The sequence below is a fragment of the Taudactylus pleione genome, unplaced genomic scaffold (assembly GCF_031769625.1).
Source record: "Taudactylus pleione unplaced genomic scaffold, aTauple2 ptg000305l, whole genome shotgun sequence".
Taxonomy (NCBI): domain Eukaryota; kingdom Metazoa; phylum Chordata; class Amphibia; order Anura; family Myobatrachidae; genus Taudactylus; species Taudactylus pleione.
The window spans coordinates 8,250,563-8,322,651 of NW_028284706.1; the positions used below are offsets into that span (position 1 = coordinate 8,250,563).

The 72,089-nt window shown below is 42.3% G+C and overlaps 1 protein-coding gene across 2 annotated transcripts; it reads left to right on the plus strand.

Annotated features, from left to right (window-relative positions):
- The first annotated feature begins 33,067 nt into the window (after positions 1–33,067).
- Positions 33,068–44,118, plus strand: TRIM63 (tripartite motif containing 63). 2 transcript variants are annotated; one of them, XM_088442098.1, is made up of 9 exons: positions 33,068–33,446; positions 34,007–34,170; positions 34,319–34,490; positions 37,654–37,749; positions 38,903–39,136; positions 40,119–40,141; positions 41,292–41,416; positions 41,580–41,648; positions 43,751–44,118. In XM_088442098.1, the coding sequence occupies exons 1-9, from the start codon at positions 33,288–33,290 to the stop codon at positions 43,774–43,776; spliced, it is 1,068 nt and encodes a 355-aa protein (XP_088298224.1). In that variant the 5' UTR covers positions 33,068–33,287; the 3' UTR covers positions 43,777–44,118. The 2 variants fall into 2 exon arrangements, with proteins under 2 accessions (XP_088298224.1, XP_088298225.1); XM_088442099.1 differs by lacking the exon at positions 41,580–41,648.
- Positions 44,119–72,089: the final 27,971 nt, after the last annotated feature.

Consider the following 72,089-nt stretch of genomic DNA (forward strand, 5'->3'; position numbering starts at 1 on the left):
ATGTGGTGATGGATTTCTCTGTGCTGGCATGTTTGCAATGTGATCGCAGTGTACGCGTAGTGTGGCGCATACGCATGCAGAGTAGCAAACAATCTCTCATTCTGTGAGAAAATTGCATTAGCATCCATCTCTGAATCAGGCCCTATGTGTCTAGTGGCCATTTGTGAAGGGGGTACTGTCACAAATCTGGGTCTTAGCACTTCTGACAAGCTCAGACACTCCTTCATTGCTATATCCTAACTATGCAGAAACATTCCATTTCAATTACCTAATGCACCTGAGCAGCTCAGCTGTGTGCTCACGTGGTCAGCTAGACCAATGGCTATTCACCACCTCCTATTTAAATCAGTTCCTGTGAGCAACCCATTGCCTGAATGTGTTCCTTCCCAGATTAGTTCTAGGCTCCAGGATTACTCATTGTATCCTGTGATTGTGTTCCCTGTAACTCTATCTGCTACTTCATGGATTCTATTTACAATCTGCCACTGTTTCCATTACCTGTCAGTTCCACAGTCCCACACTGCATACAGACTGTGAAAACCCCTATACAATTCTTGGCTTACCTCCGTGCAAGAATTACATTAAGGAAATTAAATACAGATGTGTCCAACTAGTTTGTTGCTCCATACAGCCATATAGTGCACCATGCATCTCACGCCACACAGAAGCCTTGAGTCACGCCACACAGAATGTTTCTTAATGGAATGCAGCATAGCACAAGAAAAAAGTCATATTGTGTAATACAACTTTTTGTACACCAGGTGTCACTTTTCCTAAACTACACAGCACATCGTCAGTGTTCCAATGCATTTTCTGTATCATTCACCACCCAATGATTGACTGACAGAAGCTGTGATTGGGTACACTATAGTATAGCATTTTGGTCATGGAATCAGGGCTGTAGAAGAATGTGTAATAAAGTATTAAATAATAACAGTATGTGTGCAAGTCCCGTACTGTTAAAAAAAATAAATAGGGATCAGGCAGGGGTCACAGGCATACACAGCTTTCACTAAGACATGATGACTCGGTAGCGTGATAGTCTTTTATGTGACTTTTTACATTCAAAAGCATCTGAATCATACAGCGAATTGAATTGATAGCACAAGCAGCTTCCGCTGATTAAAATGATGGCAGCATGCTATATTTTGTGAGCCAGTTCGGGTGTATCTGCACGGGAAATGTTATGTTACACTAAAAGCGACTGTAACACTTTAATTTAGTGATTTGCTTGCAGATACACCCGTACTGGCTCACAGAACATAGGCATGCTGCATATCATTTTAATCAGCAGAAGCTGCTTGTGCTAATAAGACGCATTTTAGGGTAAAAATACAAATAAAAGACACAAAAATAGATGCTCGGCGCTACTGAGTCACACAGCACTCCTGTGAATGTTGTTATGGCATGGCATGACTCGGTAGCACGAGTGTCTTTTATGCAACTTTTTACCTTCAAATGAATCTGAATCATACATCGAATCGAATTGATAACACAAGCAGCTTCTGCTGATTAAAATGATATGCAGCATGCATATATTCTGTGAGCCTGCACGCGAAACGTTATGTTACACTAATAGCAACTATAACACTTTAACGTAGTGATTTGCTTGCAGATACACCCATACTGGCTCATAGAACATAGGCATGCTGTATATAATTCTAATCAGCAGAAGCTGCATGTGCTAATAAGATATATTTTAGGGTAAAAAGATGCTCGGCACTACCAAGTCACACAGCACTCCTGCGTGGAGAAACTTGTAGCGCACAGAGGATAGATATATGTGGACACATCTCTATTACTGTGCTGCAAAGTACCTGCCCCCAAAAGTGACCCTACAGTAGATGCATATTACTGTACTGAGTCCCAATAAAGCAACCGTACAGTAGCTAAAACTGACCAGAAGATGCACACTAAGCATTACATAATGACTGAGCAACTGAAGATCAGTTATTTTAAAGAACTCTACTGAACAGAAAGCATTTCTCTCAACATCCCATTGCAGTGCAAATTTTATCAGTGGAGAACTCACCACCTACAGGTTAAGCAGTGTATTACATGCCATGGCTAATCTTTCTTTGTAGAATACCATGGTATGCCACAGAACAGCAATAATGTAACATTCCATGGTGTGACACAGGAGGTCTGAATGGCGCGCTATGAGCAACAAACTAGCTGGGCACATCTGTAGGTGGAAAGGCGCTATATACACAAAATGACACTGATAATCATAAAAGTGTAAAAAATACTGTATTTAATGTAGGTAAGTATGCTATAGATATAAATAAGGTAACAATGGCACAAAACAAATAATAGACAATCTGTAAAAGCTATTATCTAAATTATGAGTAATATGTACTGAACGTCCAGAAGTAGTGCAGATGGGTAGAGATACAAAGTTGTAACAATATCTACTCAATGAGAAAAAGTCTCACTCCAGAGAATGCTGGTGATAATTAGTATCCAAAGTAAAACGTCAATCACAAGTCAGTGTTTGATTGAAACCACTATATAGTGATGTATATTGATTCCCATAAGGTGGAGCTCCAACGAATGGCAAATTGGGTCTTATTCAGACCCGGTCGCAAGCGCAAAGTGCTCGCAACCGGGTTGAGGTTAAGGCCATGCGCACGCGTAGCTGCCGCACTGCGCGTGTGCAAGCCCCGGAGCGAGAGAGAAAATCTCTCACTCCGGAGCTCACTACAACAGGGACGGCTGTCGATGGTGATTGACAGCTCACCCTGTTTTGTAGGTGGGGTGGGGGGTGGCTACACAAATGGAGCAATGATGTCAGTGGGGAACTTCCTGCAGAGAAGGAAGCACCCAGGGGCTTGCGGTTGCCGAGACCCAACCTTAGGGTCTTGTCACAAGCCCAGATGGTCGCGATGGTCCTGACCATCGTGACCATCAACCTGGCTGGTCGCTAAAGCTGTGGGTGGTAACCCACACCTTAGATAGCGACCAGGAGGCCACACTTGAAAAAACAAGTGGCTGCCCTCATTCAGAACAAGCGCTCGCTTCTTGTGAGCGCCTCTGAATGAGGGCCATAGTGTGGTGAATAATAAATGAGTGATATATCACCAACCATATCTTGCATATGCAGCTATCAGCAGGTCCGTTCCAGCAGCGCAGTGGAATCGCTGCTCCTGCAAGCCAGGTCACCACTGTGGCTGTCTGCTCCTGGCTGCAGTGTTTCCCTCTCCAGACCCGTGATACAGCATCAGACTGAGGGCCTGATTCAGAGCCGGACGCTCTGACCAGAGCGCTCGCTCTGAATCAGGGCCGTCCTAGTTAAATTTGGAGCGGCCTCCTGGCCGCTCGCATAGCTGTGGGTGACCACCCACAGCTATGCGAGCAGCCACAAAGATGGTCGTGATGGTCAAGACCATCGGGCTTGCGATGAGACCCTTGCGGTAGGGTCTCATGGCCACAAGCCCTGGAGTGATTTTGGCTCTATCAGAGCCAAAATCACTCCCACTGACATCACTAGTTATGTCAGTGGGGCCGTCCCCAGACAGTAGGCATTCCCATGGGAACGCCTCCGTCTGGCATCCATGCACCTGGCATGCCCACCAAAGGGGGCATGCTATCACTCACCATCGACAGCATGCCCCCTTTGGTGCGAGACCCATAATGACGGCTACCCTGTCGTTATTCGGGTCTCGTGCATGCGCATGATGGAGCACCCTCCGTCATGCGAATGCACACTAGGGTACCATCGACCCACTTGTGAGCATACAGCACTCACGAGCGGGTCTGAATCAGGCCCCCAGTGAACAGAGACAGCCGTGACTTGGAGGTGCTGTGGAATATATTGCAGACCCGATGGTAACAGGAGCTGAAATGGAGCAGATAAAGTCCAAAAGTAGCAGGATAAATCCAAGTAGTATGATGCAATATAGTGAGGTTTCAGGGTGTCACAGCCCACTGACGAGACCCCAGAATCAGACCCCAGCACTTACCTTTGTGGGCGCTGCCCCGCGGTGTGTGCTGGTGCCTTCTGCCTTAGGTGCGGCCAGTGCAACAAGTCCCTTAGCTTGTCTAAGTGAGTCTCCCCACTATGCTTAGTAGGTGTCACCATGATCTCCATATGGCTTCTCAGCCACTCCAAGTAGCTTCCGTGCTACCACCATTTCCATGTGGCTTCTCAGCTGCTCCAAGTAGCTTCCGTGCTACCACCACCTGCATATGGCTTCTCAGCTGCTCCAAGTAGCTTCCGTGCTACTACCATCTCCATACAGCTTCTCAGCCACTCCAAGTAGCTTCCGTGCTACCACCATCTCCATATGGCTTCTCAGCTGCTCCAAGTAGCTTCCGTGCTACTGCCATCACCTTACAGCTTCCCAGCCACATCAAGTAGCTCACGCACTACCAACAATCACCTTACAGCTTCCCAGCCACATCATGTGGCCTCCATGTAGTACCTACTTCTACCAGTCTTCTCCACCCTCTCATGCATAGAAACTTTATTAAACCTAGTCTCCTCTAGAGAACATCCAAGTTTAATGGCACAGGTCCAAGACCCAGCCCGGGAACACAGCCTCAAAATCCCATGTAACAGTTTGCACTGGCCCCATGGACTCGGCATGTGGTCAGGGATCTGGAGCGGATTCTTCCCAGGATGTTCTTTCTCGTCTGGAAAGACAAGATACTTCACAAATATAGCTTATCCATTTCATTCAGGACATTTCATCTCGCTTGGATAGCATTCATGCTTTGTTATCTAACCCCGCTCCAGTAAACATACAAGTTGCAGCCCCTCCTTCTGTGTCACCTCCTGCCTTGGCACCACCCACTGCTCGACTCCAACTGGCATCTCCAAGCAAGTTCGATGGCAACCCCAAACTATGCAGAGGTTTCCTAAACCAGTGCGAGATCCATTTTGAGATTCAACCGACCAATTTCCCGATAGCAAGTACCCGAGTGGCCTAAATAATCTCGTTGCTCTCCGGGCAAGCACTCGAGTGGGCTTCACCTCTCTGGGAGAAATCAGATGCTCTTCTTGCTAATTACCCAGAATTAATTTCCACATTTCGCAGGATCTTTGATGAACCTGGGAGAACCACTTCTGCCTCAGCAGACATTCTACGCCTTCGGCAAGGCAGCAAAACTGTAGGATAGTATGCCATTCTATTCCAGACCCTGGCATTGGGACTCAATTGGAATGAGTATGCCCTCATAGAAGCCTTTTGGGCAGGGCTCTCCGAGAGACTCAAAGACGATCTGGCTTCCCCTGACCTTTCTCCTAAACTGGATGAATTAATTTCTCTCTGCAACAAAGTGGATCTACGGCACCGAGAGCGTGCCATGGAGAGGGGCAGATTCGACTGTGGAAGAGCATGTCCAGCTACTCGAATACATTCTCCACCTGTGGGCGAAGAACCCATGCAGGTCAACTGTTCCCTTTTTGTATGCTGAGGAGCGACAGAAGAGACAGACAGAATCTATGTATGTACTGTGTGTCATCTCAGCATCTGATTAAAACTTGTCCCATCCATCCGGGAAATGCCTCCTCCTAACTTATGATAACGAGGTTAAGTTTGGAGTTACCATCAATTCACCTAGGAACTCCGATTCCACCATTCAGGCCCAGTTGAAACTTCCACAGGGTCGTAAAGTTGTTCTAGCTCTTCTAGATTCTGGATCGGCAGGAAATTTCGTGACTACAGACTTTGTCCCAAAACATCGGATTCTAGTCAAAGCATTACCCCGAGTCGTCACTTTAACTGCCATCGATGGTAGTCACATGGTACCATCACTCATTGCACCAAGCCACTTAAACTTACCATCAGAGTGCTCCACTCAGAGGAACTGTCATTCCTAGTGATTCCCAAAGCCTCTCATTCTCTAGTTCTTGGATTACCCTGGCTACAGAGACATTCTCCACAAATCGATTGGTCAGCCATGCAAATAATATCTTGGAGTTCTACTTGTTTCAAGAACTGCCTTCATCGAGTACTTTCGGTTCGATCCTCTGTTCTACAGCTTCCAGCAGGCTTGCCCGCATGTTACTCTATGTTCCTGGATGTTTTCAGTAAACAAAATGCAGATTTATTACCTCCTCATCGACATTGGGATTGTCCCATAGACCTGATTCCAGGGAAGAAACCTACCAGAGGACGCACCTATCCGCTTTCACTTCCCAAGACTCAAGCTATGTCCGAGTATATCGAGGAAAATTTAAATAAAGGTTTCATTCGACCCTCTTCGTCTCCAGCTCGAGCTGGATTTTTCTTCGTAAAAAAAAAAAAAAAGATGGTGGTTTACGCCCATGTATTGACTACTGAGGGCTCAATGACCTAAGCATTAAAAATCACTATCCTCTGCCCCTCATAACCGAATTATTTGACAGAGTCAAAGGGGCCACGATCTTCACCAAACTTTATTTAAGAAGAGCCTACAATTTAATTCATATTCGTCCCAGAGATGAGTGGAAAACCGCCTTCAACACCAGAGATGGGCACTACGAATATCTCATCATGCCCTTCGGCCTTTGCAATGCCCCAGCTGTTTTCCAATTTTTTGTCAATTACATTTTCCGGGTTCTACTGTACAAAAGTGTGATTGTCTATTTGGATGATATCTTGATTTTTCCTCAGAATTTACAGACCCATTGGAATCAAGTAAAAGAGGTCCTTCTGAGGTTACGGTCCAACCAAGTCTTCTGCAAACTGGAGAAATGCCTTTTTGAAGTATCCAGTGTACCATTACTGGGGTACATCATCTCCGGAACTAATCTTCAAATAGATCCCGCAAAACTTCAAGCTGTTCATGATTGGTCTACCCCAACATCTCTGAAATCTATACAGCGGTTCTTAGGATTTGCCAACTATTACCGCAAGTTTGTAAAAGGATTTTCTACACCGGTGGCTCCTATCACAGCCCTCACTCGGAAAGCTGCAGATCCAACCATGTGGACCGTACAAGCCACTTCGGCTTTTCAACTTCTTAAGCCGGCGTTCATCTTGGCCCCAGTTTCAAAGCAGCCGGATTTAACACGACCCTTCATTCTGGAAGTCGATGCATCTTCTGAGGTAGTTGGGAGTTCTCTCTCAATGTTTTGAAGACAAGAAGCTTCATTCTTGTGGCTTCTATTCCCGGAAATTTCTGCCAGCAAAGAGGAACTATTCCATTGGTGACCAGGAATTACTCGCCATAAAATTGGCTCTTGAGGAGTGGCAATATCTTTTAGATGGGGCTCAATACCCAATCACCATCTACATGGACCACAAGAACTTACTATATCTAAAGTCTGCTAACTGTTTGAATCCCTGGCAAGCCAGATGGGCAATGTTCTTTTCTAGGTTCAATTTCAAACTCTCCTATCACCCCAAATCACAAAATTGTAGAGCCGATGCTCTTTCTCGTTCCATGGAAGGTAGTTCCGAACCGCTCGCTGAACAATCTCACCCAATCCTGGACCCAACTTCTTTTGCTACTACCAACGTCTCTATGATACTTCCTGTTGGGAAAATGTTTGTTGCTCCTCATCTTCACAAAAAGCTGTTACAGTGGGCACATGCATCTCATTTCTCCGGACACTTTGGCATTGACAAACTTTGGAATTTATCCGGCGATCTTATTGGTGGCCTTCCATGAAAGCAGACGTTGCCTCCTATGTTTCTTCATGTGTCAAGTGTGCCCAACACAAAGTGCCCTGGCAGGCTCCATGTGGGCAACTCCAACCATTAGCCATTCCTTCACAGCCATGGACACACTTGCCAATGGACTTTTTTTCACTACTCCATCGTGAGAACACAACACAATCTGGGTTATCGTAAACAGATTTTCCAAAATGGCTAAATTTGTACCCCTTACAGGGCTCCCGTCTGTGCCACTACTTGCCCAATACTTCATAAAGGAGATCTTCAGGCTTCATGGTCTCCCACAAGAGATCATCTCAGATAGAGGAGTACAGTTCATGGCAAAGTTTTGGAGGTCACTCTGTTCAGCTCTTCGGGTGAAACTTAAATATTCCATGGCATACCATCCTCAATCCAATGGATGAACCAAAAGGGTCAACCAGGACCTGGAGCAATTTCTTCGAACCTTCATCTCCTCCTCTCAAGATGACTGGAGTGAGTTTCTCCCATAGGAGGAATTCGCCCACAATAATCATTATCATACTTCCACTGATTCAACTCCTTTTTTTATAGTCTGCAGTCATCATCCTCAGATTCCGGACTTCCCTTTACTCCCAGCTCTGGATGTGCCTGCTGCCAAAATATCGCTCCAACGATTCTCTGACATCTGGAGAAAGGTTCGTTCTGCTCTCACTAAAACATCAGCTCGGTATAAGAAATTTGTTGACCGCAGAAGATGAGCTGTTCCAAGTTTTCAACCCAGGGATATGGCCTGGTTCTCCACTCGAAACATCAGAGTACCCCCGATGAAATTTGCTCCACGTTATATTGGACCATTTCATTTACCAAAGTCCTGAATCCAGTGGCTTACAAACTACAACTGCCTCCACATCTTCGCATTCCTAATTCCTTTCATATTTCTCTTCTGAAACCATTGATCCTAAACAGATTCCAGAAAGATCCTCCTAAAGCTTCTAGTGTCCATACTCAGCAAGGAGAAGAATTTGAAGTTGACAGAATCCTAGACTCCCATTGTCGAGACAATCGTCTCCAATACCTAATCGATTGGAAGGGATATGGTCCGGAAGAAAGGATTTGGATAAACCTTTCAATGTTCATGCTCCTTGCCTAGTCAAAGCGTTCCATATGAAGTTTCCTTATAAACCAAGGAAGTGTCCAGTGGCCACTAATGAAGAGGGGGGTATTGTCACAGCCCACTGACGAGACCCCAGAATCAGACCCCGGCACTTACCTTTGTGGGCACTGACCCGTGGTATCTTCCAGCTCTCGTGTCGTGTGCTTGTGCCTTCTCCCTTAGGTGCGGCTCCTGCTGCTGTCTTCTCTGATGAGTCCCGCTGCTCTCCTGCTTCCACACCGGCTCCTGCTGACTGCCTTGTCCCTGGTGCTCACATCCAGGAAGTGCTATCCTCCGATCCATGGGCGTGGTCATCTTGGATTTGCTCATGTGACTCCACTACCACCAATGAGGGTGCTTCTTCTTCTCTCTCAGCCTACCAGCACCCTGCGTCCCCTATAAAAGCATCTCCACTGCAGACACAAGTTGCCAGTGCAACAAGTCCCTTAGCTACTGCGCTCTGTAGGTGTCACCACCATCTGCATACAGCTTCTGAGCCACTCCAAGTAGCTTCTGTGCTACCACCACCTGCATACGGATTCTCAGCCGCTCCAAGTAGCTTCTACACTACCACCATCTCCATACGGCTTCTCAGCCACTCCAAGTAGCTTCTGTGCTACCACCACCTCCATATGGCCTCTCAGCCACTCCAAGCAGCTTCCGTGCTACCACCATCTCCATACGGCTTCTCAGCCGCTCCAAGTAGCTTCCGTGCTACCATCATCACCTTACAGCTTCCCAGCCGCATCAAGTAGCTCACGCACTACCACCAATCACCTTACGGCTTCCCAACCGCATCAAGTGGACTCCGTGTGGTACCTACTTCTACCAGTCTTCTCCACCCTCTCATGCATAGAAACTTTATTAAACCTAGTCTCCTCCAGAGAGCATCCGAGTTTAACAGCACAAGTCCAAGACCCAGCCCGGGAACACAGCCTCAAAATCCCACATCTGTGACACAGGGTAGTTGACACTATTTCTGTAAATCCTTAATCCTTATCTGATAAAGCCGCTGAATGCAGTGAAACAGGTTAAGGATTAACATAAATAGTGCCAACTACCCTGAAACCTCACTATATTGCATCATACCATTTGGATTTATCCTGCTACTTTTGGACTTTACCTGCTCCATTTCAGCTCCCGTTACCATTGGGTCTGCAATATACTCCACAGCACCTCCAAGTCACGGCTCTTTCTGTTCACTCAGTCTGATGCTGTATCACAGGTCTGCAGAGGGAAACACTGCAGCCGGGAGGCAGACAGCCACAGTGGTGACCTGGCTAGCAGGAGCAGTGATCCCACTGCGCTGCCGGAATGGACCTGCTGATAGCTGCATACTCGAGATATGGTTGGTGATATATCACTCATTTACTATTTACCACACTATTTGCCATTCATTGGAGCTCCACCTTATGGGAATCAATCTACATCGCTATATAGTGGTTTCAATCAAACACTGACTTGTGATTGACGTCTTACCTTGGATACTAATTATCACCAGCATTCTCTGGAGTGAGACTTTTTCTCATTGAGTAGATACTGTTACAACTTTGTATCTCTACCCATCTGCACTACTTGTGGGAGTTCAGTACATATTACTCATGATTTAGATAATAGCTTTTACAGATTGTCTATTATTTGTTTTGAGCCATTGTTACCTTATTTATATCTATAGTATACTTACCTACATTAAATACAATATTTTTTTTACATTTTTATGATTATCAGTGTCATTTTGTGTATATAGCGCCTTTCCACCTATTTATTTTCCTGTGCTTTCCGGTACTTTTTGTGCTGTTTGGGAGTGGTGGCATTAATCCCAGGTGGTGGGCAGCTATTTACACAACTGGATATGTGCTTATTTGTCTGTTGAGGTATACTTCTTTCTGGCACTTGGTTTTTCTCCCTTTTGTTGTTAAGAATGACATTAAGCCTCTTGTTTCTTCTGCACCTCCATTCAGTGCAAGGGTCCCAAACCGGATCTACAGAATACTCAGACAGTGACAAGTAGAAATAGCTGAGAGAGGTGAGTCAGTTAACAATCAAGCAATATTATCATCTAAATGCATTAAGGTAACCCCCAAAGCTGGTCTTGGGTCCCCTGGAAGTTTGGGTCCTTTGTGGTGACTGAGTAAGGGGAATCAAACTCTGGATGGCTAGACTGGGTATACTAGAATGATCTGGGGTACCCTGTCTGTTCTGATCTTGTGAAGTACTGTCAACAGCATGGCCAGGGGAGGAAAGGCATATGGGAGGATGAGATCTGTCCATGAAAACAGTGCATATGTGCAGAAGGCAGATTGGACCCAGATTCTGGAAATGAAGGTCAGAACCTGAGCATTGGATGAGGTTGCAAGCAGGGACAACTGCAGTTTCACGAAGGTTGTCATGATACTGTGAAAAATCTAAAGCTTTAGAGACACTCTGTCTAGTGTGGTGTGTTTCCTAGAAAGGGACTCTGCAAGCTTGGGAAGCGCCTGAGGTGATTATGATATTTGGCGGGTGTTCTAGGAGAGGCCTGAGAGGAGGCAGGGGAAGGACTATCCAATTATCTATCTCCAGATGTGCTACAGCAGTGAGTAGGATTTTGTCTGACCAGGAGAAACCTCTGCTGAGAGATCCTAGAAGGTTTTCAGTGTCAGCAAATGAGGGGGACAAACCCTGGATCTAAAGCTCTCATGTTTCCAATGAATTGGCGAGATCTCTCATGGTGAGCTGGCAGTGGAGAATTCGGGAAACAAAGACATGAATGTCTGTCTATTTCTCTGATGGGACTGCTATAGAGAAAGAACGGGAATCTATTAGGAACCCCAGAATGGTTATAGACTGGCAAGGGTTCAGTATTGATTTGGTATACAGATGTGCACAGCTAGATTGTTGTTCCATACAGCCATGTAGCATGCCATGCATCTCACACCACACAGTAACCCTGAGTCGCGTCACACAGAATCAAAATGATATGCAGCATGCCTATGTTCTGTGAGCCAGTGCGGGTGTATCTGCACCAGAAATGTTACGTTACACTAATAGCGAATGTAATACTTAAACATAGTGATTTGCTTGGAGATACACCCGTACTGGCTCTCAGAACATAGGCATGGTGCATATCATTTTAATCAGCAGAAGCTGATTGTGCTAATAAGACACATTTTAGGGAAAAAAGATGCATAAAAGACACTAGGCGTAACCGAGTCACACAGCACTCCTGTGACCTTAGACTCAAAAAATTTCTCTCGACATCCCGCCACTTGGCATTTCTGCTATACAGTAGACATTGTATTGTACACATGACAGGGGCCAAGTTTTTCATAGAGATCATCTCAGGTTCAATACTTTTAAAATACACTCCTTTGCACTTCCCTTCTCCCTTCCTGTGTATGGCCACCCAAGTTCCTTCACCACCTCCCCCCACCATCATACAATTACTATTCAACTCCATTGAGCTCATTGTATGGCTCACCATCATTCGCTTCTATTCAATGCTGCCACATGCTAAGCCCGCTATTGACATTGTACACATTGCCTGCTTTAATTTGCACACTTCACATCACATACACGACAGGTGCAGCTCTCAACATGGCTAGAGTGTGTGGGCTAGTGGTTAAGGTCTGTACCTTGTACCTTGGGGGTCCGGGGTTCGAATCATGGAAGGGAATTTTTTTTTCTTTTTTAGTTTATAAACCTTCACTACTAGATTAAAAATAAATCACTTGGTGGTGTGTGTGAATTCTGTTATTTATACAAATAAATATACAGATGGGTCCTCGTACATCCAACCTCCTTGCACGTTAAGCAGGACATCTAGTCGCACAATGCCATAGCGTGACTCGGTAGCGCAAGCATCTTTTATGCAACTTTTTACCTTCAAATGCATCTGAATCATACCATGGATCAAATTGATAGCACAAGCAGCTTCTGCTGATTAAAATGATATGCAGCATGCCTATATTCTGTGAGCCAGTTCGGGTGTATCTGCATGTGAAACATTATGTTACACTAATATCGACTATAACACTTTATCATAGTGATTTGTTGCAGATACACCCATACTGGCTCATAGAACATAGGCATGCTGCATATAATTTTAATCAGCAGAAGCTGCTTGTGCTAATAAGATGCATTTTAGATTGAATTATGCATAAAAGACGCATTAAAGACACTCGGCGCTACTGAGTCACACAGCACATCTGTGCTATGTGTGGAGCATCTTGTAGCGCACGGAGGATAGATGTATGTGGACTCATCTCTATTACTGTGCTGCAAAGTTTCTGTCCCTAAAAGTGACCGTACAGTAGATGCATATTACTATACCAAGTCCCAATAAAGCAGCTGTACAGTAGCTTACATTGACCAGAAGACGCACACTAAGCATTACATAACAAAGCAACTGAAGTTCAGTTACTTTAAAGAACTCTACTGGGGGAGAGTGGCTTGAATGTGGACAGAGGAAAATGCTGATAAATCAGCTCTCCCCAAAGAGATTGTTAAAAGGTACAACTGGGAGGATAGAAACAGCCTGTGTGCAGTCATCTTGGGCTGTGATTGTCAACCAGAGCCTGCTGCACTAAATGAGCCATCTCCCGAGGTTCTCATCTGCTGTTCCAGTTTGCGGCCTAGCACTGAGGATGAGGCTGGGGCCTCGATTTTCGAACGCGGCCACACCCGGAAGATTAAAGATGCCATTCTGCACCACCGGCATTGGTAGCGCTACACCGTTGGGCTGAGGAGGCAAACGGAGGCATCCCTATAGCAGTAGGGGCTATACTAATAGCTGAGGTACCGATTAGGTACAGTTAGACACCGTTTACAGTGCCGCCCACCATTTTGTTATTAAGGCAATAATAACTGTACTCTGCAGAGAAACACATCCACATCCAGATCCAAAAAGCAATTTTCACCTTGCTATCCCCCCACAACCACTGGATAGGATATAAACATATGCAGTGTGTTCATTTTAGAGACACTGCTGGCCAGGTCTCAATACTTACCTGCTGATAATATATATTACATGACTGTTCTCTAATCCATATGGTGCTCAAATTAATTATACTCCACAACCTGAATAAAATTCTGATACAGTAAACTGCCCACACAGAGATCTGTTGCTAACCCGCAACTCTACCTTTTTTAAAGATCCATTGATTGTTGTTATTATAAGACACTATAACACGCCTATTTCCTGTGGAAAAATATTTTCCTTCATCTGTCTCGCTGAAGCCACAACAACAGAGACAAGAAAAACGCCAAGCTGAAATGGCAATGTCTTCAGGCATCGGTAAAGATCCTGCATCACCTGCAGCAAAAAAAGCAATATTACCCCACGACTCATTATCTCCTAAATGTGTCGTAATGTATCGGATGCTCCTATTACTTATAATGATGCTGTGGTTGCAATTAAAGCAACGATGGACCCACTTCTATCCCAAGCTGTTTCTGATATTACATTGCAGTTAAAGGATTTAACTCACAGGGTTACAGTGACGGAACAGATAGTGGGAGAAGCTTTTCAGGATGTCTCAAAACTAAAACATACTTTGAAGAAGCTGGAGCAAGATAACTATCATTTATGGAATAAAATTGACGACCTAGAAAACAGGTCTCGTCACAATAACATCAGACTAGTTGGTTTTCTGGAAATGATCAAAGGTTCAGCACTGGCTCACTTTGTTCGTAATATTTTGCCAAACATACTTGGTATTGAGGAGGAATGTCGTGACTTAGTAGTGGAGAGAGTTCATAGACTGGGCCAAACTCCTGATTCAACTAATACACAACCAAGAGTTGTACTTTTTCAATGTCTTAATTACCTGCACAAACAGGCATTCTTGGCGGCATCAAAGAAGAAGACAATGCCAATCATTTGGGAGAGCAAGAAGCTCTATCTTTTTCAAGAGCTTGGAAAGCTTTTTCCCCAGTATGCTCACAATTAGCTGTGGACAAACATAAGTTTGCTCTTATCTACCCGGCCAGACTTTGATTGTTTGATGGCTCTTCTTACAAGGAATTTACCAATCCATCAGATGCAATGGCCTATATTCGCAAAGAAAGAGAGGCTACTTCTCAAGATATATCAGATGTTTCATCTACAGCAAGCTGATTTAATCTTATCCATATATCACTTTAACCATTTTTTCTGGACTTGTTTTGAATGATAAAGAACCTGATAAGTTCAATATGACTCAGCTCTTTAGGTGTTGAAGTCTTAGAAGATTTACTGCAAACTTATTCAAGTCAAAGGCTAAGTATAATCAGACTGTTAAATGCTCTTTACTCATACGTAATTACACTAGAAAAATTTCTACTTTACTATAGAAAATTTACATCTAGTCATTCTAGTAGAACACAGGTTCTCAAACTCGGTCCTCAGGACCCCCAAACAGTGCATGTTTTGCAGGTCTCCTCACATAATTACTAGTGAAACTGTTAGCTGCACCTGTGGATCTTTTAAAATGTATCAGTGACTAATGAATACACCTGTGCACCTGCTGGGTGATCTGCAAAAAGTGAACTGTGTGGGGTCCTGAGGACCGAGTTTGAGAACCACTGTAGTAGAATGTTTATATCTGGAATCTGGATCAGTTCATATGTTTTGTTTTTTAAAAGAAAGGGAAAATAAAAAACACATCAGAGGGTTATAACACAGAGCTCTGTTGTATTACTGAAAATATAGACTAGTTTGATACTTCCAAACCTAATACCTCTTATCTCATTATTGAAATGGAGTATAAGTTGTGTCTTTCCCATGCCTATGTTTGTCTGTTTTTCTCTCCCTATGGACTTTCCTTTCCCCATCACTATATATCACAATAGGATGTATACTAAGTTATGGCTTCTTATATAAAAGATTTATTCTCACTGTTTATTATGTGCTAATATGGCGCTTAAGATTGGTACGTGGAATGTAGGAGGGATAAATTCCCCACTGAAGAGATGTAAAATCCTTATGTATTTATCTAAGCAGCAAATCGATATTGCTTGTCTTCAGGAGACTCGCTTAACGGCAGAAGAGACGACTAAGTTGCAAATGATTAATTGGACACTAGTAAACCAATTATGTACTCTGTAATGTCTATGCTCCAAATGTATATAAGAAGTCCTTTTTTCAAATACTTCTAACCAGGCTATTAGTATATAATTCAGACTCCATGATAGTTTGTGGTGATTTAAATCTAATTTCCTTCCCATTCCTGGACCGATCGGAGAATGCCTCTTCTTCAATATCGCTACCTAAATTAGGAGTACCCACTGTAGCTACTAGACTTCAATTAATAGATACTTGGAGGGCAATTAATCCCATAGAAAAAGAATATACTTGTCTTTCTGCAGCCCACCATACTCTTTCACGAATAGATTACATTTTATTATCTTGTTCTCTATTCCCACAAGTTCGGAAAACAAACAGAGTCTATAGTTTAATATGACCATGCATTGGTCTAGATGGTAATCCAGACAACTCTAGATAGAGGACCATACCGACATTGGAGGTTCCCAACATATCTCTTGCAGTCAATTTCTTTTCACAGTAAATTAGAAGCAGCATGGATGGATTATAAACACGCTAATCTCTCTCATGCAGATTCTAATCCTTCACTATTCTGGCAAGCAGCAAAATCAGTTCTTCAAGGTAATATTATCTCTTATGTTTCAGCAGAAAAAAAAGAGACTAGCAAAGGTTTACTTAGATATTCAGAATAAGTTCTCTGATGCTTATCAAAAGTTTAAAACTAACCCGACAACCTCAACTAAAATAATATATAATGAAGCAAAAATTAATTTTGAGTGAATAGATGAAAAATAAAGGAGATAGACATCTATTTTTACATAGCTACAAATTTCATAAATTCGGCAATAAAACTGGGAAATTGTTAACCAATTTATTGCAGTGAACTAGAAAACCAATGGTAGTTAACTCATTACAGACAGATGAAGGTTCTCTGACCACCTCTAGTAGCCAGATTATGGAAGTTATGAAATCATTCTATGCCAACCTTTATTCATACACTAATACTCCAATTGAATCTACTGATTTAACCCCTTCTTGGTGGGATAATCTCTCATTCCCGCAGATCACGTCAGACATAGCGAATACTATAATAGAACCAATTACGCTTGAAGAGGTCAATGGAGTTGTACGGCAGCTGAAATCTTCCAAAGCCCCAGACCCAGATGGATTATCGACCGAATTTTAGAAAATTCTTTTACCAAAAATTGGGGACACCTTGGTCTCATTATATAATCATATTATTAACACAAAATTGGCTCCACTCTACTTTAATTCCACAATAATTAAAGTTCTGCTTAAACCAGGTAAATATTTGCTACTCCTGGGATATTATAGACCAATATAAATTCTTAATGTTGATTACAAGATATTAACCAAAATTTATCAAGAGAGATTGAAACATATCCTTCCACAAATCATACATATGGATCAGTCTGTGTTTATTATGGGGCGCCATTCTGTGGTAAATGTTAGAAGAGTATTGGCTGCAGTACAACATCTGAGATCTTACCAATGTGATGTTCCTCACATGATAGTTTCATTTGATGCGGAAAAGGCATTTAACCTTGTGATTTGGAAACATCTCTACTCAACATTGATCAAATTTGGCTTCCCTTTGTCTTTTATTGACATATTAAAAACATTATATACAAACACAATTTCACAGGTTTCTTGCAATGGATCTGTAGCCTCACCATTCGAGATATGTAGAGGAACAAGACAAGGTTGCCCCCACTCCTATTTGCTGTAGCGATTGAACCGTTAGTTATAGCAATAAGAGCATCCCCACAAGTGGAGGGAATCTCAATTGGAGATGTCACTTTGAAAATTGCACTTTTCGCGGATGATATCAGTGGCAAATGCAGGATTTCTAGAGGGGGGGTTACAAATGCTTAATTTTAGAGCAAGTGTGGCCAGTCCATGAAGAGGGCATAATTAGTACATAAACAGCTTTAATATGCATCATACATAGTATATTGTGTGTGATAATTCCAGCATATACAGGATCAGCAATCACAGTAACCCATTATATGCAGCAGTAGGACCATCCTGCCTGAGCTGAATGTATTTATTGTAGATGTGTGCACCATTCCAGAGCATTGGAGCAAGTTCAGAAGCCTGGAGGAGCAGCAGAAGGACCTAGCACTGCCCTGGACATATATGCACATATTGGGCTCTATAGTAGCACATTCCTAACAGTACATGTTTTCCAGATCTCATAGTTGGTGCACAGGTTATTTATCACTGGCTGATACATGTTAAAAGATCCACAGGTGGTGCTAATTATTTCATTTGTGATACTGAGAATAAAATGCAGCACTAGTAAAATTCTATTATATTCCTATTTCTATTGTGGTCATGGTGTGGGCTGAGGAGGGGGTTTCCAGGCAGACGGAACCCCCCCCCCTGCATTTGCCTATGGATATGTTGCTCTTCATATCTAATCCCTGTAATAAATTCCAGGTAGTCATGGATATCATATATTACTTTGTGTCTATTTCAGGATATAAAGTTAATTTGGATAAAACTGAAGTTATGCCTATTTGTGGGGCAAAGACTTATTTTGACTTTTTACCATTTATACAATCTTTTTGAGGCGTTTCAGACACCCTTAAATATTTAGGGGTTCATATTACTGCAGACTTATCACAACTTTATACTGCCAATTATACACCTATGATAGCTAAATCTAAATCTCTATTAGATAATTGGATTGGCAGTTGCAAAGTCGATAATCTTCCCAAAGTTGTTCTATTTGATGCAAATGCTACGGATTAATCTTTCCCTAAAAGATATTAAAATTCTTACTAATAGTTTTTTGTATTTTATATGGCAAGGTAAATGACCACGAATAGCACGGGCTAGAATGACAAGTACTCGCACCGAGGGAGGATTTGGTCTCCCAGATCGTAAGAGCTATTCCCTTTCTATATTTATTCGATATATTAATGATTGGATATTAGAAAAAGAAAATTACACAGATAAACGATTAGATTTAGCATTATTCTCACCATACTCCCCTAGTGCATTACTGCTCTCCAACATTAAAGACATCCCTCCTTCTATTTTATCAAACATCCTATTCAAAGACACCTTTTATTCATGGATTTCTATTAATAAGACATTAAGAAGTAATCATTTACATTCACCATATATCCCTGTATGAGGCAACCCAGCCTTCCCTCCTTCACTGATTAATGGTAATTATCTTCAGTGGAGAGAAAGGCCTGTCGAACATTACTAAGGTCTTTGATTCTGGAGGATCTCTCATGTCGTTTGCTGATTTACAGCAAAAATATCAAATACCAAAGCAACATTTTTATATGTATTTGCAAACGAGACATTACATAGCTACTATTCCTACAATTTCAGATGAGGATACTGAAATTCTCCATCTTCGAACACTTTTAAAGAGATTGAATAGTGTCCCCTACAAAATTAATATGTTATATACACATTTGATTAATAATCACTCCGCGACTCAGTGGGTTTCCTTACATAGTACATGGAAGACAGACATATCATCAATGTCTTCTCTTTCAGATTTAACAAAATATATAGTTTCTACTTTGAGGAAATTACAATCATCGTACTTACAGGAATTACATCTTCGGACAGTCCATAGGGTATATATTTCCCCAGCACAGCGCAAACACAAGGTTGATGCTACTTTTATCCATGCCATGTGGGAATGTGGTAAAATAAGAACATTTTAGAACAAGGTAGTTCAAATGATTAATAACCTATTTACACTTACTCTAATACCTAACCCTTTAGCTTGTTTATGTGCTAACTTCCAATTATGGGATCTAGGAACACATAAAAATTTAAAAATTCCCTTAATTGATAATCTGGTCACCGTAGCAAAAAAAGTGATTTTAGTACATTGGATCAATAGATCTTCCCCGACTCTTGCAGAAGTCAAAAATAAAATGCTACAATTGTGATACTATGGCAGAAGGTCGACCATGCCAGATATATATAAGGAAGTAGAAAGATTTTATGTTAAATGGGAACCATATATTAATACTCTAGATAAAGCTACTCAAGATAATATTATCATATTATTTGAGAACACAAACTGGATTTTACTCAGAGTTTTATCTTCATCTTAGTTAAATCAGTAATGATACTAATATATATTTCTCTCTCTTACTAATTTCACTAACTTTTATTGGATTCCAATAATATTTCAATAGATGGAGCCAATTCTATTTTGTTCAATTAATTTATACACCAATTTCTTTCCTCCCCCTTATTTCCCTGTGTTATTTGTTTTGTGTTTGCTTGTCCTTGATTTTATTCGCTGAATTTAAGTTTATGTAGTCTTAAGTAATAATACTGAAGGTCTTTGCGATTATTTAGGCTGAACCATTGTATAATTTTGACTGCGTTGATGGTTCAATTGTTGTTCTGTCTCTTTCACTCACCATATTGCCAGCTATAGTAAAATTATATATACCATTTATATTGTTCTTTATAACATGCTGCATAATATATTGATATTTGTATATTTCATGTTAATTCTTTGGATGAAATTATGGAAAAACCAATAAAGATGAATTTAAAATATATATATATATATATAACAACATTAGTGTGCCACCATTACTAGGAGTGCTGCAAGGCATTGTGTTGTGTGTTCAGGCACTGTAAAAAAGAAATAAAAAGTTTTAAAAAATTTAAAAAAAAAAAGAACTCTACTGAACTAAATGCATTTCTCTCAACATCCCACCGCCGTACAAATTTTATCAGTGGAGCACTCGCCACCTAGAGTGTATTACATGCCATGGCGTATCTTTCGTTGTAGAATACCATGGTATGCCACAGTACAGCCATCACATAATGTTCCATGGCGTGACACAGGAGGCCTGAATGGCGTGCTATGAGCAACAAACTAGCTGGGCACATCTGTAATTTATCGAGAATTCCAGGAGGGAAACGATTATGTCTCGCTGAGAGTAGCTTCTCACATTCTGAATGGACTACCAGGAGGTCATCCAAGCAAATTATGCAGTGAATGTTTTTGCAAGAGGCGTGTCACTACCAATTTCATAAGCCGAGTGAATGTGTAATGGGTATTGGATAAAAGACCATCACTGTCCACGGGTAAAGGATGTCTTTCCAGAGGAATCTTAGAAGCCTTTTGTGGTTTGGATGGACCTGAATTATGTGGAAGGCCTCCTTGAGGTCTATTTTTATGCAATAGTTGTTTTGAGTATAGATGAAAAGAACCTCTGCTAGACCTAACATTCTGAATGTGCGATGTCTTATGTATCATTTTAGGGATTTGACATTCAATAGGGGTCTAGGAGAAGTATCCTGCTTCCTTATGGGGAAGAAGTGACTGGTTCAACCTTTCTTGGAAGTGTCTGCCAATTCTATTTTGCCCTGATATAATGCTAGGGTCAAAATGTTGTTCAGCCAAAGGTTGGCATTTGTGGAGCAGGGGAATGTCTGCTGAGGAAATTTCTTCAAGTGGGATGGACAAACCTCTTTATATGATATTTCGCAGCCACTTGTCTGTGGTAATCTCCCTCCATAAATCTATCGCATGAGAGAGGCCAAGGTGGGAAGGTATTTGTAAATGATTTACCATGCCCTGTCTCTTCTAGAGGGGTTGAGGATGGTGGGCACAGCACCTTTGGCACTTCGAATCCTCCTCTTTGTCCTAGGGGGCACCTTGCTTGTCTTGGTTTAAACTGCTGGGTCCTGCAGAACGACCCTCCTGGCAAAAGGGCCATTTGGAGGAATGCAGGCTTTGTAACGTAACAATACATTCTGGGCCAAAAAGATCATTGTCTATAAGGTTAGTCCGGCTTAGGAGCAAAATTAGCTAGACCAGCTCTAGCCAGCCAGCGGGTTCTACGGGTGTTTCATATGAAATATAAAATCTGTCCTACCATCGCTCTGCTTATAGCCATTGTAGAAGCTTCCAAAGAGTCTAAGGGGTACATTTTATAAAGTGTTTTTAGAAGTGGAGATGTTACCCATAGCAACCAATCAGATTCTAGCTATTATCTTCCAGAAGGTGCTAGTTAAATGTTAAGTAGAATCTAATTGGTTGCTATGGGCAACATCTCCAGCTCTAAAAACTATCACTTTAGTAAATTTACCCCTAACATTCCACTAGCAGTTCCCTCTTTCTCTGCTTTATCCAATAAGCACAGCAGAGGGCCAGCAGCATCTGAAATTTTAAATTGAATTTTTCGGAGTAATTTGTCAACAGTGTCACTCTGGGTTTTGTCACCAATGACTGAGGACAGTGCTGGGTCCATTTCAGAGGTGAAAAGAGCAGATATATCTTGAATCAAAGTATGATTACGAAGAACCATTTTATCCTCTTTTATGAGGGTGGTTCTAAAAGCTAGCTGGGTAAAATTGTACACCTAGGAATGTTCATTCAATGCCCAGCAAGGCATAAACTTTATTAGGGTTGCTATGCCCGGTATTGCCACTCTGGCCATTTGCAGGTTGCTACTCACCCCTCTAAGAGGACGCTGAAGTTCTGGTAACCTCCTCTGACTTTCAATCTATGAAGGGATGACTGACATCCTCATACTGAGTGAGGGGCAGTGAATGCTACTTACTCGACCATTTGTGGGAGCACAGTTGGCAGTTGTGCTTGGTGCCAGGCAGTGGCTAGGGATAAATGTTGGCAGAGGGCAGGATATGGTGGTCTGTTATGCACTATGGAGGTATTCCAGCTATGGGCAATACCTGGAAGAGACATTTAGTCCTGAAAAGGCATTTCTTATATTACTCACATTTTTCTTCTTTGAGGTACTTTTTCTTCACAACCTTGTATGAGAAAGAAGAAATGGAGGGGGAGTGATCCTCCTGAGGCATCCTATCTGCCTCAAAGCTGTCCTTGCTCTTGTCTGACCTGACCGGGTTCATTAATCTTTTTCTCTTAAATATTATTACCACAGATGAGGAAAAGTCACTAGAAAGCCTTCTTTTATAGTATAAATTTCTAGTAACATGGCTGACAGTTGGGGACATAGGCAAAATATCTGTAGCAGACACAGAGACTGCGTCCTCCATCTTCAGTGCTTAAATAAAATCTGCAGGGGTCAGGCTCTCTAGCACAGTTCATCATGTGCACGTGACAAGCCAGCATGCACACTCAGCCGTACAATACAAGACGCGCTTCTCAGCGATTATGCCGCGCATGTGCAGCCGGCTGTGTACGTTCACAGGAGCCACATCAGCACACTCCCCCGGCTGTGGAGAAGGTAAATGAAATTTATTTTCATTCTACCTTCTCCGTCGGCAGTTGGAAGGCTTGCCTACCTACCCACCAGCTGTTACTAGGTAGCAAGCATCCTGATGAACAAATGGAAGTATTTTGTTCTTTCAGCTTAACGTTCCCTAGCTTTAGGTAGTCAATAGTTGGATAAGGCAAGTTCACTAGTAAATGCTAGCAGTGTATAAATTCGATCAATACACACTCAGACAGTAATTTACACTTTAAAATGTAACAATTTATTATTCGGGAACTCCAGATCTGGAACTTTGTGATTTAAAGTGATTAGTATTTCACAAATGTAACAAACAAAACATTTTACCTAAAGACAATGTAACATTCAACTTTGCTCTCTCATACTTTTTTGGAGAATTCAAATTACATCTATCTATTCCTATATGTAATAGTACATATAACTAACTAAATACACTACTCTTCATTATATTAAAACTTAGTCCTGACTAAATTATTCCTTTTTTTATCATAGTATACACTGGATGGCCACCAGGTTGCTGTCGTCGGTGCACATTTCAAGACGTAGGCAATTATTGGCCAGGGAAATTTAGTTCAAATGGACTTGGTATTTTCTTGGAAAAGTTGGACCCTGTCCTCCTCTTTATTTTGGCTCTATTTTAGTAACTATACTTGAACAAGAAGTTATTTCAAACCAGGATAAAAGTCAGTGTATTATTTTCCTCTGAAATCTTTATACTAAGGTAGTTAAGCAATGTATCATTCTAATTACTAGAAAACTGCAGAATCCTGGAATTTTTGGTTGTTGCTAATAATGAGGTCCCTGGTTATCTGTATACTTTTGCTATATAACAGTCTCCACGAGGCCAATTTATTCCCTCAAGGGAAGGATTGCAGTTAACGATGCTGTCCTGTGCATGTCTCTATCCTATAAAGTACAGCAGGGGCTGATTACATCTGCCACTATTTCATTGAGGGTTTAACTATTTCTCAGCCTCCAATTATAGCTAAATACAGTCTTTTCTGCTAAGGGGAGAACTTACAGCATGCCTGCTGACTGCTTGATAAGTCACTCATCCCTACTTAGGGCCTGATTCAGCTTGGATCGCAGTTGCTAATACGCATGCAATCGGTCAATTGTTGTGCATGCATCATATTGTGCATGCACAAAGCAGCAACTGCGAACGCAGTGAGCATGCAGACCCATCGCAAAGTGATTGACAGGAAGTGCCATTTGTGGGTGGTGAAGGGGGGGGGGTCGGGGAAATGCAGGCGTGCCAGTGCATTTGAATGCTGTTGCATGGGCGTGCATAATTTAGCCACTGCAATGCCCTACGCAGCCTGAGGCCTCATAGCGTGCAATGAAGTTAGCAATTTCTGAGTAAGGTCAGACCTTTTGCAAGTGTGCTTGAGGCTGCGATGGTACTCGATTGTACCAATGGTTTTGCAGTCTTGCTATACATTACAGATGTGTGTAAGGTAAAGTGGGCATCCTTATGTTATGTGGCGATGGCATAGCGATCACAATGGATTAGCATACTATCACAGTTGAACTGCGTGAGTAATCATTATTGCAATCGCAGTTGCGATCAGTAGTGAATCGGGCCCTTAGTCCCTGGTAGCTTTGAATTACTTTGTCTGTCCTGAGGGGACCCTTACTACATCTTGTAAGGGGCAGTTCTAGCTGATCTCCTTGGTTAGGGGTAAATTTACTAAGCTCCGTGTTTGTCCAGTTTTGCAATAATGGGAGTTTTTTGCCATTTTTACAAACACAGAAATTTACTATTCCAAAAATGTGTGTATTTTCTGTATTTTCAAAGGTGAACACGCCCAAATCAGAAGTTAAAATGCACCTGTAATTACAACTAATCACATGTGTAATTGAAGCAATCATGGTTAAAAAATAGAAGTTTGAAATAGACCCCCTCCTGAGCAGCTTGTCTTGCAGAAACATATGCAGATCAGCGTGATCCGTGTATGTTTCTGCCTGTAATGCATAAATTAAAGGGTTAATTTTTTTAAAAAAATGCCGTTGGGTGCCCCCTAAAAGCATAACCAGCTCTGGGCTCCATGAGCCAGTCCTGGTTCTACAAATATGGGGGACAAAATGGGTCCCTTGGCTGTGGCATTACACTCCGGCTAGTTTGATTCCGGTGCTGGTTTTAAAAATACAGGGACACCCATGCCATTTTCCCCGTATTTTTAAAACCAGCACTGGGCTCTGTGGTTCATAAAATACTGGGGACCCCTACCCATTTTGTCCCCCATTTATGTATAACCAGGACTGGCTTCCCTCAAATAATGAAAAAAGGAAGAATTCAAATGCCTACATTTTACGCAATGCCATTTCACAAGGGACAATATGATTTCTCTGAGCTAGTGATAGATATGCATGGTGGAGTGTTTTGATATGGACCTCCTGTAGCACGGTAGAATACAAAATATTAATGGTATTTTCCAAATGTGTAAGTAAGATTGAAGGCAATATAATTTGTGGAACATCTACCATCCATTTCGAAGTAGTAGAGGCCCATACCTTCTCAGCAGTAACAGGGAGTAGATCAGGATATAGATATTTAGTCTTATAAGATAAAGTAAAACATATTGTAAAAATTGATTGCAATGGATATACTGTATCTCATCTTAAGATATCATGGAACATGGGAGGGTCTGAGCATAATGTCTCACCTGCAGAAACATATAGAAATCTTTACTTGGTAAAGAATGTTGAGCACTTAACATTTGAAAGGACAACATATCACTTCCTGGATCATAATTATCTTTGATGGCTGCAATACCTTTTTCCTTCCATCTGGAAAATCCTACATTATCCAAACCTGGTTGGAATGCATGTTATCCCAGAAAATTGTATATTTAGTGGATAAGGGACAACATTTCAGTCTCCATTTAATAGATACCCAGATATTGTATCAAAAAACAAAACATTAGAAAGCACCTGTGCTGGCAATAATTTACAAGGAATATAAAGAGGTGCTGCTGTAGAATAATGAGCTAGTGAATCTTCCTCAAGACTTTTATGTGTATAAGATTCTGTACCTATAAGCAAGTCCAAAATATACCTAAAAAAGATAGATTGAGAGAAGGCCAATATATTGGGTATCCCCAATCCACCTTCTCCATTATGCAGAAATAATTTATTTCTCGCAATTCGCGGCTTCTTACCCTGCCAAAGAAAAGCAAAAAACTCCTGTGTTATTTTACTAGTGAGTCTAATAGTGAGCATCTGAATGGGGTAAGATAATTTAGGAAAAACAACTGATTTGAGTACTGCCACCCTCCCATCAACAAGAGTGGAAGAAAACACCAATTATCTAGAAGTTGTAAAACCTTATTAATAACAGGAGTAAAATTAACATGATACAAGTTATAAATATGCGCATACTTGATGGATTGGAGATTTAAAACTGTCCCATAGTAGAAGGGGTAATATAGAGAAGTTAGGCCCCATAATATGTAGTACCTCAGATTTCTGAATGTTGACCTTATACCCTACAAATGAACCAAATATTGCAAATAGATGGCTGGGATAGATCTAAATAGATCAGACACAAATAACAATAGATCATCTGCAAACAAGCTAATTTTTAGTATTGTTGAACCTGTAGAAATCCCCTTAAAATTTGGATTATCCTGAAGAGTGATCGCTAAAGACTCTAAAGCTAAAGCGAATAGTGGAGATAATGGGCAACCTTGCCTCGTGCCTTTCTGGAACCGAAAAGAAGCAAATATATAGCCATTAATTGACACTTGAGTAAGTGGGTCATTATACAGTTTTAAGCATCAAATTAAATTTCTCAGGAAAGGCAAAGCAGGTCAGAGACTCAAATAGATGGTCCCAGGTGACAAAGTCAAAAGCTTGTTCAGCGTCCAAAGAAATAATTACCTGGTCACTTGAGCCACACATTAATTCAGCTGTTGAACAGCCACCAACACCTTCCGAACATTGACCATGGAATGTCTTCCATATATAAATCCCATTTGGTCCATAGATATGACCGTAGGCAAAATAAATTTTAATCTTTCAGCCAGAATTTTTGTAAAAATATTATAATCCATTTAGGGGAGGGAAATTGAGCAATATTATCCCTGTTCCTCTGGGTCTCACCCAGGCTTTGGCAATACTTTAACTATAGCCAAATTAAAATAAAGAGAGAGAGTGGATGGCCTTTTAATATTTAATTATACACATCTCTCAAGAGAATCCCCCCCTTTTGGACAGAATTTTATAAAATTCCCCTGATAAATCATCTGGTCCTGGTGCCTTTAAAGGCTTAAGATGGGTGATGGTAGACAAAATCTCCTCTGTTGTAATTGGGGCCAAAAGAGTTTCCGCTTGTGAATCAGATATTAGGAGTGGAAAGACCGGTCCAAAATGTCAGTTTCTGAGAATTATCAATAAGAGTTTGAGAATATAATTTAGAATAGTCACAGAAAACTTCCAAAACTTCTATGCCATTGTGCACACTTTGTCCAATAGCATTTTTACTGAAGCGATCTGTGCAAATGGCCTTGTGCCTCTTAGTAAATTTGATAATAGGTGGCCAGTCTTATTACTGGGTCTATAGAATTGAAAGGTAGTATTAAGAGTGTGCTGAACAGACTGTTGGTCTAGGATTGCATCAAACAGAGTCTTCGCCTGAAGATAGAGGGCCTTATTATTGGCAGTCAGAGAAGACTTGAATTGTGCTTAGGAGGACGTTAAAGTTGATTGCTCTGCTCTATATATGCAAACTCAATCTTTCCTATATTTGCTAACAAAAGAGATAATTTCTCCCCTCATCACCCTTTTTGCCGTCTGCCAATTCAAGAATGGGTCATTCGCATGTTCCTGGTTATTTTGCATAAAAAGCATTATGAAATTTCAAGGAGGATAAATAGGAGGTAAAAACGCCATTGCCGGTTAATTCCCATGTCAATTGCAGCAGCTACCGTATACCAGACCAATGCGTAGTCTGAAATGCATATCGGGGCTATCATTTAGAAAAAACAGTAGCTGCTGGGAGCAAATAATCAATATGGGATAATGAACCATGTGCAGCTGAAAGTCAGGTGAATTCTCTATCAGTAGGATAGCCTTCCAACAATCAATTCATTGGAGCTGATCAGTTATATATTTAATGCCTATTGGTGGCTGGGAAGGAGGACATTTAGGAAAAGAAGATCTATCTATTAAGGGAAGGGCCACTTTGTTAAAATCTCCACTCACAAAACACTGTGCATCAACTTAAGGGTACAGTTTGGACAACAGCCATTGAAAAAATATTTTAGAATAAATGATAGGAGCAAATACATTGCAAACAGTGAATTTTTCTGTTAGTTTGGCAATTTCTGCTATAACATATCTCTCTTCAGGGTCTGCATAAATTGGTGTAATTTGGAGATTATTTGTTTTTGCACATATGCTGATCTCTTAAACATTCTCAGCAGCACTATTTGAAGTATAGAAATCAACCACTTAAAATAGTTCGCAAAAATATAGCAATAGTATAGTAACGTTATCATAACAATGACTTTTTATTCAAGAAGCCTCCATGGCTTCCTGAAGGTAGGCCTGAGCATCTTCAGACGTAGTGAAATCTTTAAAGGAATCTCCCTCAAAGAGACGCAATCTTGCTGGGTAGAGCAGAGCAAACTTAAGTCCATTTTTAATCAGCTAACTGCACACTGATGAATATTCCTTTCTAGCTCTCGTAACCTCAGCTGAGTAATCTTGAAATAAATTAATTTTATGACTTTCCCATTGAAGAGATCTCTGCTTGCGGGTGCCACCCAGAGCAATCCTTTATAAAGGTATTTAATGCTCCGAAAAAATCATCACTCTAGGGTGTGTGTTAACATCAGACAGAGCTAGTCCAAGCCTGTGAGCGTGTTCAAACACCATATCATTGCAATCAGAATCCATATTTAAAATCGAAGGGAGGGTCTGGCATAAATTGGACTCCTTTAATTGACTCGGGTAGTCCTACCAATCGCAAGTTATTCTGTCTTGAACTGTTTTCAAGGTCATCAAGTTTACTGACCATAGTATAATTGGATTTTTGAAGTGCAGCAGTCTGTTCATTCAATAAGTAAATATGCTGAAATGCTTTTCACAGCCTTGTCTGTCTGGTTAACCCTGTGAGTTGTGAAAGATGATCCTTTAACTCCTTATTGCTATGTGTAAAGGTAGCTGTTTGCTCTTGAAGCATGGAAGAAATAGTGTATTTGATGGCTCTTTCCATGTCCTGGTAGGCAATAGGAGAAGGGACAGGGGAGACAGCCTGCACTGGGCTTGCTGATGATGAAGCTGCTGTCAGGGAGCCTGCAGCAGATGCTCGGGAAAAAGGAGTGGTGCCCATCTTGAAATTCTGGGTATGTTGCTCTGACCTCCGGTGCTGGTTCCTCTGTGGCATGGGAGAGTAATATATCTCCATGTAATGGAGATTCACTATGCTGACCCCTTCCTCTAATGATCCTGCCTTTTGTACCGAATTGTGTTGTAGTGGGTATGCCGCCTACAGTAGTGCCCTCGGAGCAGGTCTAAACCGCAGTTGCACTCATCAGCGCCAGAACCGGAAGTCCTTTCATATATACATTTAAAGACTTTGGAGAAGAGCCTGGTTCATAACTAGCACTGGTTTTATGTAGTGTCAGAATCTTGAGTTTGCACTTGTGATTAACACTTGCATTATGAGGCATTGTAAGTGAATAGATAAAGGCCATGAGCATCAAACTGAAAATCTTTTTTTTTTTTTTGCTAAACCTCTTGAATGGTTTGGCACCAAATTTATTGTAATTCTACCCTGATATTTATTCCTCCACTTATTGCAGTGTTATGGGGGTGAATCAGGACCTGACTGCAGAAGCAGTGTCATGTTCTATTTCAGTTTGTGCTGTCACTCCAGACTCTGCACTGTCCATTCTGGGAGCTGCGGCAAGCACAGTCAAAATAACCAGACTAAATTCATCTATGTAAAGAGAGGAGGGCAACGAGGGAAATCTTTTATCCAGATGTCTGTACAACACAGGACCCTAAGAAAGTTTGCCAAACACTTGTAATAGCAGCCTTTACTTTACTTTCATCAGATCTACTGTTCACATTAAACAAAGGTTACAGTTACAGATGCTTCGTAACACTTCTCTATGAAATATTCTGCAGAGAGATAGTGCTTCACAACCACTACTTTATTTTCTGGGCAGCCTTACTCCACGTATATTTCTAAAAATGAGTTGACCAATATGCTTTCCTTTTTTGCTTGGTGTTCTTTTTCAACCTTTCGGTCAAATGGTTGTTTCTCTTTATTACACATATTACATAGCTTTGTTTCAGTTAAATAAAAATTGGGGACCTTTTCAAAAATGGTGAACAACATACTCTCAGCTCTCCTGAGTTCAGTAGACTGTCCTGCGATCAGGAGGTTGTGGTAGGTTAAGTATTTACATAACAATGCCATGAAAATGGTATTTTATGTGAAAAACAGGGAGCAGTGCTCGGTCCCCCTGTCCCGATTTCCATTGGTCGCTATTGGGAGGTTTGAAACAAGAAAAATGTGATACTGCATGTAGCAACCAATCAGGTTACTTTTCTACAGTAGTTTACAAAATGAAAACTAACATTTTATTGGTTGTTGCAGTTAGCACCAACTTTTTTTAATCTGCAGTAGTTTTCATAAATTAATAAATGTCTGGATCCATCCCTCCTTACCTTTATTTCTATTATCCCTCACTCCTCTTCACTCTCCTCCCCCTCCTCAGTTTGTTTATATGCTGTTTCTCTTGTTCCTGCAGCCTGACACCAAACATCATGTGCCCCTGAAGCAATAGCCTCTGCATTTCCCCCTTGTCCTGTACGCAATACATTTCTGAGAACCTTTGTACCTATTTCAGTTACTTAAATAGACATCATATGACCCCTCTTGTGACCCCAGTTTGGGGACCCAGGCATATTTGTAAAAGTAGCAGGGTTTTATTTGTAAACAGGTTTCCTAATATCTTTCTGTACCGGATAAACAAAAGTCTCTAATCTATTACAAATATACAGTCTCACAATGTATTCAAAAAGTTACTACTTTATCCTTAAATTCAAATAACCCCCTGCACCCTGTATATACTGTATTTTCAGTTTTGTTGCATAGTGACGTCACAACATAATGTAGATAATTTAAAAATGCAGAATAACAGCAAATTGCAGAGGATGATTATTCCTGTTGTGCTACATCATGGATATGTTGGAGCATGAAACAAAGGGCAGTCATTTGGTGTTCATTGAAGCAGGAGCAATTTTCACTCCACATGATGGACTGAGCTAAATTGTCTTGCAAACATTGACGGAGGTCCAAGCAAATTGTATGATATCTGAAATCATATCCTTGATTCTATGCATGAATGCAGATAAGATTTTGTTTTGCAGAATAAGACATTCTTATAAACATACATTTGAAGGCATTCTCTATTTTCTGTACCATTAGTCTATAGAGCAGTGATGGTAGCATGCTGCCCGCCAAGCCTTCATTTGGAGCCCACGGCTCCTTCCAGCTTTGTTGTCATATTTGTAGGTTATCGTTAGTAATTCCTGTTTACGTAATAGGCATAACCAGTCTTATAACTAATTGTCGCTTTAACTTCAGGAGCAAACTCGCTGAAATCCGCTTATGTCGAAATCCTGAAACCTATTACATAACTCCCTAAGGCTGGGTACATACTGTAGTGATGGGCATGCGTTTGATCACCGTTACAACATTCATTAACAATGCACTGGCCACTAGCTATTTCGCTAGGTTTAATGTGCAGCACATCGAACCTGGCAACCATTGCTAGCGACTGCGGGAGAACACACAGAGCAATGTTGGCGATGTCGTTATGAAATGGCATATCGGCCTGACATTGCTCCATGTGTACCCGGCTTAAGACTTTAGCAGGTTATACACTGAGCATTTTATATAAATTAATGTGTGCTATATTATCATGCTATGTTTCTTAAGGTTATTTTACTTGGACGTTAATAATATATTATTATTCTGGACTAGCTGCTTGCCACATGACCAATTATTTTTTTTATAATATAATACTTTTTTTTGTTTGTTTATTTAAAATTCCCTTATAGGACTCTATTTATCAAGCAAGAAAAAGTCATTTTCTAGCTAAACCACCATGAAAAATGTTCCTATACTACTTCATTCAATTTATCAAAAGGTAAATTCTAGAAAAATTGTAGATTCTTTCAGCCTTAACTCATTTACCAGTGGTGGCTCCAGAGGTGGGGCTGCAGCATGGTCCAAAATTCAAATAGGGGAACCACACCAACTGCCAGTGATGTTTGGCAGCATGTGGTGACAGTTGGTGGGACACCCGATTGAATTTGGGACCACGCTGCAGCCCCACCTTTGAAGCCACCACTGGTCACTCCATACAATAAACCTCTATAGGTATGTTACCAAGTGGCAAATATCCTGAGATGGTGCTGCCTATACCTATCAGTATCCATGAGGACCATCAAAACCCAGAGAAGCTTTGCTGAATCTGTGCTGAGTTAAACAAATCTGCTCAATCCACGCTTTTGCCACTATTATTAGGATGTCGGAGACTAAGAAGAGGAGACCACTGATCAGGTAGATACCACCACCCGTGATAGCCAGATAGGTGATAATTGATTAATACAACTCCAAATATGTATCACTGCAAGAATCAGAATTACAAAATGAAAGGTAGTGCAGGTAGTGGGCCATATGCTGTGATATTATATTATTCAAAATAATACAAATAAAACATGTCTGTAATGTATTTGGTTATTAGTAGCAGTAGTCTTACTATTACTGTGGTAAGTGGGATGTCAGCAGCAGCTGGAGGTATGATAGCAATAATAATTAACACAGACGCCTTGAATCTGGGCCTTTCTGGTACATGTGTTGTTTACATGCCGGGAAAGGAAAATCCAAACTTCACATCATACATGAGCTACCCTGTTTACAGATTTGTGCTCCCACAGATTACTCATTGCTTCATGTGACAAGCTCAGTGTACTGTCAGAGACCACAGGAAACATAAACCTACAGGACAGACAAAGGAATGTGTGATATGTCCGTCCCCATAATATGCATGTGACCAGCACACAAGTTATATATAGGATGGTCGAAGGGACAGCAGAGAAAACAGGAGCTAATCTTGGACTAAGAGAATCACATACAAGGCCAATCAAGAGACATTCACAGGCAGGACTTCAGGAAAGACAGTCACATACAAGTCAAGGAAACAAAATCTTCACAGGCAAAGAGAGAGTTACAAATAGGAGGGAAAAGGTGGGAGAAGAGTTTCACAATCAAGGGATTGAGGAGACCAAAAAGTGACATGGATTACAATGCAGACATTATCCGAGACAATAATCCTATGGACAGTTTGGAGAAACAGCTCATTTGTCCTATTTGCCTTGAAATGTTTAACAAGCCTGTGGTGATCCTGCCGTGCCAGCACAACCTGTGCCGGAAATGTGCCAATGATGTGTTTCAGGTGAGAAGACGCGTTCTACCTAGGCAGAAAGCAATATGCTTATCTGTGTCCGAGTACTCATGAATGCAGTACTACTTTTGCTTGATGTGCTTATGTTTAATACTTTATCTGAGGCATGGATTCTGCATTGTGTCATTACCATAACCTCCAACATGACCCCTTCCACCAACTGCAATACTCTCTGCTCCTTAACTCCCCACTTCATTTATGATTGCAGCCACCTGTGTGACAGCGCCCTTCTCATCAATTAATCAGTTCAACATAAAATAAGTGGAAGTCCAGTAGCAGAGCATTTTGTGCCTGGTGGAAGGGGTCATGTTGGAGGGTCTCTATTACCCTGTTCGGTGACCACATGGCAAAGTGTGTTACTCTACACCCCTGATTTATGTTTAAAATGTAATATAGAATGATCCCTATCCACAATTACTTACACAGTGATCTTTACCGTGTCCTTAATTTTAATTAGTCTTTTTAGAAATTACTTGTTATATTCCTAGCTTATTGCAAAGTTTTAATGAAATTTTAACAGTGATTAATTCTGACCTACTGTGTCTCTGTAGGCTGGAAACCCATACTGGCCCACACGAACATCTGTGTCTGGGGGGAAATTTCGATGCCCAACCTGTCGTCATGAAGTAATTTTAGACAGACATGGAGTTTATGGGCTACAAAGGAACTTACTTGTGGAGAACATAATAGACATCTACAAACAGGACTACACAAGGTGAGTAGGTCAAAGGTGTCATATCATATCTCCAGGGAAGGAAGTAGCTTCAATGAACACGAGGGCTGGTAAATTGGGGAAATGTTTTTTGAGGTGGTCTAGACGGTCTACTTCTGTTTCTCACAATGCCACTTTTATCATTTACTAGTCGACCAGAGAAAAAAAAGGAAAATCAACCAATGTGTGAGAAGCATGAAGATGAGAAGATAAACATATACTGTCTGAGCTGTCAAGTACCAACCTGTTCTATGTGCAAAGTGTTTGGAGCTCATAAAGACTGTGAAGTTTCTCCCCTCCAGAATATATACCAGACTCAGAAGGTGAGAAATATAGGGTCAAAATAAAATGACCAAATGGGCAAATACATGTGCCAACAGCTCAAAATATTCATTACCAGTATATTGTACCTGGCATATACCAAGTCACTTTGGTCCAATCCCCATTCTGTCCTGCCCCTCCTTCCCAGGGCTACATACTTTCCCATTCTTAGCATGTCCTTCATCCTCTTTGGTAAGGCTAGAGTCTGTCCCATTGCTTGCTGTAGTGGGAGCTTTTAAAGGGGCAGCGCAGATTCAAAACAAAGGGCACTCAGGATTCAGCAAAACAAAAGGTAAACATATCCACTTTTAATAGCCAACATTTCAAGGCTCTTAAAGCCTTTTAGTCATGGTGACAGCAAATTCTCTTTTGCATACTCATCAAGTGATGTGCACGTGGGGCAAAATTGTGAGTGAGCCCACTCCCTTGGCTGAGAAGCAACCCCACACATGAATGGTCTCAGGATGCTATACTGTTGGCATGACACAGGACTGATGGTAGCGCTCACCTTTCCTTCTCCGGACAAGCATTTTTCCAGATGCCCCAAACAATCTGAAAGGGGATTCATCAGAGAAAATAACTTTACCCCAGTCCTCAGCAGTCTGTTCCTGATGTATTTCCTGGAGAGAAGTGGCTTCTCTTCTGCCCTTCTTGACACCAGGCCATCCTCCAAAAGTCTTTGTCCTGTGTCATGCCTCCTGAGACCATTCATGTGTGGGGTTGCTTCTCAGCGAAGGTAGTGGGCTCACTCACAATTTTGCCTAAGAATACAGCCATGAATAAAGAATGGTACCAAAACATCTTCCAAGAGCAACTTCTCCCAACCATCCAAGAACAGTTTGGTGACGAACAATGCCTTTTCCAGCATGATGTAGAACCTTGCCATAAGGCAAAAGTGATAACTAAGTGGCTAGGGGAACAAAATATCGAAATTTTGGGTCCATGACCAGGAATCTCCCCAGACCTTAATCCCACTGAGAACTTGTGGTCAATTCTCAAGAGGCGGGTGGACAAACAAAAAGCCACAAATTCTGACAAACTCCAAGCATTGATTAGGCAAGAATGGGCGGCCATCAGGCAGCATATGGCCCAGAAGTTGAATGACAGCATGCCAGGGTGAATTGCAGAGGTCTTGAAAAAGAAGGGTCAGCACTGCAAATATTGACTTTGCATAAACTTAATGTAATTATCAATAAAAGCCTTAGACACTTATGAAATGCTTGTAATTTTACTTCAGTATACCATAGTAACATCTGACATAAAAGTCTAAAAACCCTGAAGCAGCAAACTTTGTGAAAACCACTACTTGTGTCATTATCAAAACTTTTGCCCGTGGCTATAGAGATTGTGCTAATTACACTACTAGACACACACTAACTATAAAACACACAAATGAAAAGCTTTTCACTAGGTGAATCTGTAGATTCCTGTACAACATAATTCAGGTCCACTATGCTGCCAGTGCCACGATACTTCTATCTTCGTATATCAATAGCAGGCACTTATTATAAGCAGAGCCCAGTCATGTCACCTGTTATATTTAGAAAGAGTTGACGCTGCAGCCAGGTCTCACAGCTGTGTGGGGGTGGAAAGGCAGAACAGCTTGAAGTGGGATATTTGAGGGGAACGCTCTGCATCATTAATCTTCATTCATTTAAAGATATTTTTATCAATTGTTTTTCAATATTCTGGAGTTTCTCTGCCTTCGGTTTATATGAAATTGTAACACTACTCTACATGTTGCACCTTGTTTGTATGTTTTCCACACTTTTGGAAATGAAACTGTTAATTTTAATGAATGGTCTATTTCTAATCTCCATTAATGCTGTAGGCATACAGTACATTCTTCTACCTTTATTAATTTCTCACACCTTTACTGCTCCAGTGTGGTCACATTGGGGTCATTATTTTGTGTTGTAAAACAGGACAGTAAGGAACAATTTACTAAGCCTTGGATGGATATAAAGTGAATGGATATAAAGACCCTTTCAATCATCTCCTGTCATTTTTCAAACACAGCCTGTGACATGGCAGTTGAACACTGATTGGCTGGGACGTTATCTCCATCCAAGGCTTAGTAAATAGACCCCAAAGCTTGAAACAATACCAATGCAATTTATATTTTACAAATGCACTTAGGGGCCTATGTATTAATAATCACAGTACGGCGGCGATTTTTAACAATCCAACTCACCGTGAATATTTTTATTTAATGAAAATATCCCAGCTATGTACTAACGGGAACTCACAGGGACAGCGGTTGCGGTAACCTCTGTCCCCGTAAGTTATATCCCTGGCATTTCGGAGAAGTCTTTCACTGAAGTGAAAGACTTCCTTGGGGAAAGCTGACGCTAAGCATGCGCACAGCATCAGCTTCCCAGAACTGGCCTTTCGATCTCTCTCCATCCCTTGGAAACCCCATAGACAAACAGTAGTTACACAATCTGAAGATGGCGTAAACTACGAAAAGCTTAACTTTTTGGAGTTTAGTACATAGGGGGTCAGATCATAGTCCCCTACGATAATAATGGGGACTGTGATCTGAAGTGCTAATTAGCACTTTGCAGAGATTTCTGTGAAATCTCCAGCATTGTACATAGGATCAATACATACAATTATGCAGAAACTGCAGTTCCTGCATAGTTTTATGTAAAAAAATGGCTTGATACATATGCCCCATTATATATAGCTCAGAATATTATGCCAGTAGCTATTTTTTGGCTATTAATGTTAACTTCAATTTGAAGCATAAAGCTTGCAATCTAAATGAAATAAAAGATAATAAGCCCATTACAATTTACGTGATCACTGGTTAGAGTATTGTTTCCAAACTCCAGTCCTCTCAGGGTCCTCTAAAAGTGCATGTTTTACAGATCTCCTCAGTATCACAAGTGAAATAATTAGCACCAACTGTTGATCTTTTAAAATAGGTCAGTCACTTATACATACACCTGTGCTCCAAGTAGGAGTTCTGTAAAACATGCACTATTTGGGGTCCTTGAGAACTGGAGTTGGGAAACACTGGGTTAGTGCTATAAGTGCATTTAGAAAGTTTGCCAGTTTGAGGTGTTTATCCTTATAAAGGGGGAGAGATCTTAAATAAGTCACTTAATGGATTAGCTATATGTAAAAATATTTTTTCTCTTACATTCATTCTGCTCACAGACAGAGCTGAACGGCTGCATATCAATGTTGGTTGCTGGTAATGACAGAATTCAATCTATCCTTAGCCAGCTGGAGGAGTCTTGTAAAACTATAAAGGTACAGTAATTTGTTACATGTGTGTTACATTCCAAAATCTAAAGACACACAGGGATATTATAATAACACATTTAGGGGCCTACTCATTATGTTAATTATCAGGGGCCCTAATAATTTTCTGCGAGCACTGGAGCAATTCAACATTGCTCCTGTGCTGAGACAGTTAATGAGAAGATCAGCTGTCCCCACGAATCTTGAGTTCACTCATAAGCGACTTACAGCAGAAGTAGTGTAGTAATGGCGGAGGGATCCAAACAGACCCCTGTTCACAATCGGGACTCCTTCCCATAGAGAAGGAGCGGGGTGCTGGAACAAGCGCCATCTGAATATGGCAAAGGTTCCCGCAGTCAAGCTCTGAAAATATTGGGTCAGATCAGGGCGGAAAAGTATGCAGGAGATATCCGTGATATCTCCTACATTACCTTTAAAATGAATTCGCTCAGATACTTAATTTCTACTACAAATAGGAGAACATGTTAATTTTCATCTGCTTTTCGAGAAATAAGTGATGATGAGTAGACCCCTTAGTAATAGATTGGGTATCAAATACCGACTGCTTAAAAGCCGTTGGTTGAAATCCCGACCCTAGACGCCCGACATCATAATCCTGGTGCCGATTGGTAAGTATATTTAACCCTAACCCTCCCTTGGGGGTGCCTATACCTAAGACTCAGGGGGTGGTGCCTAACCCTAAGTCCACCCTGCGCGTTTCACTTCGTGGTGCTCGGCTAACCTACGTTCGGTATACCGGATGATGGGATTTTGGCGTGGGGCTGATAGCCGTCGGTATCTAGACGCCTATCTTTAGTTCCATGCTGGGCTTTCAGTGTCGGGATTCTGGCAGTCAGCATTGTGACCACTGGCATCCTGACTACATTACCTTAGCAATAGTTGGCAGGATTTCTAGTGCAGATATGTTGGGTATCATCACACTTGCTCCACTATAGAAATCCAAGTTGTCGACTCACAGGGGCCTGTACCATATAAATTTAGAGAAATAAGCAGAAAATGTAGATAGTTAGAAAGCCTGTATACTGTAGTAATACATTAGAAAAGAAGGAGAGCAAAAATGTGAGCTTATCCTGTGGGTTGTAAACTGCGGCTGCAATTAGCTAACAAAATATTAAAGAATGAATATTCTTCATTTGTACAGGAGTGCAGCCAGAAGAAGAAGGAGTCTGTGAATGAACTGTTTGAAGAACTAAACAAAATCCTTCTGGAGAAGAAAACAGATCTTGTGCAGAGGTTATCAGAAGCTGAGGAGGAGAAGCTTAATTTTGTGCATTCACTTGTAGTTAGATACCAGGAGCAACTTCAATCCTCCTCAAACCTGCTGCAAAGTGCACTTCAGGCTGTGGAACAGCCTGGTCATGCTACCTTCTTGCTGGTGAGTCATTACCTGCCATATGTCACATAATGTAGTCATGGTTATACAATCAGAAAAGATCAAGATTTATAAAAAGCATCTTGTTTTAACATAGCATCTAAACCATACTTGCCGACATTCAGCTCCCTCCTTTCCGGGAGGGGGCTGAATGTCAGCTTACAGCGGGGGGCGTGGCCGCACGTTAATGTTGTTGCGGGGCGTGGCCAGTGCGGGCTGGGGGCGTGGCCGCGATATCGCCTTATCGCGGCTCCGCCCCCTCTTCACAATGCCGGAGTCAACGGCATTGTAAAGTGGGGGGCGGGGCTACGATGACGCGATTCAGCGCGAATCACATCACCGGGCCCCCCGCTGCGGGGGTTGTGCTAGTAATTCTGCGGGGGGGTAGGGAGGGATGGCGGCTTGCGGGAGGCTTGCCTGCCTTCCCGGGGGACCGGGAGCGGCACGATAGTCGGGAGGCTCCCGGCCAAATCGGGAGGGTAGGCAAGCCTGATCTAAACAGGGCCGGTGCTACCATTAGGCAACCTTAGGCAGCTGCCTAAGGGCGCCACTGAGTACACAAAAATAAAACAAATGGCATAATTCATAGCTATTATGATTTGTGGCAGTGTTATGAGGTACACTATGATTTTGGCGCTCTGTGTGTAATATTCTATATAGTATATTATGAATTTGGGACACTGCTGTGTGGCATATTATATAACTGGAGAGACTGATGTGTGGCATATTATGATTTGGAAGGAACAGGGGCGGTTGGTAAAAAGTTGCCTAGGGCGCCAAGAAGCCTTGCACCGGCCCTGCATCTAAACCAGTAACGCATAACCTCACAAGTTTTTTATTATTGCATATCATAATGGATCCCCTTACTTTATTATTATTAATTTGGTTATCAGAATATTATGCTGTTACTGTGATGAGATCACCCTCATTATTCTGTTAAAACATTTATTTGCCATCCTACATAACCATTTTTCTTTTTCTGCAGAATTCCAAACAGCTTATTAAAAGGTAAGTGCATTACTAAATATCCTGCATAACACTCCTATGATAGCTGAAATACACAATTGAAGATAATGTTAACTCATAGACTACAGTTAGTCCACATAAATGCAGTGTGTATATATATATATATATATACACACATATACACACACACACACACACACACACACACACACACACACACACACACACACACACACACGCATAAAGGGTGATTTTATAAAGGCCAAATATGGCTGTGGAGAGGGAGAAGACAGGTTAAGCATGGCTGTGGGGAGGGAGAAGACAGGCTAAGCATGGCTGTGTGGAGGGTGAAGGCAGCCTAAGCATGGCTGTGTGGAGGGTGAAGGCAGCCTAAGCATGGCTGTGTGGAGGGTGAAGGCAGGCTAAGCATGGCTGTGTGGAGGGTGAAGGCAGGCTAAGCATGGCTGTGTGGAGGGTGAAGGCAGGCTAAGCATGGCTGTGTGGAGGGTGAAGGCAGGCTAAGCATGGCTGTGTGGAGGGTGAAGGCAGGCTAAGCATGGCTGTGTGGAGGGTGAAGTCAGGGTAAGCATGGCTGTGTGGAGGGTGAAGACAGGCTAAGCATGGCTGTGTGGAGGGTGAAGGCAGGCTAAGCATGGCTGTGGGGAGGGTGAAGACAGGCTAAGCATGGCTGTGTGGAGGGAGAAGACAGGCTAAGCATGGCTGTGTGGAGGGTGAAGGCAGGCTAAGCATGGCTGTGTGGAGGGTGAAGGCAGGCTAAGCATGGCTGTGTGGAGGGTGAAGGCAGGCTAAGCATGGCTGTGTGGAGGGTGAAGGCAGGCTAAGCATGGCTGTGGGGAGGGTGAAGACAGGCTAAGCATGGCTGTGGGGAGGGAGAATGCGGGAAAAGCATGGCTGTGGGGCAGGATAAGCACGAATTTGGGGAGAGAGAGGGCTGGCAGATAATGGCTGTGAAGATGGAGAAGGCGGGCTTAGAATGACTGCAGGGAGGGAAGAGTTGGAGCAGCAGGAAAGGGGACACTGCCGGCTGCACTGTGCCCCCAATGGGGTGGTACCCCCGTTCGGCTGCACAGCCCCTTAAACTTTGTTCATTTCATTAGTAGAAGTGGTTGCTGTGCAAATTCCTATGAAAGAATAGTATTACTAAACTCATCATTCATTTTCTTTTTTGCAGCATTATGGAGGCATTTAAAGATTGTCAGCTTGAGAAGACCGAACCTGGTTTTGAGAATATGGACCAATTTACTTTGGACATGGAACACATTAAAGAATGCATGAGAAACATTGATTTTAGCACAAGTAAGTGTTGTGGGAGAATTTAGTTTGGATAGTGTGATTGCTGTGAAGTTAATTAAAAGAGTAACATAACCAAATGGTATCTCAGAGCCTAATAATCTGTTCCTGCAAATGGATAACTGTACAAGTGCCTCAGCAAAACACTTGATTACCATATCTTGTGTAGGTTATAAATATGATGAGGAAGAGGAGGATATTGAGGAATATGAAGAGACAGAAGAAGAAAGACCTGAGGGTAAGAAGTTACTTAGTTACTCCCGAATAAATCCAACTGCACCAGTATTTTTAGCTATGATCATTTCTTTTTGTATATTATACCCTAATGTGGTCTATCTATGTACAAGCTATAGTTATTACCATGAGTGTATTTACAATAGAAATAGAGAAAGAACAATGGCATGGTTAAGTATGTATGTTTGAATTTTATATTTAAAATCATGAAACTTTATTTATGATCATTTAAAAAAATAGTTGTCCTTTTAATTCGCAAGATCTGTAAAAATTGTATTTATATATGTAATAACATTTTTTATAATATATATAGAATAATGTAGACTAGTGAAAACTAGTATAAAGAGAAAGTAAATGAGTAATTGAAATACAGTGTCTTAAACCTTCTGAACACGCAATGTTTTATGATGCTTGTTATTTTCCATTCCCCTTCCTGTTATACTATATATGTTTTTTTTATTATTTTAGGGAAACAATGTAGTAATATAACATTATTTATACCCGCTGTCTTCTATCCATATTGCATTCACTATGTGTTCCCATACCAGTAAACAATGGTAGTATCAACATAAAAATAAATTGGTTGTATGATTGAGCATACAATTCTTATATCTAATGCCCAATTTACACCATCAGTTGCTACTGTATTTAATATGTTTATAAATTGACCTAATTGAGTTACTGGTTTTTAAAAAGCTGAGTTTGTAAAACTGCAATTTTATTAAAAAGACAAAAACATGCTGAAAACAGCTCAATACATTTATTTCTTTATAACCAATTGAAACTTAGGGTCTGATTGAGACCCGCTCGCGAGCGCTGTACGCTCGCAAGCGGGTCGATGGTGCCCAAGTGCGCATGCGCACAACGGAGGGAGCTCTGTCGAGCGCATGCGCGAGACCCGGCGAGCGACGGGGAAGCCGTCGCTCGGGGTCTCGCACCAAAGGGGGAGTGCTGTCGATGGTGATTGACAGCACGCCCCCTTTGGTGGGGGTGCCAGGGGCGTCTGGGTCCGGCCCCTCTGACATCACTAGTGATGTCAGTGGAAGTGATTTTGGCTCTGATAGAGCCAAAATCACTCCAGGGCTTGCGGCAACGAGACCCTACCGCAAGACCATCGCGACCATCATGGACGCTCGCATAAGCTGTGGGTGGTAACCCACAGCTATGCGAGCGTCCGAGAGGCCGCTCCAATTTTAGGTTGGTCGGCCCTAATTCAGAGCGAGCGCTCTGGTCAGAGCGTCCGGCTCTGAATCAGGCCCTTAGTAATTATAGTTGCTACTGTACAATGTAGCTAAGTAATTATAGTTGCTACTGTACAATGTGGCTATGGACTTAATCATCCTACTATTCTAAACATCCCTGTTATTACCATTGACAGAAATACAATAATAACACGTGTAACTGTTTTTAATACAGTATGGTTGTGAGAATATAACATGTATGCTTTCTTACCCTGTTGCACCCCTGCCACTGGTATCTCTGTTTGGCAGTGAATAATATAGTCTATAGCTTCTTATATCTAGTTGGGGCAGAGATAACTATTACTTGTCTCCCCCTCTCCATATACAAGGCGCTTGTAAGATAATTTAATGAATACAGTATATATAGTGATTATCATCATAGTTTATACAGGGGACTTCGGAAAGTCCCTCCACAGTGACTGTGTGCTAAGTGTGTGACAGTCCAAAATTCAAACAGGGAAGCCACACCAACTGCCAGAGAGTCCCGGACAGCAATGTTTGGCAGCATTTGGGGTGGCAGCTGGTGTGGTTCCCATATTTAAATTTTTGGACTGCACTGAATCCCCACCTCTGGAGCAGCCATGATCTGTCACACAATTGGCACTCAGTCACTGCAAAGGGACTTTCCGAACTCACTGTAGTAGAAAATGACAGACAATATAAAAATGTGGAATGTACAGTAATACAATGGAATAATTGAGTTATTGAGTTTGGCATATAATGCACATTTAAAGCAGTGAACCAGATATAGTATATATAATTTTTATAGAGGAAAGAGTCTGTTATAGCTACTGAATACATTTTGCTGGGATTACATTTTGTAAAATATGCATTTGGTAATAGCCTTCTGTCTTGCTATTTACAGGGCAGCAAGAATTCCAAACTGTGTGAAACCACATAAGAAGGAGGGAGCAGGGTGTGTGCCACAATCTCTGGGGTGGATAAACAAAGGACACCACATGAGTTTGGAGGATGGAGACCCTGCAGGCTATAACTCAGGACTGCTGCTAGTACTCAGAGGACCTCTCTTTTTGGTCATATGATCAGGATGTATATAATTGTTCAGCTGTAATTTATAATTATGTTGGGTGCTGTGACACTGCATTTGGGTTGTCAGGAACCCATTGATAAGAAATGAAGACAGGTAATTGGGTCACATAATGAACTCTAATGAGTGTATTATAAATGTAATGACTGTAAAACTTGAATAAATTGTACTGGTGTTGTAATACATTTCTGAATGTGATATCATGGCACATTATTATTAGTATTATTATTTTATTTTTATTTCTAAAAGCGCCACAGAGTTTGCACAGTGCTGTACATGGTAAACACATACTTACCGACTTGTATAATCTCCTCTCTGGGAGAAGCCCAGAAAGGAGATGCAGGTGGCAGTTGGTGGGGACGGGGATGGATTTCATGTCATTAGGCTCTGCCCACTCATGGCAAAATGCTGTGCATCATGCTTCTAAGAAGAGGGATGGGCCAATTGAGACATTCACAGAAAAAATTCATATTGGCCCTGCTCCCTCTCAACAGACGCTCGATTCCCAGCATTATTCTCCTCATCCAGCCCACTTCACTAGGAAGTGTGAGGGGTGTAGGAGAATCACCCACTCTTCTGAGAGACCGTGGGACCCCCTGAACATTTGAGAGTCTTTTGGGAGAGTAGGTAAGTATGGGAAACATATAAAGTAGTAACAGGATATCAGCATAAATACAGTACACAATGGCAGATCATAGCATAAGTCCCAAATATAAAATCACACCATAGACTGGGTTTGACAGATTGACGGGGGTAAGGGTAGGGAACTCACTGAACTAGTAGAAGCAGAAGCAAGTTGATGCAGTGTTCAGTGATCCTGTACCCAATGAATGGGCTAGTAAACAGAGTCAGAGTATGGAGATAAGGGGAAAAGGAGGGGGGGGGTTTAAACCCCTATTGTTCCTCAGCACACTGAATAATACTTGCAACAATATATGAAGAGTATATGGTCATAGAAATTCAGAGATATTGGTTACGTGCATTTGCAAATACATGGGAAGCTGCTAGGCCACATCACGGCTTCTCTGTCACTAGCAGTCCCTAACACTAAGGGGTTCACGTCCCGGGCACAGTGTACCCTGAAAAACGACCAGCCCAGGACCCCCCCAGGGCATCACATGAAAAATGGAAAAAGAGTGACAGTGCAGTGTAAAGTATAGGTGTGTAAGACTAATTAATAAGTGTTGAAAAAAGGGGTTAAAATATATGTCAAATATTACATGAATAAAATACAAACATAACTGGTGATGTGAAAAGCAACTATGTGTATTAAGTGGTGATGTCCTGAGGAGGCCTAGCCAGACCAGCCCCAGGGGCCCTATGCCCAAATGCTCACCCCAAATGTAAAATAGTCTTGTACTTGCCGGCAGCAGTCATGACGACAATGCAAGGCCATCAATGTCATCTATGAAAGCCGATGCCCCAGGGCTTAAGTCAGGCCATGCAAAATCAACTTTTACCCTGTTAAAGAATAAAAAATCTAAGTAAGCTTTAGAGAAACAAAAAATTGCCAATATGCCATTCACTACACGAAGTGGCAAGGAAAGGGTAAGGCCTTGGCCTTTATTTATGACTGGTGGTTCTAGTTGTGATCATTTAAGCCCTTCTGCTTGTACGAGAGTTATAAAAAAGCAAGACACCGGAACCAACTGTGTGCTCCAAAAAGTCACAGATCCCCGAGGAGAGTCCAAGTATGTCCACGGTTGCCATGTGTGAGCCTGACTTTTCTAATACTGTACTTGAAGAGGATCCTCCTTCCACCATTTGTGTACCCTCTGCAAATGTGGGGATGAGCAGCACAAGTCAACATGCTGATGTAGAAATTGAGGATGCTTCTGTGGAATTGTACCAGGAGGATGAGGAGGATATTTATGTAGTTGGGGATAACAACAAGGATGATGAGGATGTTGATGATGATGAGGAGGAGGATGTTAATGCTGAGGATGTTTGTGTAAAAATTGTAAGTCAGGCAACAGTTGTTGCCCATGGTGGGAAAAATCCCAATGTTTCCATCCTGAGCAAAGAACCAAAAAATACACTTCTCATGTGTGGAATTATTTCCACCCAAATCCAGACAATCTTTGTCAAGCCATTTGTGACCATTGCCAAGTAACAGTGAGTAGAGGTAAGGACCTTAACCGCCTAGGAACCTCCTCCCTGTTACGTCACTTGCAGCACACTCATCAAATTGAAAAGGGTATTTAAAATTCAGAAACTTTGGCTAATAAAAAACGTAACAATCAGTCCAGTGTCACCTAGCTGCTGCCTTCTATCTGGATCCAAGCGGCTGCAATCTCCACCACCAACACCTGCAGCATCATCAACATCCTCAATCGTGATCGGAAGTAGTCCTGCATCCAATTTCATAAGAACTGACTCCTATCCTATCCGTGGTTCCTCAGAAGGATCATTGAGTGCTATGCCTGCTGCTGTTGCTGTGAGTGGATTTTCATCCCAGAAGGGGACCAGGAATAAGACTACTTTTAGTAGTTTAACCAAAAAATTGACTGTCAAACAATCCTTTGCATTGGGGAGCAAGTATGACAGCAGACACCCAGTTGCACAGCAGATTACTGACGCCATAACAGCTATGCTGGTATTAGATGTGTGTCCAGTATCCGCCATTAATGCAGTGGGTTTTAGACAGTTAATTGAGGTCCTGTGTGCCCGCTACTATGTCCCTTCTAGATTCAACTTCTCTAGAATAGCAATTCTCAATCTATACAAGGACATTAAAAAAAGACCTTATTAAGGTCCTCCGAAATGCCATTGTGCCCAGTTTCCACTTAACCAGAGATATGTGGACAAACAGGACAGGGCAAACTAAAGATTACATGACTGACAGCCCACTGGGTAGGTGTATTGCCTCAAACAGTGCAAACAGCAGCAGTATCTAACAAATGCCAGCTCATTCAGAGGCAGGCTACTCTGTATCACCGGTTTCACTAAGAGGCATACCACTGAGATCCTCTTAGAAAAACTCAGGGAAATCATTGCAAAATGGCATACCCCACTTGGACTCGCCTTGGGATGTGTGATTTCTGACAATGCAAGCAATATTGTGTGAGCATTACATGTGGGCGAATTTGAACACATCCTATGTTTTGCTCACACAATTTGGTGGTGCAACATTTTTTTTTAAATGACAGGGGTGTTCAGGAGAGATGCTCTCGGTGGCCCGAAAGATTTTAGGATATTTTCGACATTCAGCAACTGCATGTCGAAGATTGCAGCACCAGCAAGTACTGTTGAATTTGCCCAGCCATCAGCTGAAGCAAGAGGTAGTAACTAGGTGGGATTCTACCCTCTATATGTTTCAGCAGATGGAGGAGCAGAAAAAGGCCATCCAAGGCTACACTATGGCCTATGGTACAGAGAAAGGAGCGGGAATACACCTTAGTCAAGCACAGTGGAGAATAAATGCTGTGTTGTGCAAGGTTCTCAAACCCTTTGAACTAGCCACATGTGAAGTTAGTTCCGACACTGCCAGCTTGAGTCAGGTCACTCCCCTAATCAGACTTTTGCAAAAGCAGCTGGAGAAACTGAAGGAGTAGCTGAAATGGAGTGATTCCGCTAAGTATGTCAGACTGGTAGATTAAGCCCTTCATTCACTTTGCCAGGATCCAAGGGTAGTCAATCTCTTGAAATCAGTTCACTATATTTTGGCGACCATACTTGATCCTAGGTTTAAGTCATACCTTGTATCTTTCTTTCCAATGGACATAAATCTGAAAAGATGCAAAGAGCTGGTGGTGAAAAAATTGTCAGCTCAAGTGGCATGTAACACGGCAACATCTCCTCCTTCAGTTTCTGCAGCTGCCAGGAAAAAATAAAATTTTCCTAAGAGACCCACTGCTGGTGGTGATGCAGATCAGTCAGAAAAACCTAATGACATCTGTTTGGATCTGAAAGAACTGCCTACAATGAGTGACATGTCTACTGTGACTTTGTCTGATACGGTCACCATTCAGAGAATGGTGGATGATTATTTAAGGGATAGCATCCAAATAAGCATGTCACGCAGTCTGTTTCACTACTGGCAGGAAAGAGGCAATCTGGAGACCCATACACCACCTGGCTTTGCTTTACTTAAGTTGCCCACCCTCCAGTATGTACTCTGAAAGACTCTACAGTGCAGCCGGGAACCTTGTCAGTGATCAGCATAGGAAGTTACTTCCCCAAAATGTGGAAAAGATGATGTTCATCAAAATGAATTACAATTCCATGAGGAAGACCTTTACCAGCAATTAAGTAAAAAAAATACAGAAGCATCTGTAATAGTGGATTCCAGTGGGGACAAATTAATGTTGTGTGAAGAAATGGAGGATACACACACTGATGGGGATGACTATGATGACATCTGATCTTACCCATGTTTTAAGGTAGTTTGTATATGGGATCATTGCCACCAATGTCCACTGCACATTGGCAGCTTGTTTTGTGGGGGGTCCATACAAACCAAATCATTTCAGCCACAAGTGGCAGTCCCTGTCGTTGAAGTGATTGGTTTGCTAAACTGTGAATGTCCTGTTTCATATATACATAATAAGGGTGGGTTGGAGGGCCCAAGGACAATTTCATCTTGCACCTCTTTTCTTTGCATTATGTGCTGTTTGGGGCATTGCTGCCTAACATTTTTAGTTTTATGGTGTATGAAAGTCCAAAAATTATAATTGCCACAGACAGCATATCCTGTTTGCCCCTTTCATTTTTTTTAATGAAAATTCTGAACCACCAAATTGATGGGGGTGGCCATCTGGCTGATATCACCTCTGCTGGAACAGGATTGGTGCGTCCTCCTTTTTCTACCTTGCTGATGTGTTGCTCAGGTGCTGGTGATAGCGTACACATGTGTTCTGGTTCTGCTGCGAGTCTCCTGTTCAAGTCGAGTATCCAGTTCCCCAGTCTGCATTGTTTTGCTCCAGCCATTTGTGTCATATAGGTGGCATCGTCCGCACTTCAGTTACTTGCCGTTTGTGTCATCCAGGTGGTACAAGCCACACCTCGGCACCCAGTGTTTGCAATCCAGTGTGCGGCTGCTTGTGTCAACTCGGCGGCACAAGCCACACTGCAGTGTCAAGTGTACTGCAGCTTGTGTCAACCCGGCGGCACATCAGCGTCAAGTGTGCACAATCAAGTGGACTGCTGGTTGTGTCAACCCGGCAGCACAAGTCGCACAACAGTGACATTCAGGGAAGGGTTCTCTGCCCTCAAGGCTGCTACACGGCCCAAAGGCCACCTGTCGTCACTCCTCACCAGCCCTCAAGGCTGTAATGGCCGCAACTTTCCAAGAGTTCCAGCCCTCAAGGCTGTTGCAGGACTGGTTCCTAATCATAGCTCTGTATTCCACTACTACTTCAGCCTGGATGCTGCATCAACAATTAACTATCAACTATCAAGTTTTACTTCAGTCAGTGGCTGTGCCAACTATCAATTCTTACTTCAGACAGTGGCTGCACCAATTATCAACTATCAATTCCTCGTTCAGTCAGTGACTATCAATTATCAACTATCAATTCTTCAATCCTCAAGGGGTACCCCAACCATCATCTTTGCACAGTCCTCAACTCATTCCACCTAGGAATCGTGACAGACAGCTAGCTGGGATGCAAGCTTTTGGCCCTTAACTAGATAAAAAAAAATCAATATTGTGAGCTGTGGGGTGGTCAAAATTGACTGGAAACTAGTGGAAATAAATGTTATTGAGGTTAATAATACTGTAGGAACAAAAAGAAACCCATTTTATGTGATTTTAGCGGTTTTATGATTTAAAAAAAAAAATCCAAATCCAAAAACAAAACACGGAAGGGTGGTTTTTGCAAATCCAATCCAGAACCAAAATCAAAACATGGGGGTCGGCGCACACCTCTAATACTGCCACAACTCCAGGACCAAGTTGTAGAGCGTACGGTCTCAGATGACCTATTAGTACTCTACCTGCATGAGGATATTGGCAATGTTGCACATGAATCAGTAAAGTTTTACATAAGTACCAGGGGTGGATCTGGTCGCTCGCAGGTAAGGGCTTGTTCTACTTTTCTAGGGAATGCGCTCTTGTCTCAGAGCCATTTAGAAGAGTGATAAGGGCATTGTGTAACAGCACGCAACTGACATAACCCTTAACAGCTGTAATGGTAAACATATGTCCCTGTAAGATACCTCCTTTCATATCAGAGTGGCTCTACACCAAAACAAGGCATCAACATGCCTTACAGCCTCAGGGCTTTTTCACTCATGCCGGTTTTTACCGGCCAGTTTTAAGCCCCTGTGGTAAAGGTGCCAGCTTAACAGAGCTGTTACCTTGGGTTCCACTCCCGTTACTTGGATTCGGGGTTATCCAGGTGAAGGAGCCTTCCTATATTCAATAATATTGTTCTGACCTAGTCTACATAAACTTCTACATTGTTATTATATGTTGGTTTTGTTTTTGTCTCCTGCGGAGTCTCTATCCTTCTAGGTCAGATAGACCTGGTCTGCCAATCCAGTATTGCCATAATATCTACTTAAGAGGTTATCTCCACATTGCCTTCTGAGGTACATATGTCCATGGTTTTACCTTAACCGGTTTTCCTCCTTACTAAAGGGATATGCCCTGCTTGACGTACTCTAGGTGTTTATTGGTTGTTCGGGACAACCACTACCAGGGTCAATGGTCGCATCACATGTCAACACTACCTCCTAGAAGGGACGCATCACATGTCAATTGTACCGCTCTATGTGCTGAGATTCGTGCTATCTTCAACTCTCTTCTGGAAGTTACCTCTCTTCTCGAGGGTCGGCCTCCAGTTGGACAATGCCACAGCAGTCACATACTTCTTCCTCCTAGAAGGGATGCGCAGCTGCATTGACAGAGACTAGTCACTTTCTATGGTGGGCAGAGCTCCATGTGATAGTGATCTCATTGGTCTTATTCCAAGAGTGAAAAACTGGATGGCCATCTTCTCAGTCGTCAGGACCTTCATCCCGGTGAAGGGGCCCTTCCCCAGCAGTTTCCCATGAGCTGGTCAGCAGGTGGGACAGACCAGACATGGATCTCTTGGCTTCCAGGCAAACTGATCAGGTTTCTTAATACTGCTTCGGAGCCTGAATCTGGGTTCAAAGGCAGTAGGTGCTCTGACAGTGCTTTGGAGGTAATATCTTGTGTTCCTCTTTCCTCCTTTTTTCCCCTTCTTTTGTGTGTCCTCTAGTGTTTCAAGAGAGAAAGGCCATGGTCATCTTAGTGGTTCCAAACTGGCCCCAAGGGCCTGGTTCTCAGATCTCCAACTACTCTTCATCGAGGATATCTGGCTACTACCTCTTCACCCAGTCCTTCAGCTTCCAGGTCCTTTTGTATTCCCAGACTTACAGCGGTTGCACTAATGGCATAGTTGTTGAGGCTGCTATCTTTAGAAGATAGCAGGATTCTGGACTCTGTTGGTCCTACCATGCATGGGCTCGCAAGCCATTTATGCCAACTCATTATCACATTTGGTGCTGATTTATTGTGCAGAGCGGGGGTTTCCCACCACTGCTTTCTTCTGTCCCGTCTCCTCTTTTTCAATGGGGCCTGGACGTTGGATTATGCCTTGGTTCTCTCAGGGTTCAGGTTTAGGCATTGTCTATATTTTTAGTACCACCTGGCCTTGTTCCCCACTGATTCAATCTTTTCTTCAGGGAGTTTCTCAATTTAGTTTCTGGTTTTCCAGCCTACATTGCCATTGGACCTTAACCTAGTTCGGATGCTCTTCCAGTCATTTCTGTTTGAGCCTTGGAGGAAGTGGGATTAAAAATCCTCTTTTGGAAGACAGTCCTCTTATTGGCCTTGGCTGCTGCCCAGCAGGTCTAGGAGTTGAACATCTCTCTCTTTTTTGGTTGATGTCCATGCAGAACTCCGCTCCAAGCCATCTTACTGCCTAAGGAGGTTTCAGCCTTCCACATGGATGAATAGGATTTTGTTACTTATCATTAAAATCCCTTTCTCTGTCCAGTGTCCCCTTCCACAGGGGACACTGGATGCCCTCCCAGCACTGCTTTACTTGCCCTTGTGTGGTTCCATATGTTGAATGCATTCTGTTGTTGCATACTTTTTATTCGGCTTTTGCCATCCTTGTGGTTTGTCTCTTTCTCCCCAGTTAGGTTTTCTGATTCTGTTCAGTCTCCTCAGGCTCCATTTCTCTAACTGGGGCTTCTGGGGGGATATAGGGGGAGGAGTCACTCACTCTTAAAGACTTAAAGTGCCAGCTCATCTCATCCACCCATCCATACCCCAGTGTATTGATCTCCAGTGTCCCCTATGGAATTGGAGAAAGGGGTTTTACTGTTAAGCACCAAAATCCTATTTTTGATTGGTGTTAATATGGTGGTGGAAGAAAAACAGACACAAGCCAAGACAAAACACATGCATTCAAAATGCAAATAATTGGCATTCATCTCTCCCACAAAATCAAACACACCCGTATGGGTGGTGCCAATTACTGACAGGGACAAATGGTCCATTATAAATTGCTAAGGAGAGCTCACCCAACTAACAAACAATATAAAATAAACTATACAGCTGTTCGCTCCAGTAGAGCAAGACAAAAAGACTGCCCTAGTACCACCACCATGCATACTATGGAGGGAATTAAATTAGCCCCGATAATTTTTGGGCAAAAAAAAAAAATGGGCCTTTCCGCATTTTTTTGCCTTCGTGCAGTTCAATTAGATTCTTTTATTTGCCTGAAAAATTATCTGTTTGAGTGAATACACTTAGGGGTAAATTTACTTAGAATAGAGGGCCTCATTCAGAGGCGGTCAGAGGATGCAAGCGGTCGCTCAGAAACTGGGCGGCCGCTTGCATCCTGACTGCCCGCCTCTGTTTGGTCGTTAGGCTCTAACGACCGCTCGGGTGATAGTCGCGATGGTCAGAGACCATCGCGACCATCGGGGCTTACGACGAGACCTTAGGGTAGGGTCTCACTTTTCGTAAGCCCCAGAGAGCTTCTGGCTCTGTCAGAGCCGGAAGCTCTCCACTAACATCTCTAGTGATGTCAGTGGGGCCTCCCCCAAACGGTAGGCGTTCCCATGGGAACGCCTCCATTTGGGCTGCCACCCCCCGGCCCGCCTTCCAAACGGGGCGAGCTGTCAATCAACATTGACAGCTTGCCCCCTTTGGAAAGAGACCCGCTACGACCGGCGCTGTCGTTCGTAGCGGGTCTCACACATGCGCACGAGGGAGCCGGCTCCCTTGTGTGCATGCACACTGGCAAAACATCGAGGCAGCCGTGCGGTCATAGACCGTTCAGCCGCCTCTGAATAAGGTCCAGAGTCTGGACGAGTTTTTTTTTTTTTAACTCGATTAGCTTCGCCGAAGCTTGGATGATTTGAGGCTCCTGAAACTCTCAAATTTACCAAGAAGTGAGTTTAACTGAGAGTGTGATATCCAATGGTGAAGCAGAATGAGATATCTCTTCCGAGTAGTTCCACAAGTGCCAAAGGGCAGGTATGCTGGCACCTGTAGTTCCACTGTAAAATCCAATAGTTTACTTATATTTAACACTTTATTACCTCCATACCCACAGCCCAGTGGTGTGGGGAAGAGCCCCCGGGCTTCAGACCAAGCCTGGGGTTCGGGTTTGATACCCTTTCTTGGGGGGTCCCCACCTCCCCTGACATCCCCGGCTTGGCCTGAGTGGCTTGGGCTGATAATGCTTTGGTCACGGAGCCCCGGCAATAGGGTCTCCGGGCTGTGGCATTACAGCCCGGCCGTTTTGGGTCCGGTGCTGGTTTTAATTACAGGGGGACCCCTACGCAATTTTTTCCCCCCTATGATTATAACCAGGACTGGCCCTGCAGCCTGGTGCTAGTACCTAAATTACGGTGCAACCCTACTCGTTTTGTTCCCCATAATTTTAAGTACCAGGACAGGCTGACAAGTCCGGGGCTGGTTAGGCTTTTGGAGGGGGACCTCACGTCATTTTTTAATTTAAATTAACCCTTTTTTTATATTTACAGCCGGAAACATACATGGATCACAGTGATCTGTGTATGTTTCTTCCAAACTCGCAGATCACAGGCAGGTGAATTTATTTCCCGAATTTTTACAGTAGAGTTGTCCCATCTCATGAGAGTTTAGAAACTCTCTGCTTAGTAAATTCCCGAATCCTATCTTCACTAGTGAAAAGGTTCTCATGTTTAGCTGATGGTGAATTGAAGACAGTTTGCTAACTCTCCCGTATTTTCCCGTAGCAAAGGAGAGCACTCTCCCGAGATTAACATTAGTATATTTGTGAGTGGAAAAAAATGCTCAAACTCTCCAGAGATTGCAAGCTCTCCCAAACTCGACTGTTAGTAAATTTACCCCTTAGGATCAGTTATAAGATCACGGACCTATGTGTTTTTGTGGCTGCGATCGCGAAAATTATGCTGCTTTTCGGTGATTTGTTTTCTCCTGCCTCAGACAGTCGAAACAAAAATCCCCATTAACGCCGGGCCACAGAGGCAGCTCGGGTACCATAGCAGCCGCACCCCTTGCTCCCACGGTAATTACACCACTGTTTTCAAGTATGTTAGAAAACAGTGGGGTCCTTTTCAGGATCAATGGAATGGGGTTATAGGCGAGGACAATGTAAACAAATAAAGGCTCCAGGTGTAATTCAGAGTCCAGTTTTCAACCCGGGCAACGTCGGGTATCCCAGCTAGTTATACATAAGTAGGAGACATATCTCCTACAAATCTCCAGTTAAACCCAAGAAAGACTGAGACCAGGATAAAGTGACATAGGTGCATATAGTAGAAAAGGAGGTAACCAACTGTGGGAAATTCAAAGTATAAAATAATGGCTAGCAAAGATATGAAACATAATTAGTACACAGCATCACTACACATCTCCCATTAAACTCTACAAAGAAGAGGCTAGAAGACAAACAGCATATGTGCGAGTAGTACGAAGGCATCTAACCCACTGTGGGAAATTACAAATGGATAAATAAGGTTCAGGGAGGGCTAGCAGTGATATAATACAGATTCTGTACTATGGTCTCCCGTTAAACCCCAGAAGGACAGCGTAAGGCAGGTGCAATCTACCTGAGCCAGATTAAACCCCGTGGTTGTGGTAGCAGCATACCTTTAAGAATTATGATGTTGGTGACAGTCATTAGTGTTAGCCTATAGGGTTCCTTGGGTATTTGGCCTTGCTGGTATATTAGGTCTGTTTTGCAAAGACTCAGCCTCTTTGTTTCTGGAAAATTCTAGCCCAGGAGTCAGGGAAATGGTCTATGCATTTAGATTGTATAAATTGTGCATAGTCTGTTTTATTGCCCTTTATTTCTTTTTCTATACTTATACTTCCTCCTCTTGTATCCCAGTCTGTGCTTTTATTCCCCCTTTGCTTTCTTTCTAACTTTCACATTTTACCTGTTTTTTTCAAATGGTGCTTCTCTCTCCCACCTCCTGTTGCCCAGCTTCCCCCTTGCTCCTTCAGCCCGCTCGATGCCTAGCTGTCCAGCTAAGCGTTCTGTCCACTTCGCTTCCTTAGCCGGAGCGGGGCCTGTGGTGAGCTACCTCATGCTGCGCCGCGCACATGCAGAGTGGCTCTCCCACTTGGCCTCTGCTCCCAAAATGGGGCCGGGGGGGCAGCCGCGCGGCACACGGTCACGTTCCCAACCACGTCTCTGGGTCGCCGGTGTGGGACACGGGCTGTGTGCATGCCACCAGGGAGGGAGGCAGCTCCAGCCTACCTGGTCCTTGGTGGTAACGTGCAGCGGTGGTGACCTCCGTTTCGCCGCCTGCTGCTTTGGGACATGGCCTGCGCAGCTGCTGCAGGCGCGTCCCCTCCCTCTGACATTGTGGCAGTACAAGGCTTGACGGTGGGGGGTGGCAGTGGAGGCTCTGCATACACCCACCGCCGGCCAGGGAGCCTGATCCCATGCCTGGGGCTCTCCAGGAGATAGTAATGGCGCAGCTACTGTGGCTCCCCTTGCCTCCGGCAGGGGCAACCATCGGCACAGGCGGGGGGGAGGGGCTCAAGCAGCCATATTACACAATATCTTCCAGGAGGACAGAGGTGTCATAGGGGCGTGGCCACACAGTGTTTGTTGCTGGAGGGGAAATGGCTGCGCATGAACTGCAGCCTGTCGTTCAGGCCGGCTCTTTATTGCAGATGAGGCCTGCTACTGCGATGTAGCATGATTTAAGGGTGCAACACAGCCAGTTAGATCACAGCACCCAATTATATAGTGAAGTGGTGGCTGTTATGAGAGCTGCAGAATTTTATGGCTGCCCCTTTGGCGCAGCATGTTAGGCGGGCCCCGGCCGGGGTCAGTGGGCTTAAGGTCAGGGGGCGTAGCTAATGGCCATTGCTGTTCAGGTGCTTAGGGGCCCTGGGAGGGGGAGTAGAGCAGCTTTAGCGGCCCTGTTGGGACCCTGCAGGCCAGGCTGGACCTGTAGCTCAGGTGCAGCGTGTGGCTGCTGTACAGGGTGATATGATGCCCAATACAATAGAAGTTTACTTGTGCTGCCTGTTCTTCTCAGTATCACAAATTAATTAATTACACCACCTTTTAACATGTATCAGCCAGTAATAACTAACCTGTGCACCAACTGGGACATCTGAAAACCATGCACTGTTGGGGATGTGCTGCTGTAGAGTCCAATATGTACATATATGTCCAGGGCAATGCTAGGTCCTTATGCTGTTCCCCCAGAACCCCAGACTTGCTCCAATGATCTGGAATGGTTACCAAATCCCTAATTTAAACATTCAGCCCAGGCAGGAAGGTCATACTGCTGACTCTACTGGGTTATTGTGATTGCTGGTCCTGTATATGCGGGAATTAATGAACACTCAAAATATTTTGTATGACACATATTAAAGCTGGATATGTGCTAGTTATTCTCTCTTCAGCAACTGGCCACACACATTCTAAAATCAGGCATTGGGAACCCCCCCTTTCTAGAAATCCTTAATTTGTCACTCGTGGGGTCACTTAACGCTGGGTCACATCTACACCCCGCCATTAGCACAACGTGTGCGGCGGGCACGCTTACGCAATTCACATGTTTTTTCCCCAGCCGCTTTCGCCAGATGATGCTGCACCTGTAGTGCAACAGGTTACATTACCTCACAACTATAGTAAATAGGAGAGCTTGTAAACGGATGATGGTTTGAATAATATAATTTATTGCGCATTTCACAATATTCAGTCACAGCCAGTTAGCATGCAGATGTAAAGGTTAGTAATAATATTCGGTCACAGCCAAATAGTATGCAGATGAAGAAGTTGGTAGTTTGTAGGTTGATGATAGTCACTACAAATTATTTTAGTATTAATACTTGGTACATTACCATGCAGCCACTTCTTTATAGTGTTAAATGGGCTTTCACATGATGGTCTTGACCTTTACCCCAAAAAGGGGGAAGGATACTCCATGCTTCTGGCTGGGCAAGTAGGATAATTGCTGGACACTTAGTATTAATGTGCCTGCTTTATGCACCAAGCGGTCCAAGGGTGCTAAGGGCCTCAGGCAGTGGGTACTCTAATGTTGTTCCATTACCTTCCTCCCACCCCTAATTCACGGGTTCTGCACGTATGTTTGCTCCTCCCAGTTCGCAGCCTTCCCTACCTGCGGCAAACACTGATTCTGCAGCGGCTGCTAATGCATTAGTGGCTTTGGCAGATGTTTTGGCACCTTTGTTGGCAGCGCAGTCCTTGTTGGCCTCCCCAGTGTCGGCGCAGTCATCTGCACACTTGCAGAAAACTTTGCCACCTCCCCGACGGGTCAATTTTTTGTGCGTTTACCATTTGCTAGGGGTGTTAACTCCTGGTGCTGCGCCTTTGGTTTCTCATTCTACGTCTGCAAATGTGGCTATGGATTTTGTCTGTTCTCCCTTCTCCCTCCTCTGCAGGTGTTGCTGCGGCTGTGACCTCTGCTGACCAGATTGATGATGCGGTGGTTTGCTGAATAGATTGGTTGCGTTGCTTAAATGGGTAACGTTAGCTGGGTGGAAATGATAGCCGATAGACCTTGATCTATTGATGGCAGTCGAAGGTGTGTGCTTAGCGGAATTTTAATTTAATTTGTTCAAATTGGCATTTGCAATGGTGTGATGGCTCATTTTGGGTTAGTGAGTTGTTGGCACCGAACGCGCTTTGGCATCTGTGCTGCTTTGTCGGGACGTATTGTGAAGTGAGGAACCTCTGTTGCGCAGGTTTAGTTATGAGTAATTCACGAATGATCGTTCAAATGAACTGATCTTCAAAATGAACTAGTTCAATCAGTTCACAGCTCTGGCAACAATCAGTTCATCATGAGTTAAAACAAGTGGGATTCCCCATCAGCTAAAGACACGGTGCTGAGTGCTGCATGCTATATGCTGTAGTTTTGTTTATTCTACAAGACATGGGGGGAGATGTATCAAACCTTCAAGAGAGATCAAAGGGGAAGGTTGCCCGTAGCAACCAATCGGCTTCTGTCATTTTATAGACAGTGTTAGATAATTGACAGAAGCTTACATATACAACCCCTACACTATGACAGAAAAAATGTATAGTTATGGCGCTAGGGAAGTGATAACCAGATGAATATATAAATATAAAATAAACACACCAAATTATGCAATCATGTAACAAGCTGCAGCCAACCTGAAAAGAGGAATGCCACTCCTCAATAAGCACATATAAAAAAAAAAACAACACACAGATGGCGCTGCTTGATAAACAATTGAATATATTTAATAAAATATATAAAGAGTATATAATAAAAATACTCCCGGGAGTGTATCAGCAATGACTAAAATAAAAGAAATACATAGATAATTCTAATAAACAGTGATATGTGCTAGTATAGTAGCAGAGACTACCAAAAAGTTAATATCCAATAAATCACACCTGCTCAATGCGGCATCAGGCAACTGGAAGCAAATAAAGCGCTTCACATGATCATGAAATGAAGAGTTAATATTCAAGGCTGAGACAGTTCATCATTGCCAATAAAAATATATAAAATAGAGGCTCTCAATAACGTGTCAGTCAGTCTCTAGATGATATTCAGGACTCCAGAGTAATTGGCTGTATAACGGCACAGTGTGGTATAGTTACCATACAAAAGCAGATGCTCAATCATGTGCTTAAGTTGAGGGTATCCTGCAGCAGTGTGCTCACAGGGACCAGTGTTGCAGACGTCTGCCTTCTACCCCCGTCAGGGCTCCCATGCAGCGCGCTCACCTCCAGGTGATGTGGCCGCTCAGCATGCACAGCGACATGTACGGGATCAGGTGGTAAACAAGCACAGAGCCAGGGAAGCTGATGGAATAAGCCGGTAACTTGAGTCAGTCGGAAACAGCCGTCAATAGTCTCTGGTATGTGGGAAAAAGGATCCATGAACTTCAACACGTTTCTCTGCATACAGCAGCTTTATCAAGAAGCGGAGATTCCTTTCTATATCCTGGGAGGGATTAAATACCTCCTCCACAGTTGTTAGTTAATTAATTAATCAGTTGAATTTCAGATCAGCCTTCAATAAAGCTATATTGCTCCATATAAATTGAGTGGAAAAAAAACATTTAGTGAACTCACAAGAAACACCTCAGCGCTAATGAGCCAGTGATTCAAATACCAGTGCAGCAGTGTTAAAAGAGGTGATTGCCAACCTCACAAGCATAAACAATAGAAGAGAAAAACACTGCGCTCTGTTATTTATGTTGGGACATAAGAACAACACATCAATGTACTAAAATAATTTAATACTTAAATTATAATAATACTAAAAAACGAAGACACATGTATAAACATGAAGCCTTGGAGTTCTGTGATTAATTCCTCCGTTGGGTATGGAGATTCAGCTGGTACTGGTCCATATGTACTGTGCGGTCAGTGGACCGGTGCCAGGAAAAAAGGGAAAAAAACCTTAATTTCTCTTGCCAACCTCAAGAGATTTTTAGACCCCTCTTCACACACATGTATATGTATGTGTGTATATGTATATGTATTTATGTGCATATATATATGTGTGTGGGAATGTATGTATATACATGTGTACATCTACCTCTGATCGGTATACCGAATATGTCAATTAATATAACTTTATTATGTAAGGCTCGCTCTTTCCTTTTATCTTATCTTATTTTTTTGAGTGCAGTGGGGATGTGCATTATCTTGCTCTCGGTTAGCTCACCCATATGCCCGAGTTGATTTGGGCTACCAGCATATGACCAGACATCATTTTCTCCGTACAGTGTTTCTCCCTGATATATCGGTTGGGTCTCATTAGAGATAGTCCCATTCTCATATCTTTAGCCACACTGTATAATATCAGGTGTCTCTACTCGATAAACCAATTCTACTAGGACCGATATTGATATTTGGATAATTGGTGCTCTTCCATGAGTCTAGTACTACTACGGATGCTAAAATATATCATCAGTATTACCTTTAGCATTATTAGCATTATACTATATTTACATCATTCAATAATAATATATATATATATATACGTACATATGCATATTTGTGTGTGTGTGTATATATATATATATATATATATATGTGTGTATGTGCTTACATACATGTATGTGTGTATATGCATTTGCGCTTTTATGGTATGTGTATTAATTCAGTTGTTCACTTATTTACTTTATTCCAGTTCATGTCCAACTTATTATGTTAATGATATACTGGAATTCAGATGCTATTGTTCGATGGTGATCATCGATGGTCAGCTACATGTTTGTTAGATATAGATAGGCTATTTTTTCCTTTCTCTTTTTTCCATTTATTTTATTTTAGTACACTACTCAGGATATCGCAAAGTAGCTGATTCAGCACAGGCGATGTTTCCATTAATCATTAATAATGAAGCTCTAACTATATAATTTATATTCTCCGATGGTCTATATTTCTCTGTCATGTTTATTGTTGGGACATAGGGGTAGACAGCCAAACATATGGTCACACTTGTTGACATATGGGGGCTGAAATAGGTATGCTTATATATGCATACATACGTGTTATATGCACATAGTTATATATGCATACTATGTGTATCATCATACGCCTATCACTAATTGATTTTAGTTGTTTTAATAAACATTTTTCTTTTTCTATATTTATTGAATGTTTTGTGTTTAAGATGTCGTAAGGAATATTAAGAGTATATTGGTAAATGATATGGATACATTTTTTTGGAACCAACCGTTAAGGGTTAAGGAGAGTTGGATGGTTAGTAAAGTAATTATCTAATTACCCCATGGGTTCCACCCTGATACACTATATATATCATCTAGCCATGAAGGGGAGCATTAAAGCCGAAACACGTTGCTGCTCTTCATACCAGCCACTGAAGCTACTACCCATCTGGAACCAGGTGCCGCCACATTGAAAACTAGCCTGTAAGTTTTTTCCTGCGAGATTTGAACCACCGTTAGACCATTGCCCTATCAGCATCTTCCGGTGCCCACTCCAGTTACGGATCCAGGTCACGTGCCCGCTGACGGAGATCCCGGCGTCTGTTAAGCACAAGACGGGTGCTGACGCCGAATAAGAGACCAACAAGCGGCTTGCAGACCTATCGGACATCAATGCTTAGCACATCTTGCTGAAATACACTGGTCATTTTCAGTTACTATTTCCTTTGTGAAAAGGACAGCATGGTCCCTATCTACAGGTACTTATTGACAGCCTAAATATTTAAGTACCCAGCAGAACTTTGCATGACTGTTTATTGCACAATAGGGTACTATTCTACATGTTATATACAGGCTCAACTTCGGGAACATATGGTCAGCCTCATTAATCATGCTTGAGATTGGCTATATCACTTGTGACTTTGATACAAAACTGGCATTTTTTTCAACGGGTTCCACTAATATCATTACTGATACATTGTTGGGGATAGCTATCAGTGGCTACAGGCTCCACCAGTGCCTTAACAATTCACTTGCTACAGCAGTATATAGCTCATTCTGCACAGGTATATGGTGTAGCTATTCTCACAGGAGAGTGTGTTTAGATCTGGGAGCCTGATCAACTTCTACATTTGCATGCTTGTTAATTTCCTGTTTGTTATGAGCTTCTAGCAGGCTCGCTTATTATTCATTATTTATTTTTTTTTTTTACAATTTTTATATTTATCTTTGTGTTTATACATGTGTCTTTGTTTTTTATTATTATTATAATTCAAGCATTAAATTCTTTTAATACATTGATGTGTTGTTCTTATGTCCCAACATAAATAACAGAGCGCAGTGTTTTTCTCTTCTATTGGAAAAAAAACATATTAGAAACATTTAAAAAATAATAACAATAATAATAATAATTAATTATTATTAAAAAAACCCTGCTACCCAGATTTATTAGCATAAAACCATACACAAGGATAATTATAGAGCAGTGAGCGATTACAGAATAGACATATCAAACATGATCATATAATCAAAACCAAGTAGAATAAAATCTAGATCTATATTATACAACCAAAGCTAATCATATAAATTCTAGATCTATATTATCATTTAAACCATTTGGTTTAAGAGAATGCAATTTCAAAATCCACGCAGCCTCTTGTCTACACAATATTCTAAAGCGATCTCCACCTCTGGGAGTCTTAGATATCACCTCTAACCCAACAAGTTTCAAACCAGTGGGATCACTGGAGTGCTTATCAGCAAAGTGTTTAGGAACACAGGGCCTGATTCAGAGCCGGACGCTATTTGCGCTCGCTCGTCCAGAAAATAGGGGTGGCTATTCAAATGAACCGTTCGCTGTTTGCGGTCTGTTGACGCCTCTAGGTCTGAACGAGCGAACAAAATTTGCGGTCGTTTTTTGGGAAACGACGCCCCCTGGCTGCTCGCATCCTACGTCATGTCTGCTATTTATTAGATTAATCGAGTACATCGAACAGGGTATGAGCTGCTCGCTATTCTTGTGGTTGGTTTTTGCTACCACAATTTTGCGAGCAGTTCTGGCTATAAAATAACCCAGTGACGTGGTCAATGACGCTGCTGTTTTAAATATGCACACCCATAAAATGCCCGTTTTGACCTTTAAGCACGCCTGCGAACGGATCTCCACTCCCCGTTTTCAAGCACCTTCCCCTGTTACCACCCACATACGCCTCATTCTGTCACTCAAATTATCAGGCATTCGCTATTTTGCGAGCATGACTTTCGGCCGCACTGAATGGTTCGCGCATGCGTATAACGATCCGTACGCATGCGCAGTTGGGCAAACATCGCTCAGAGCGAACGAGCTGCCGCTTATGAGTGGCTCTGAATCAGGCCCACTATGTTTAAGGAATTTGTTAAGTATATTTCTTCTATGTTCCATAAATCTAGCCTTTATAGTCCGGCCTATATAATATAACCCACACGGGCAGATCAATAAATAGATAGCATATTGAGAGTTACAGTTAATATGTGAATCAATAGAAAATACAGTTTTCCCTATTGTTGAACATACATTTCTTGTATTATGAAGTGCAAAACAGCATGTGGTACATCGATTAGAGTTACATCTATAAAATCCAGTAATCGGGGTACCTAACCAAGTACCTCCAATACTGGATATATTAGGATATGTGTTATTCCTGAAAAAACTCGGAGCCAAAAAATTGCGTAAATTCTTGGCTCTCTTGAAAACTACCGTTGGTTTCATATCAATATTTTTCTTCAAAATTGGATCCGTAAATAGTAGTTTATAGTTTTTTCTTATAATATTAGTTATCTTATTTGCTGCCACATTATATTTGGAAACAAATGTTAGACTTGAATTATGTTTATGTCCACTAATCTTCTTTTGATTCATTGTTCTATTTTTATTCAACATTTCTGCCCTATCTAAGGATATAGAATCTTCCATTGCTTGATCTAGAATGGAAGATGGATAATTACATTCTTTGAAGGAATCCACCAAAGCCGATGCCTGAACCCAAAAGGTATCAACATTGGTGCAATTTCTTCTAATCCGATAAAGTTGACTCTTTTTTTATTGTGATTACTAGAATAAGGAATACATTTACAAACATCAAATGTTTTCCTAAATGTAGAAGTGACTAACTTACCCTCTATCGCCTCCACTGTAATATCTAAATAATTAATAAGTGAGGGATCGTGAGTGCAAGTGAAGGATAAACCATAAGTGTTATTATTCAAATAATACATAAAATTGGTGATAGAATCAGGGTCCCCTCTCCAAATAAAAAACAGGTCGTCAATATAGCGGCAATAGAGGACCAGATTCGCACCTTCGCTGCGAATCAGGTCCTCTATTGACGCTATATTGACGAGGCAATAGAGGGTAAGTACCCCATACCCCCCATAGGGGGTATGAGCATAGTTCCCTCTCCAAATCTACCCATGGTTTGGTCCCAGGGGGAAGGGACCAGTTGCCCATCTGAGCCACTAGGCAAGCATAATGGTAAGCAAACAGATTGGGGACTTCGAGCCCACCCAGATTGCACTGTCTAGCTAACCGAGAATAAGCAATCCTATAGGTCTTTCCCTTCCAAATGTATTTCAAAATTAAGGAGTGAAGCTGTCGAATATAGTTTTTTTGGACAAGATAAGGGATTGCTCGGAACAAATACATAAGCTTTGGTAAAATCGACATTTTGAACGCGGCTAGTCAACCAAGATATTTCAAAACTTAACCAACGTTTCAATAGGTCATCTATATGGGTCAAAAGGGGCTTAAAATTTAATTCTGCTAAGTTAGACATAGTGTTAGATATGTGGATCCCTAGATATGATATGGCATTCTCCTTCCATATATATTTGAAATTTGTTTTAAGTCTTGTCAATATTTCGGGTGGGATATGGAAAGGCAAGGCCTCTGTTTTAGTAGTGTTAAGTTTATAGAATGACGAAGCGCTTTATTGGTCTATGATATTGTGTAAGGTTGGTAGTAAAGAGCATGGGTCGGTAACGAATAGAATTACGTCATCCGCAAACAAACTCAGTTTATGTATTGAAGAGCCCACCTTGATACCTGGGAATGCACTAGAACCTCAAATTGTAGCGGCAAATGGCTCGACAGCCAGGATGTACATAAACGGGGAGAGGGGGCAGCCCTGTCGAGTGCCATTTGTTATTTCAAAAATTGGAGATGAAAATCCATTGCTCAAGACAGACGCCGAAGGGCAGCTATAGAGTGCCGAAATTGAGGTTGCTATTTCCCTGTGGAGCCCAAATCTTACTAAAATGGCTTTGAGAAAATCCCAGTTTAGACGGTCAAACACCTTTTCGGCGTCTAGGGAAAGAAGTACAGCCTCGCGTTTTTCCCTGAGTAAGAGTTCGGCAAGGTTGTATACTCTACGGGTATTGTCGGATGTTTGTCTACCATGAACGAATCCTGCCTGGTCCGGATGGATTAATTTTGGAATATAGGGGGAAAGTCTATTAGCAATTAATTCAGAATAAATTTTCACGTCAGTGTTGAGTAATACAATGGGTCTATAACTCTGGCAAAGAGAAGGATCCTTCCCCTGCTTATGGATAATGATTATTTGGGCTCGGAGCATTTCCTTAGGGAGGGAGCCCGTTTTAGTAGTATACAAAAAAAGATCTCTAAGTATAGGGGAAAGCTCTGTTGCGAATTTCTTGTAGAAAGAGTTTGTGAATCCATCCAGACCAGGAGCCTTTTCTGAAGGCAAGGAACTAATCACCCCCAAAATCTCTTCAGTGGACCATGCCGAGTTAAGGGATTCTAGATCCTCCTCGCTCGATACAGGGAGTTCCAAGTCCTTCAGAAAAGAAGAAATAAGGGTGTTGCTTGGTTGAGGAATTGAAGAGTCATCTTTTAAGTTATACTACTTCCCATAGTACCTAGAAAATTCTCTAGCTATATCTGAGGGATTTAGAAGGGTTCATCTGTCAGGGGATCGTAGAGATTTAATTCTGTTTCTAGCGTGTCTAGTTCGAAGTTTACTAGCTAAAAACTTGCCAGATCTGTTCCCCAAGGCATAAAACCTTTGTTGCATTTTAGTATAGGCCGATTGCATACGGAATAGGAACATCTTATGTAGTTGATTTCGGATAGAGACTAGTTCTCTTTTGAGCACTCTAGAGGGTTGAGTCCTATTCAGTGACTCCACCTGATGGAGCCTTTCCTCTAGAGCTGTCTGTTTGTTAAGATATTGCCTTCAAAGTCTAGCTCCCGTCTGAATGGCTACCCCTCTTAAAACAGCTTTCAAGGCACACCAAAATTTAGGGCATGAGGTATCAAGGGGAGAGTTAGTCTCTAAGTAAGTTGATATGGTTTCAGATAGTGCACCAACCACCTCTGGGGAGGACAATAAGTAGCTAGGGAATCTCCACTGTCTAGGGGGCAAAGTAGATTGGGAGAGATTCCACGTCCATGTCACCACGGCATGGTCTGACCATACTACTGGGACAATGGTAGATTTAAGGGTGTGCAGCAATGTCCGTTAGTATGTAGTCGATATGAGAGTAAGAATTGTGTATGTGAGAGAAATACGTGTAATCTTTAACTTGAGGTGAATATGTTCTCCATGCGTCGAATAGATCAAACTCAGCGAGTAAGCGCCGCAGGGCTCCAGCAGGACTTCCCCTCCCAGAGTAACCCTGAGCTAGTGGAGTTCTGTCAAGCCTATCATCCAACACCAGATTAAGGTCACCCATTAGTACTAAATGTCCCTGTCTAACCTTTTGCAGTATTTCTAGAAATTTGCGTAAGAAAGACGCTTGACGTGAGTTGGGGGCATAGATCGAAACTAGTGTGATCATTTTATCCTCTAATTTCCCAATTATAATAAGGTATCGGCCATCTTTATCTGCTATCTTTGATGTTAGTTCAAACTGCACTGAACGATGAAGCAAAATGGCCACTCCATCCCTTTTAAAGGGGCCATTAGCATAGTAAGCAATAGGATATCTGGTATTGCTTATGACTGGGGGGGCTAATGAGGAGAAATGGGTTTCCTGGAGGGCGACTACTTTAGCTTTTCCTTTGTGAAATGTATCAAGAGCAAGACGTCATTTATTGGGGGAGTTAAGGCCGTGTGTGTTTAAACTGAAAAACGTAACCATAGGGTATGGTAGGAAGCTGATACAAACATAAAAATATTAGAAGTCCTGATTCCCAAATGGAAGGGGGGGGGGAGGATATGAGGGCAACACAGGATACATGGTGTGGGGGGGTGGGGAGTAGAAAAACTGAAATGGCCCAGAGAAAAGATTTGGGTCATAGTGTTTGTCTCCGGGATACTTTGGAGACAAAACCAAAAAAGGAAGAACAGTGGGGTGGTGGCCGACAGGGGGCTCACCCATACTGTAATCCAATCAACATAAATAACTGTAATATTTGAGAATTATAAAGATCAAAATAAACATATGACCGGTTCTAAAATTTAACTAAACAATCCTATATAATATGAGCCATTAAAAAATGACAATAACATCATCAGCAATATTAGCTGGAAACTGACTAAATAGTGAAGAATAATCCAATATCTATAAACATAATAAATGCCTAGCAAAATTGAGTAGATATAGATCTCAATAGAAACATGGTTTGCAGTTTCCAGCATCAACAGAATTTCGATATTTATAACAGGATCCTGTAACTTAAAAATACAACATGTATAGTGGCGATAGAAAGGTAAGGCTAGCAAATAATGAAGAAAGACATTGAGATATCTAGTGGTAGATAAACAACTTACAGTATCCACATATGTCTTTGGGTATGTATCAAATCTAAAACACTATAGACTCGTACCCAAGGGTATCTTAGTTAAGAGCTGGAATCGTCATACCAGTGACTTTTAGATGACATTTCAGTCCCGAAGGTTCAATCGGAAGAGGTAGATTTAGTAGCTGAAATAGGAATGTCCCAGTCTGCTAGAAGCTTGACTCCAGCTTCAATAGAAGAAATCACATATGTGGAGGACTCGTATTGTATCAAAATCTTGACAGGGAATCCCCATCGATAAGAGATGTCATTTTCTCGGAGAGCAGCAGTTATAGCGTGATATGAGCGCCTTTTAGCTAGAGTGTAGGGGGATAGATCTGGAAAAATTTGTAAGCCACCCAAAGCCTCGGAGCCTTTCACCAATCTTGCCGCCTTTAGAATATTTTCCTTAATGTGGAAAAAATTAATCCTCATCAGGGTGTCTCTGGGGAAGTTAGAGGATCCCCCCTTGGTCTCGGCAAGCGGAGTATTCGATCGATAAGCAGATCATGCTCAGACGCTGATGGGAGTAGTTTCTGAAAGAGCTTGATCATGTATTCCTGAAGCTCGCCAGGTGCGACAGAGTCTGGGATGCCTCTGATTTTTAGATTGTTTCTTGACCTGTCCTCAAGGTCTGCCAACTTATCTCTGATGGAAGTCATCTCGGTTTGTAGCTCAGAGTGAGCTGTGAGAAGGTCATTGTGGGATTCCACCAACTCCTGCATCTTGCACTCCAAGTGTTCTGTACGTCCCGCTATTCCCACAATATCTGCTCGGAGAGATTGGACTGAAGTTTCCAAACCTGTGAGGATGTCTGTATGAAAAGCGGTAAACAGCTGTAGCATTGTCTGGGTAGTGAGAGGAGCCGATGGATCCAAATCCAGACCCACTCCTGCCTGTGGAGGGGATCCCATTGTCAAAGGCATTACCGCAGACCCTGAGGGTTTCACTGGAGTTGTTGTGAGTGTTTAATTTCTGGGAATAGCTGGCTTAGGGAATTGGATAGGGGCTGGCTGGTGGGGGGTTTTCCCTCCTTTCTTCGTCGGCATTGTGTTAAATGAATTTAATATCGAAACTCCAGGAGTGGATTTAGGCAGATATAGAACCTGAGATGATAGTGTTAGATACGGTCTTCAGTACATTACGGTATGGGTGAGTTAATAATCAGTCCATTATAAGAGACATCCAGTCCCGGACCCGCTCATCGGGCGTTATCTTGTAGGATTACATATTCAAGATTCAATGGAGCAAGTGTAGAAAGTCCACTAACCTGAAGACTTTTACAGAGAGATCACAGGAGTATGACGGGAGCTGATCTCACAGTGTCTGCCTGTAATTCTATGTCTAGAGCATCAGAGATGGCATAATATCCTGTAGATTAGCGTATACTCTCACCTCAGGATAAAGGCAGCCAAGGCTTTGCTCAATAATATCTGGGTGCCTTTTTTACCCTGGATTTTTGGCTTTACAGGGCACCTTGTATGGAATCACGCATGCGCAGCAGGCTGCGCTTTGTACTCCAGTCCCCAGCTTCAGGTCAGCGCTAGGCCACGATGTATAATCCTCGCCAGAAAGCTCCCCACAGGCAGCTCCAGGGTGCCGGCAGCAGCACCAACCCCCGAGCGCTCGGCCGGCCAAAGGAAGGAGACCGCGGCACGGAGCAGGAGGCAGCCCGGAGAGGGGAGATGGGAGTCGCAAGATGGTGCTGGTGGGTGCTGCGCTGAGCACTCAGCGTTTCTATTGGGTCCGTTCAGGGGCTCCCCGCCTCAGACCGGCGGCTCCACCAGATGGCCCAGATGGTAAGGGGGAGAGAGAGTCCACTCCGGCAGTTGGGTAGAAGGTTAGTGCGGGATCCGGGATCAGTCAGGTGTAAGCTACAGCGGAGCTCAAAGATTAGGCATCCGCCATCTTAGCTTGCCCGGCCACGCCTCCGCAATTGAAGGCTGATCTGAAATTCAACTGATTAATTAATTAACTAACAACTGTGGAGGAGGTATTTAATCCCTCCCAGGATATAGAAAGGAATCTCCGCTTCTTGATAAAGCTGCTGTATGCAGAGAAACGCATTGAAGTTCATGGATCCTTTTTCCCACATACCAGAGACTATTGACGGCTGTTTCCGACTGACTCAAGTTGCCGGCTTATTCCATCAGCTTCCCTGGCTCTGTGCTTGTTTACCACCTGATCCCGTACATGTCGCTGTGCATGCTGAGCGGCCACATCACCTGGAGGTGAGCGCGCTGCATGGGAGCCCTGACGGGGGTAGAAGGCAGACGTCTGCAACACTGGTCCCTGTGAGCACACTGCTGCAGGATACCCTCAACTTAAGCACATGATTGAGCATCTGCTTTTGTATGGTAACTATACCACACTGTGCCGTTATACAGCCAATTACTCTGGAGTCCTGAATATCATCTAGAGACTGACTGACACGTTATTGAGAGCCTCTATTTTATATATTTTTATTGGCAATGATGAACTGTCTCAGCCTTGAATATTAACTCTTCATTTCATGATCATGTGAAGCGCTTTATTTGCTTCCAGTTGCCTGATGCCACATTGAGCAGGTGTGATTTATTGGATATTAACTTTTTGGTAGTCTCTGCTACTATACTAGCACATATCACTGTTTATTAGAATTATCTATGTATTTGTTTTATTTTAGTCATTACTGATACACTCCCGGGAGTATTTTTATTATATACTCTTTATATATTTTATTAAATATATTCAATTGTTTATCAAGCAGCACCATCTGTGTGTGTTTTTTTTTCCCTACACTATCACGCCCATATGTCACTAAATAATGAAAAATAGAAAAATTGTTAACTTAGAGAGGAAAACAGAAACGCAATTAGAATACTTATAATAATAATACTACTATGATTTATAGCAAACTATATCATAATGTTGTAATGATGGGTCTACATTTATGTGGAGGCCTGGAGCTGTAGTCCCATCCACCCATTTTTAATGTAGCCCAGGTGTGCATCCAGTGACATTAATGGGTGCAATTAAATAAAAGATGGGGTAAAGGTATGGGTTTTTCCTATAACCTTCTTTTCCTTCTCAATTACTGTGTTTTCAAAGCAGGAAAAAGTGACACGTCTCATTATTCTTAGTTTGGGTCTTTCTCAACAATAAATTTTCATTGCAGAGCTAAACATGTCACTACTACTTTGCTGTATAAGTGATTGCTTTTTTAACTAATACAAGATCAGACATATTAAACATATCTGATCATTTGAACAGGACTCATCTAGTAGAAATGCTGTACTGTATATATAATAGAGTTGTTCCATTTCCTATCACTTCTATTGGCAGTGTATCAGAGCCAGTGATGCCATGTCCTAAATGAACTGAAATTTTGAAATACTCTTTTGAGCGAACTAGATCATAATGACCTAATCATCAAAATGAACTAGATTTCCCATCTCTATGCAGGATATGTTGCTCTAACACTTACCAGATTGAGCGGAGTCGCTGGCTAGCTTTGCAGAACAGTCAAGACTCCAGGACTTGTCTGGTGTGTTTTTTAGTGCGTGAATATTTTCGGCTGCGCTCAGAGTGTGGAGAAGTGTGGTGGTGCATCAAGATGGGGGTTCCAGTTGGTAAATACCAATTTGGTCAGTTTTTGCAGAGGTGTATGGCGGATCTCGGTCTACCTTAGTGCGAATATGGCAGTCATTCATTCCAAAGGGGACTGCCACATCTGCTGCCGCTTCCGGTTTTTCAACGTCAGAGATTCAGGCTCTGGGTAGGTGGAACTCCTGAGCATTCCGTCGGTTTGTGCATATGGGCAGGGTGCTTGTGTCATGAATTGCGATGCCTACTCCATGTGATACCACAAGAACCCAGCTAGCGAGATCTTCCACCAATAACAACCGCCCATTGTTCCCTTAGAACTAGGATACATTCACCGGTACTTAAGCGGCCGCCTGGACTTATGCTCGAGGTAGTAGTGGCTCACATAGAGTTACAGAGGAATTCAATAGGTAAAGAATGTACAGTTAGGACTGACTCACTTGATGATCATGATAAGGATATCGATGGTCCAGATGTTGTGAGAGTACAGTTTGTTTTTTTGAACAATAGCTTGGGAGCTGATGGTGTGGCAGCTGTGCCGATGGTGCAGCAATGGTGCTGATGGTGCGGCAGTTATGCTGATGGTGCGGCAATGGTGCCAATAAACAGTCTATAGTTTAATAATGGCTTTGAGAGCTGATGTTGCGGCAATTCTGCCGATGGTGCGGCAATAGCCATAGATAAACAGTCTATGGATTAATAATGGCTTTGAGAGCCGATGGTGTGGCAAGTGTGCTGATGTTGCAGCGATGGTGCTGATGTTGGGGCAATTGCCAAAGATAAACAGTCTATGGTTTGATAATGGCTTTGAGAGCCGATGGTGCGGCAAGTGTGCCGATGTTGTGGCGTTGGTACCGATGTTGCATAAAGGGAACTGCTTGTAGTGACTAAGAAGCCAAATGAGGAATGGTGGAAGCATGGGAGTTACTAGG

What these genes read in the sequence shown, in the direction of transcription:
- TRIM63 (XM_088442098.1), top strand. Translation starts at nt 33,288, where the DNA reads ATGGATTACAATGCAGACATTATCCGAGACAATAATCCTATGGACAGT. An exon ending in GTGCCAATGATGTGTTTCAG is followed by an intron (nt 33,447 to 34,006) that starts GTGAGAAGACGC and finishes GTGTCTCTGTAG; the next exon opens with GCTGGAAACCCATACTGGCC. An exon ending in TCCAAACAGCTTATTAAAAG is followed by an intron (nt 40,142 to 41,291) that starts GTAAGTGCATTA and finishes TCTTTTTTGCAG; the next exon opens with CATTATGGAGGCATTTAAAG.